The 71723-nt window shown below is 29.4% G+C and overlaps 8 protein-coding genes across 11 annotated transcripts in view; 2 read left to right on the top strand and 6 right to left on the bottom strand.

The window, feature by feature from the left end:
• The window catches only part of LOC115722754 (uncharacterized), a 2906-nt gene extending 2350 nt beyond the window's left edge, over positions 1 to 556 (bottom strand). Inside the window, exon 1 of one of the 2 annotated variants that reach the window (XM_030652058.2) lies at positions 28 to 556. In XM_030652058.2, the coding sequence (XP_030507918.2) occupies positions 28 to 358 (331 nt within the window). In that variant the 5' untranslated portion in view covers positions 359 to 556. Of the gene's footprint in view, positions 1 to 23 lie in introns of both variants that reach the window. The other variant, XM_061104503.1, reaches the window with a different exon arrangement.
• A 2595-nt stretch (positions 557 to 3151) lies between these two features.
• LOC133031192 (uncharacterized) lies at positions 3152 to 3772 on the top strand. The gene has a single exon (XM_061104630.1). It carries the CDS (start codon positions 3152 to 3154, stop codon positions 3770 to 3772), a length of 621 nt encoding a protein of 206 aa, XP_060960613.1.
• Positions 3773 to 5376: 1604 nt separating this feature from the next.
• LOC115723385 (probable protein phosphatase 2C 34) lies at positions 5377 to 8617 on the bottom strand. The gene is made up of 6 exons (XM_030652857.2): positions 8350 to 8617; positions 7781 to 8037; positions 7381 to 7689; positions 6817 to 6934; positions 6360 to 6583; positions 5377 to 5866 (listed from the first exon to the last, which is right to left on the bottom strand). Exons 2-6 carry the CDS (start codon positions 8024 to 8026, stop codon positions 5612 to 5614), a joined length of 1152 nt encoding a protein of 383 aa, XP_030508717.2. The 5' UTR covers positions 8027 to 8037; positions 8350 to 8617; the 3' UTR covers positions 5377 to 5611.
• Positions 8618 to 10161: 1544 nt separating this feature from the next.
• LOC115722542 (uncharacterized) lies at positions 10162 to 14154 on the bottom strand. Its single transcript, XM_030651780.2, has 7 exons — positions 13449 to 14154; positions 13125 to 13322; positions 12469 to 12741; positions 12087 to 12189; positions 11706 to 11824; positions 11423 to 11599; positions 10162 to 10969 (listed from the first exon to the last, which is right to left on the bottom strand). Exons 1-7 carry the CDS (start codon positions 13740 to 13742, stop codon positions 10223 to 10225), a joined length of 1911 nt encoding a protein of 636 aa, XP_030507640.2. The 5' UTR covers positions 13743 to 14154; the 3' UTR covers positions 10162 to 10222.
• A 15980-nt stretch (positions 14155 to 30134) lies between these two features.
• On the top strand, positions 30135 to 32333 carry LOC115722006 (uncharacterized). Its single transcript, XM_030651122.2, has 4 exons — positions 30135 to 30833; positions 30954 to 31005; positions 31112 to 31179; positions 31597 to 32333. The coding sequence occupies exons 1-4, from the start codon at positions 30672 to 30674 to the stop codon at positions 32134 to 32136; spliced, it is 822 nt and encodes a 273-aa protein (XP_030506982.1). The 5' UTR covers positions 30135 to 30671; the 3' UTR covers positions 32137 to 32333.
• A 204-nt stretch (positions 32334 to 32537) lies between these two features.
• On the bottom strand, positions 32538 to 36786 carry LOC115722767 (pumilio homolog 24). Its single transcript, XM_030652073.2, has 17 exons — positions 36450 to 36786; positions 36194 to 36247; positions 35903 to 35964; positions 35680 to 35761; positions 35464 to 35587; positions 35266 to 35349; positions 35016 to 35130; positions 34744 to 34894; positions 34527 to 34640; positions 34366 to 34437; positions 34227 to 34277; positions 34078 to 34128; positions 33703 to 33810; positions 33433 to 33600; positions 33242 to 33316; positions 32897 to 33144; positions 32538 to 32807 (listed from the first exon to the last, which is right to left on the bottom strand). The coding sequence occupies exons 1-17, from the start codon at positions 36714 to 36716 to the stop codon at positions 32675 to 32677; spliced, it is 1959 nt and encodes a 652-aa protein (XP_030507933.2). The 5' UTR covers positions 36717 to 36786; the 3' UTR covers positions 32538 to 32674.
• A 6639-nt stretch (positions 36787 to 43425) lies between these two features.
• Positions 43426 to 57879, bottom strand: LOC115722819 (probable polygalacturonase). 3 transcript variants are annotated; one of them, XM_061104504.1, is made up of 7 exons: positions 57854 to 57879; positions 46157 to 46412; positions 45244 to 45564; positions 45005 to 45125; positions 44730 to 44904; positions 44549 to 44619; positions 43426 to 44412 (listed from the first exon to the last, which is right to left on the bottom strand). In XM_061104504.1, the coding sequence occupies exons 2-7, from the start codon at positions 46160 to 46162 to the stop codon at positions 43739 to 43741; spliced, it is 1368 nt and encodes a 455-aa protein (XP_060960487.1). In that variant the 5' UTR covers positions 46163 to 46412; positions 57854 to 57879; the 3' UTR covers positions 43426 to 43738. The 3 variants fall into 3 exon arrangements, with proteins under 3 accessions (XP_060960487.1, XP_030508010.2, XP_030508009.2); XM_030652150.2 differs by lacking the exon at positions 57854 to 57879 and having other exon boundaries at positions 46157 to 46446; XM_030652149.2 differs by lacking the exons at positions 46157 to 46412; positions 57854 to 57879 and having other exon boundaries at positions 45244 to 45594.
• A 9151-nt stretch (positions 57880 to 67030) lies between these two features.
• On the bottom strand, positions 67031 to 68708 carry LOC115721765 (uncharacterized). The gene is made up of 3 exons (XM_030650842.2): positions 68457 to 68708; positions 68257 to 68341; positions 67031 to 68170 (listed from the first exon to the last, which is right to left on the bottom strand). The coding sequence occupies exons 1-3, from the start codon at positions 68472 to 68474 to the stop codon at positions 67191 to 67193; spliced, it is 1083 nt and encodes a 360-aa protein (XP_030506702.2). The 5' UTR covers positions 68475 to 68708; the 3' UTR covers positions 67031 to 67190.
• Positions 68709 to 71723: the final 3015 nt, after the last annotated feature.

Below are 71723 nucleotides of genomic sequence, written 5' to 3' on the forward strand. Positions count from 1 at the left end.
ATGAATGAAGGAACTGTACGTACGTACCAGAGAGGAGCGAACCGAAGCCGCAAATAGAGATACGACCGTCCGATGCGACGATATTATCAAAATCGGACTCGTGAATGAGCTCCCTAAGGTCCGAATTGTTCGGCAAAGGTTCTGATCGGGCATCGGAGTAGGACATGACGATTATAGTAGATCGCGGGTGGAGATGATCGGATTTAACGGCGCCGTAGGTGAAGAGAGCAAGCGGAGTTGAGAGTGAGAGTGAGGGTTTGGGTATGACGGGAAAAGGGCGGTGGTGAGGGTGAGAAAACGCAGAAGGCGGAGCAATGGAGAAAGGAAAAGAGCAAGTGGAAGTGGAAGTGAAGGTCATCAAGTTCGAGTTGGTGACGAAACTCAAATTTTGGAGGGGAAATTGATTTATTTATTTTCGTATTCGCAGACTTGGATAATTGGATTATACTTTGAAAGTTTCAACAACTTTACTTGTGGGGTTGCTTTTGTTTTTCGTTTTTTCTTTTACACTTAGACTTGGGGATTCTCTATTTTACCTTTACAAGTTTGAAGATTGCAATCTCCTATTATAATTTTTTAATTAATTTTTATATTCGAAAATATATGACAAATTTTTTCTTTATAAAAATATTCGTTATGCTTATAATATTATTCCGTTAAATTTTAAAAAAATTTCGAATAAGTATTTTAAATACGCTAAATTGAAATATCAAAAATTCTATTTTTGATATTGTAAATTATTTATAATTTTTCAAAAATTTATAGAGATGAAATTATAATTATAACGAATATCATTATAAAAATTGAAAAAGATACTTTAGCATGTGATTTCAAACATAGAAATTAATTAAAAAATTATAATAAGAAGTTGTAATTAGTACTTCTCCATAGATGTGGGTTTCAATTTACAGAAATACCTTTTTTGAACTTTGATGTAACGAGTAATTAGTGGGCGGAGCCAGAACTAAAGAGTTGGGGGGCCAATATGAGACAGTGCAATATACAATAAATTTAATTTTTGGTGACTTTAATACCTTTTAAGGATGCGTGTCAATTATAAAAAACTAGTAAACATAACCGCGCTTTGCGCGGTTTTGTAATAAAATAAATATAGTTTTAGAGTTTTATTTTATAAAAATTATCGGTGATCATCTTTATTTTGTTAAATGTTAATTTTAGGTTCTTTGTTTTACAAAATAAACATGATGACACTTTGAGATTGATTTTGGTCAAATATTTTTAATTATGGTCCTAAAACTTCCTTTCTTAGCCTCTCTAGCTAACTATTGTGATCCAATTTTTAATCTGAAGATATTTATATTGTATACCATTTTATAAAATATATAGGATTAAGTTGTGGTTCAGTAGTGGTCATAGGCATAGAGGAATTCAAGTTTGAATCCTTCTCTCTCAATGTCAGGAAAATTAAATTTATCATTTCACACTATAAAAGGGCATCCACTTTTATTAGAATTTAAAAGTGCATATTAATCATATGACATCAAAAGAAAATCTATAAGGTCCAAAAGAAAAAATAATAATAAAAACATCACATTATTTTTAGCCAAGTAAAACAAATATAATGTAAATGAATTAATAAATTTTTTAGTCTTTTCTTCCAATGATCTGAAAGGTAATTAAAATAGAATTACAATGACATAATATTAAAAAATCTCATATTGCTAATACGTAGAAAGATAATAGACTAAATAAGATGAATGAGTTACTCTTCTATTACCAATTAATTTTGAAATGGAACCTCATTCACCTTAATCACAAATTCAAACACTTAATAGTACTACAAACACAATATACATTACTACTTACTGATTTAAGATGAATGAATTGACCCTCTACTGCAATATACATGAAAAAATTAATTATTAATAAATTTCGTATATATATTTTACAATTGCAACACAACTAAAACTTGTAACATAAAATTCAAAAATAAATAAATAAAACTCATCCAGCACCCTCAAAACATAACATGAAACTTATCTCAGAATTAATTTTGATCTTTGACCATAAGTTTCACAATAATCTCCATAATTTTTTTTTTTTTTTAAGAATCTCCATAAATTTTGAATCACTTGTTTGAATGAAATTCTATGTGTTGGTTCTAATTTATATTCAATGTGCTCATCAACACACACACATATATATATATATATATATATATATAAATATATATATTTATCATTTTCCCATTCTCCACTTCACTATGAGATTCACAATGACAATAACAAAATTAATTATATGTGTTCCAGATGAATATGATCGTTACATAATATACATGCCTTAGTTCATTGTAGTTTAATAAACTATTGAAACTTTTGTTTTAAAAAAAAAAAACAAAAGAAAATCAATAAATAATATAATAAAGACGTTTAAAAAAGTAATTTCACTCCATTTTTTGTTTCATACATATGTACTTATACATAATATTAATAAATAATATATACTAAACATAAGCATGCATTATATGAGATAAAATAATAAATAATATATATTAAAGAACTCAAGAATTTAAGAACACTCTCACCAATTCAAAGAGCTAGTCAATATTCTTGCTTCAATTTTAAAATTGTAAATTTAACAATTTTGTTTACTATTATTATTATTATAAAATTTTAAAATTATACGAACGTTCAAAAATATTCTCAATAATTATATATATATATAAACATTCTCAATAATGAGTCAAAAACAATTTTAGCTCATTTACATAAATATTAGAACAAAGCATAGAAAAAAAAATTATGTACCTTTGCAATATGATCACAAACTTTATCCAAAACTAAGAAGGATGGTACAACATTTAGTTTTGGAAATTAACATCTTCACCTTGAAAGAGAGCCTCCATTGTGTTTGTACAATTTTATTAAGATATATGTAGAAAGAATGATTGATATTATAATTATAAAATTATTAAGTCTAACTTCTAAATTGCACACAATTAATACGTACATATAGTAAATTTATAGAGAGGGGAGAGGAAAGGTTACATAAATATTAGGAAGAGTCACATATACATCCTAAACTACCAGCAGTTACAAAATAATTTATTTATTTATTAGTTGGTTTCAATAACCTACAATAATAGGTTTAAATGATACTAATTGTAAGAGAAAAAAATGTATTTATATATATGTTATTACTCTTATATCCGTTTGTTGTCATTGATGCACGTTCAACCCTTGATCAATGGAGTTACGCTCAATCTCATCGATTTGATCCCTTGTTGGTACCTGCTGCCACGAAACACAAGGAAGAGCATTGGTTTAAACCAGAAATTAATAAAATCAAGGTAAACGTGGATGGTGCAATTTTTCACAGCAACGGTTTTCATGGTATTGGAGCAGTGGCTCGGGATAGCGATGGACAATTGATTGAAGCTTTCACTACTCTGAAATGTGGAGTTGTTCAACCAGCCACTGTTGAAGCCTTTGGAATTAAGGAGGCTTTGAGTTGGATCAAGTATAAGGGATGGTCTAATGTTATTGTTGAAACTGATTCAATTGTGTCAGTTCAAGCACTTTCTAGTTCTCTTGTTATGCCTTCAATTTTTGGCTTGTTAATTTCGGATTGTAAAAGTTTGTTAAATTGTTTGGTTAATGTTTGTGTGTCTTTTGTTCCGCGATCTGCTAACAGAACCGCCCATTGTTTGGCTCGGGGTTCTTGTTATTGGTCTGATCGCATCTTCAATGTCAGCAATGTTCCTAATGCTGTACATTCTGCTATAATGGCTGATTTGGCTATTATAAGTTAATGAAGTTCCACCTTCTATTCAAAAAAATTACTCTTATATCCGTTATTTAACATTAATATAAAATAAATAGATATAGATTATTGCTAGTTCTTTTCTATAACCTACACTTATATGTTTAAATGATACTATTGTAAGAGAATAAATATATTATATATGTTATTACACTTATCAGTTTTTTATATTAATAAATATAGATCCATTATCTTACAATTATAAGTTTAAATGATATTAATGTAAGAATAGAAATGTTTTTATATATGTTATTACTCTCATCACTTTTTTATATTAATACATATAAATTGATTGATATTAAATAGAAAGAAATTAACAAAAGTCTAAAAAAATTAGAAAAAATGAGAGAACAAGAAAATTATAAGAAATCTTATAAAGACCGCCACGTCATCAAGCCTAACAACATGATTATATAGATATATAGATAGATACTACATTTTTAAATTTTATACAATAATTTTTAAAAAAAAAATGAATCAAATCATTAAATTAAAAATAAAATACTAGTGTTACGCTTAAATTTGACGGAATTTAATTTTATATTACCAAAATTAATAATGATTTGTAATTTCTTAAGGAAAAAATACTCATATTGATTTTAAGAATAATATAGTTAGTTAATTTTACTACTATTTATTAAATAATTTACTAAATATATTTTTAAATTAAAACAAATTAATTAAGTCTAATAAAATAGTAATATAATAATTTACTACATTAATATATAAAATAAAACTGTATATATTTTCTTAATAATAAAATTATATTTAAATAAGTAAATACTTTCTTTGATACATGATAAATTATGTATAAATATCTTTTTATATATGATTATATATATATATGTTTAATAGTGTAAATTTTTTTAAAATTGAGGGGGGGGCCACAGCCCCTATAGGGGTGTATGTGGCTCCGCCCTGAGTGAAACACTTGTAGTAATTAATGATTATATTTTATGCTTTATAAAACTTATTTTCATGAAAATGTGATTCAGAGATTTTAGAAGGGTTTTAGAGACACCTTCACCTTCAAAGAAGCAAGCCAAGACCCCTGTTCTTGTAACGTCATCACTGAGTTCAAAATCAAATTCTAACTCAAGAGTATAAGAGTCAAGAAAAGATTGTCAAGAAGAGGAAAGTAATAGGGAGAGGAAAACGCCACAAAGTAAAAATAAAGAAGAGGAAAATCACACACAAAGGATTCTAAACCAGAACAAAACTACTCAAGAGATAATCTCTTGTATCCATTAGAAATTCCAACCCTCATAGAAAGAGAAAAAGACAGAGCCTATTGTTTGAGGAGTGGTGCTAAGAAATGAAGATTTTGCTTAATAATGCTGAGCTGGTATTGACAGGGTGGCCATCCCCATTCTGTTGGAGGAGAGAAGGAAATCAAAATATTCCTTTATAGGTTTTGTAAAAGTTTGTTGTGCCTAGTTTTCTGTGTATGATTTTCTTTCTAGAATGATGCCAAGTGTATCAATCTCCTCCAATTAGTATAAAATGCAGCAAAAACTCAGGCCAAATTGAGCTGAGTAAAACCATTTCATTTTCTTAGTAATTTTCAACTGTGATAAAATAAATAAAGTAAAATTTTCATAAGTAAAAATATCTGGTGTGTGTCCTATAAAATAGGTAAGCAATTACATTTATTTATTTACACAACTCAAACAAAATATATAATCCAACACTTTAATAAGCAAATCACCTAACCTAGTCATTTAAAAGGAAAAATATAATAATAGACTATATATTATTAATAATATATTAGACTATTCTAACTTAAAAGCTAGAGAGCATAATAGACTGTTGAGTATATATTAGAAATCTAGACAGATTTGCATGATGATAAGGTAGAAAACTTAGAGACCAAAAAGTCATTGGGCTGTAAAGCAGTAGATATATTAGTAGTAGGAGAATGGAAAAATAGGCAAATAGCTGAAATGTCATCCTGGGCAATCCCTCTTCTCTTAGATTTCCAAGCCCTAGCTGCACATTCCACTAACCTTCTAGCTGATTTCTCCTTCTCTACACTACATGACACTATCTCCACTGCTTCTTGATTTGATATCACATCCCACACCTGATCAAGGATTATATACATAATATATCATTAATTTATCATATTAAAAGGTATATAAAAAAAAATACATTTACAATATTTTCCCAAAAAGGATCATTCTAGTATATTTTTTATCTCCTTCAGTATTTAAGCCAGCTTTCTAGTTTAATTTTATTTTTTATAATCGTAAATATTGTACTTATTTAAAATTAATTTATTTTGAATAATTTATAGTATTGAAATAATGTTTCAAAAATTATTTAACACATATAAAAAAGATCAGTTAGGTGTAACAAAACATTTAAAATTTTATTTTCAGCTGGTTAATTAGCTATTTGGAATGTTTTAAAAATTTATTAAATAACTATAACAATCATAAAAAGAAAAAAAAAAAAACTAAAAAGCCTTACTGATTGCTGAAACAAATAGAAGGTGGACCAGAACCACCATTTTAAGGGTGTACTTTTATTAAATAATCCAAAAATTAATTAAGAAGAAGAAGAAGAAGAATTACCCCATCAGATGCTAAAATGACAAAGTGGTCATTGGTAGAAATGTTGGTGTGAGTGACATGAGGTGTTGAAATTAATCCAAATTCCTTAACACTGTAGTCACCAAAGGCTCTTGAGATTGCGAGTCCAGGACTCTTACCATTAGGCCTCCACACCCTATAAACTCCCGGTTCATCTTCCAAACAAAATACTCTTCCTTTTGATTTTATTATTCTCTCTGCCTCTTCTGTAAGTATCAATAAACACAACCACTATCTCATCATTTTCTATGTCTATTATACATATTCATAAATTATAATTATAATAATAACAATAATAATGATGGTAGATAGATGCTTATTTGGTACATCAGTTCAATAATGGTCAGTATCCATAATAATTATTATGAATTATTTAACTAATAATTATTATTATTATAACCAAATCCTAAATTATATTTCAACAAATTAAATTAATTACCTGGTATATTGGGCTTGAAGTCGATTGTGAGCTGAAGAGCTACTAAATTACCATTCTCAGAAGTGGTAGCCAACACAGCTCGAGAGTCACCAACATTTGCTACGATGAGACGTTCACCCTGAAAAAAATCAAAACCAAATTAGAATGAAAAGAAAAAACTATAATATTTTAACTTGGTATAGCTGTATAAGTACAAAAGTATATTTGTGGAGAAATTCATTTCATATTTGTAATTGTTACACATATGATTCCAATAAAAATAACGTAGCAATAAACGTAAATTTTTTTACGATTTTGTTTAAGTGTCAATTAAACTTATTAAGTGTCCGTTCAAAAACACGTGGCGACATATTTCTTTAGCTTATTTAATATATGGTCTAATAATATGTCGCCACGTATTTCTGAGCTGACACTTAACAACCAAAAAAGAGTACGACTGCAATAAAATTGTAAAATTAGGTACTTTTGTCGCTACTTTTTTAGATTAAGATCATATGTGTTAATAATTATAAATATTAAGGGATTAGTACAAAATTATGTAGATCCTCATATATAATTAATTACCTGCTTAACAATGGTCAAAGCTGTGGTACCACTTAGAAAGGTATCAATTTCATTGTTGTGTTTAAGCTCTTGGTCAATAGCTGCATAAGTTTTGAAGAAGGATTCCTTCCAAGTACCAAACCAATGAAGATCTCTGTCGTTTTCGATTTCGAAATTGAGGTCTAGAGATGTTTGGGAAAGAGTGTTTTGCCAATTGCATAGTAAAGAAGAGGGTAATGATTCTCTAACCCTTTTGCTAACAAGATGACCCCATTGACCATGCCCATCAAATATCCCACAAAACACCATGTCTTCTTGGCAACCAAATTCCTATATATAAATTAATAAGTTATATTATCAATCTTTTATTTAATTTTCTTGCTAAAAGAAAAATCAAGAAATTAATTAATTATTTAATTACCTCCCAAACAACAAGACAGTCTTGGTTGATTCCTTTCTTTCCTCTCTTGGAGAAAATGGAAGATAAATTGTCTGAGTTTTGAGACTTAACAATGCCAGAAGACCTTGAAATTAGCTCATTCTTTTTGGCTTCCTTTGACAAAGCATTTGCAGTCTCTTTTCCAATGTCCTCACCAAAACTCTTGCTTCCTTTCTTCATGGTCATGCTTTTTGCCAATCCATCAAAAATGGATGGAAGAAGAACCATGTTGATAGCTCCTATACATATAATAATTGGTATATTAAAAATTAAGAACACATATCTAATCCATTTCACTTTTGTAAATCAAAGTCAATCCAAACAATCATATGACTAAACTTGTTATAAAATTAGATGTAATATTCTTATCATCACCTACTTTTGTTGGTATAAAAAATGATCAAATAACATTAGCCCGAGTAGTCAAATATTATGCATAAATATACATATGATCTGTTATATAACATGTCTTGAAAACAATAACTATACGATTATGTATGAACAGTTGAACAAGTATAACTATAATATTCTCATACTATTTATGTATATACCTCTTATGTCGTTTTGATCGTCTGTTAAGCTATAACAAAGAAAGCAAGTGTCGTTTTAGGACAATCCCTTTGAGGGGGAGAGAATTGAAAGGCTTTTTATTAATCTTCCAATTTTGTTATACTTCTCCATTTTTCATCTTCTTCTTATTCTCAATTCTCTTCTCTTTATTTGCGTTTCCTCAAGTTTATAGCTAAGCAACATACACTTAAGGACAACAACAATAGTCTCTGTAATTTAGTTGCCTTTGTGATATTACTATATTGCCCATCTACTTGCTTGAAAAGTCAAAATTGTTAAGAGGGGTATTTAGGTATTTTCATATGCTGACTATTGTGTTACAAACATTACATCATGTGCCTCACCCACTTTACTTATGCGTTTTGTTTAAGATTTGAAAAAGTATCACATTGTATACAAAATTTAGAAGCATTATAAGGATTTATCATAAGCTTGATCGATATACTTTTATATACAGGGAGATATTATAGAAAAAGAAAAGTCGGTTTTAAATTACTATATGCTATTGGGGTGAATTGGCTGTGATTAAATATGGTATTTTTGTGGATGAGAATAGAGAGGGATTAATGATATAATATCTTGAAGGTTTTTTTTTCAATAAATAAATGAGTGTTTAATATAAAGCTTCATTGAGAAAGTTAAGATAGAAATTAGAAATAAGGTGAGTGGGAACACATTTCAGCAAATGACGATTAAGATTTTGGAAAGACATTATTAAACTAATCATTATCAAATACAAGGACAACAATAAGCCAGTTGTTTTTTGTGGGACCATATGGATCAAAAACCACATCACATGATTATGAATACGACTAATTTTGCAGTCAACTAACTTTATAGAAAGTATTTAACATATTAGGAAGGTGGTTAATGTTTAGAAAATATCATATTGGAATGATAACTTAGGATAAATTTATTCACTCTTACACAAATAATTATTACCATTATTATGTTCATTACAATCAAAATATCAGCTTCTAGCTTTAAGTGAAAATTTCACAACACTTTTGCATGTTTTGAGGATTATTTCTATGTAGCATGATCAGTTAGAAGAATCTCTTTTTAACATGAAATTTGAGATTTTGTTTTTTTTTTTTTTTGCCTTTTTTAAGAAAAAAGTAGTTCTAGGATGATACTATAGTATAAACATTAATTGGGGTGAAGTGTTAATATAATTAGCTGAAAAAATGCTAGATTCTGTGCTTATAAAAAACATACAGATGTCAACAATTTGGCAGTGTAAAATAAACATATTAAGAAAGAAATAGAATTTCATTTTTATAGGTATCTATGGCTATGTATCACTTCCATGTCATCCTCAATTATTCTGATTTTGACAGGATTCTATAATGAAATCCATTATGGAGGGAAGAAAGATAATGGTGGGGCTAACCTTTTTTTTGTTTAAGAGAATGGTGTGGTCTCCAAAATTTTTGTTGTGGTCGGTATAGAATACCAAATATAGAATTCAAATCACTTAAGGCCATGCATGAAGTGAAAGAGAGAAAAGACCACTAAGATAAGACTAGATCATTCTGGGAAGGTTGGTTAGGTATAAATATATAAAATTCCAATGCAAAAGGAACAAAAATCAGAGAAAACTACCAAAGCATTAGAATTTAAAAGTTGGAATTCATAATGTTGAACCTGTCTATGGCTTCAAAAGTTAATTGGATGGAGAAAACTTCCATTACCATTGCCATTCATGGCATTCTCAACAAATATTAATACTACTGCATGGTCTTCTTTTAGTAATGCAATGTAAAGATTAGAATGTAAAGAATAGACAATAATTGACTAAAAAAATGATAAATTTGTGATTCATATCCTTTCACTATTTAATTTTGTTTCTTTTCAAATTACACTAATAACTTCATCATCATTTTCCAGTTCCTTAATTAACATTTCCATCATCTTCTTATACATAGGCATAAAGTGATCCTTAATCATAGTTCTAGAGAGTCGAAGTTTACTGTACAATTCTCTAGGTGTCTCGTATATACCGACATGTTCTTCATGGGGTCCCTCGTCATCTAAATTGTTAGAATCAGATTGAGGGACCGCAACAATGTGCATGATTCTGCCAGGGGGATAGAGATGGTGATTCTCTGATGCATCCGTCGACGAAATTGATGTAGTGCTCTCCACAGCATCGACCAATTTATTTTCCTCTTCAGTTATTTCTTTTGCTGCAGCTGCTTCTTCTGCCTCTGCCTCACTGTCAATTTTATTCTCCTGTCTCTGAAGCTCCTTCTCCAGTTCATACCACAACTCACCTTCAGTAATGTCCTCTGCAACAGATGAAGTGGTGACTCTCTCTGCAGGAATAAGCTGCTCCTCTTCATCCGTATCGTCGTGTCCTGATCCACCACTTGAAGAACTAGATTCTGCATTGTTCAGAACTATGTCTCTGGTAATGACTCCAACATCCAAAGATTCTGCCTTTTCGGCTATCAGAGAAACTTCAGGCAAATCCTCTTCTTTTGAATTCAATAACGGGCCCACATTTCGACGGCGTGCACCCATGCAAGACCATGATGATAAAGATGAGCGGGTTCTAACAACAGCTTCGGCAACATTCTGTGCACGCTTCATTACAACCTATTAACCATCAAGCACAAGGATTAGGACAAATGGAATAGATAGAAAAACTAGTCGAGCAGACAGATATAAAATTAGAGCACAGAACTGTGCAGCAACTAAAAAGACCAAACAAAAAGTAAAGAACCACCCACTTTTATTGCAACATTTCATAAATAAAACATTTATAGTCTCGTACAAAACCTTGCAAAAATGCAAAATATCAAAGGCATATCATTAATAGAATCTGATTGTTAAAGAAATATCTTGACAAATTCCCAGAGCATTCGTGTAGTGGCACGGGTGCCTTGAGTAAGGTTCAACTTAGGCAGACCAAGTTTGGAACCCAGCCACTACACTAATTCCCCTATGTCACCTGGGACCTGGATGTGGGGGTATCCCTGAGGGATTAGTCGACTGGATACCCATGGGTTTATCAAAAAGAAAGAAAGAAATATCTTGACAAAACATCACCTGTGTTCTGCTGGATACTGGTCTCAGAAGTGCACCGGCACCAGCAACCCTTGCTTTTGCACTAGCTATGGTTGGTAGACGAGAACCTACAGCAGTTGCAGAACGATAGACGACATTCAGTATCCTCGTGTGCTCAAGCTGGTCTCTCAAATCATTTAGCCAAGATGATGCTGTTACCTGATAAGTAATTGTAATCTACATATAAGGATTCCAACAAAACTTCATTGACAAGAATTTAACTTCAATTAAATGAATTTCATATCCAGAGAAACAATTAAAGCACCTCAGACCGAAGATCATCAATAGAAGCTGTTGAGAATGTGGGCACCAGATCAGAGCCATTGATGATACTTGTAATGAAGTGTTTCCCAGATTCTGCCAACTCCCATGTCATACAGGCAGCTGCAAAACGAAAAAATTACAATGCAAAGGTTACAGAGGAGAAAATTGAATTGAATAAAATTGTATAAATTTGAAAAAAGTTGAAATGCAGCACGTTTAGAAAGCAACACAACACTCGTTGTACAAGCTCTAGGAGATCAAGCCATTTATGATGTAACATAACAAAAGATAATCAAATTATAATATTGTACAAGCTCTAGGGGATCAAGCCATTTATGATGTAACATAACTAAAGATAATCAAATTTAAATATTGGACATGCCTGGGGCAAATGTGATGCAAGTGCTTGAGGAGAACTCCTTTTGTTCTCGAAAAATGTAAGTAAGTAGTGCAGCTGTACCACCACCAAGTGAATGTCCAACAACCTGAAAATGCAAACATCAAAAGTAACGCGTTAACAGAACATAGTAGATTATGGTGAAAGTGGCAGTTGAACAAAATCCCAACTATAATAAAGACAACTCATAAATGTATATGTTGTATAATTAATTTATTGTGGAGTATACACTAGAGTTAGCTAATAGACAACCAAAGAAAAATCCTTACAAGACTATTAACATGGGAATCCGAGATATAAAGTACAGCAAATCCGGTAAGCAAAAGGCAATACAACAAAATTAGTCAAAACTAAGAAATGACATTACCTTAAGTTTATAGTCAGGATATTCACCAAGAGCCTTGAGCAGGCAAGGACTGCTAAGCTTAGCAATCCAGCGGGCTGCAGCAACCATCCCGCAGTGAGCATAACCAAGAACCAAGTTGCTAATCCCACCATCATGCAAAACCGAGTGGTGGAAAGGGACTACAGCACCAGTTGCTGCTGTTAACGTATCTTTGATACTATGAGTTCCGCGAATCAATAGAAGAAAGCATTTCGAATCTTTATCACGAATAATTGTGAAAGCAGGCATCAACAACTGCAAGCATTTGTTTCGTTGATTAAATTAATTCATTTGTAAAGCATCAAATAAGAAATTGCCCAAAATATATTATAGAACTGATTGGAAGATTATGGGCAACAAAAATATTTCATAGAACTGGAAATTCTAGTTGGCATTCTCACATTTCAGCATTTTAATTCCAATTCTACATAATATACCTTTTAGACTACCACTAAACTAATATAATTTTTCTCTTCAAAATATGAACTCTCCATATGATATGAATGAAGAACCAATCACATCTCTCCTTCATTAAATTCTTCTACTCGCTCCCACGATAAAATGTCTCATAACAAATCAAATAAATATTTGTACTAACGTAATGAGCATAATACAACGAATCAAAGAGATTAGCATACCCCAGCCTTGGGCTTCTGAAGAAGAACATCCTCCTCAGAGTAACCGGCGGACTCTAAAAACACCGGGAACGGCTTTTTCGAAAAGAATATGCAAAGGGTCAACAATCTCAAGTAATAATTCAGCTCCGAAACAATTTCAGGACCTTTAAGCCGTACAGAATTACTACCAGCATACACACTGGCAACGTGTAAATTACCCTGCAATCACAATATCAAAATAAATTATATAAATACCAACAATAATCAGAATTAAACGAATTTCAGAAAATGCACGAAATTCGAACAAAAATATATTAGAAAACCTAAAGCTTTTCGATCGTGTACCTGCCTCCGCATGAGATAATTAATGCCGAAAGCCAAGTCGCCGATCGGCCACTTGCCCAATGTCTCGGAATACGTAAACCTCAGAGTCTCGGATAACGTCGTAATGGACTCGAGCCACGTCGCCGGCGCCTGCGCAGGTCGCCGTGAAAGCCTCCTCTTAAACGATCTCGTCGATTTCGTAAAACCTCCACTCCTATCATCATCTTCTTCAACTTTCGTCGATAACCTCCGACTCAAAACCAAATACAGAATCACCGCAGCTCCGGCGGCGGTAGCCATTGTCCCCGCCGCCATAAAAATCGCGATCCAAACGTCTCAACGATCCAACATCCAAAACTCGACAATTCTCGGAAAAACTTAGTAACTAAAATAAAAAAATAAAAAAAATACACAAAAAATTCAGAAGCGGTGAGAACGAAATTCGTTAGGGTTAAGAAGAAACCGATGAGGAAGGAAGAAGAAGATTGAGATTCGTGGAGGTGAGACTCGATGCTAAAGTTGTGTTAAAGGTCAATTTTCTCCCCGGAGAAATACAGTAAAATCTTCCCTTCTAAGAAAATTGTAGGGGTATTATTGTCATTTAAAAGAGAAATAACGCCGTGATGGGCAGAGGACGTAAACGCACTGAACTGGTATAAAGCGGAGTTAAAGAAAAGAATAATAAAATATTTATGGAGAAATTATAAAGTATGCGCACGTTAGGGATCAAGTGGGATAGTTTAACAAGGTGGTAGCATAATGACGTGGAGGATATGGCATGGCCCCATCTCACTTATTTTTTTTTACTATTATTTTTGTGTTAGTTAATTAATTCTTCTCATTATCTAATTATGAAAATTATTATATATATGATTTAAAATCTTTACTAGTAAAATTATTTGTAACTAGGTTTGTTTTCGTGGGTAGTTTAGATATTTTAATTTTTTTTAAAAAAAATATTGTGAAAATTTAAAATAATAAAATGAAAATATAAATTTAAAATTTTAAAAGATCTAAATTTTTAAAAATGTTTAAAGTTAAGTAAAACCTGTTTATACTTTAAATTCAAATTAGTATTAAATAAATAAAAATAAATTTCAAAACTCGTTCAAATATTTAAATTAAAAATCTCTTTAACTAACTAAGACAAAAAAAAATATTATTTTCACTTTAAAATTACATTTTAGTTACGTAAATTGAAAGACAAAAAAATAATTTAAGTTGGTCTACATCTAATATTTTTAAATCTATCCAAATTCGATCCATATTAAATTTTACTATCTGATCCGATCTGATCTAATTAGATCGGTCATATCCATTAGATGTATTTCAAGTATATTTATTGGTTTAATTTGAATTTAATTTAGATTCAATCACAATTGAATATCCAATGTTTAAAGATTTGTTGTAATTGCATCTATCTCATAAACTAGTGATCAATGTGGAGATCTTAACAATATATCTCCTTTTAGAGCCCACGTCGATGGTAGCTCATGTAGTAATCTATTTTGGGCCTAATCTAACAATCGCTACTTCAGTAACATCTGTTCCTATTTAAAAGTGTATGACTCTGATACTATTTGATCAACCAATTAGAACTCACTTTGTAAAGTTAGCTCTTTCCACACATTCCTCTTATATATTCTATTATCTTTCCACACATTGGCAAGTGGCTCTTTTTGCTCTACTTTTCGGATTGGTGTTTTGCTCTGATACCATATTAGAATTTGGGGATATAAAGTGAATGAGGTTCCATCTCAAAACCAATTGGCAATGGGAGGAGTAACTCATTCCTCTTATATATTCTATTATCTTTCCACACATTGGCAATGTGGGACTTTCTAACACAAGTGGTTGTAAACTATTAACCAATCTCATTATTAATTAATGTGAGATCTTAATATTATTTTTAGTGTAATTTAATATTAAGTTTTATATAATTTAATTTAGTAACTATTATGACAAATTATTGACTTCTCATAAACACCGCTATATAATAGACTAATAGCGTTGGGGATCGATGCATAAGTAATATTAATATATTTTGTCATTCGAAATCCAGACAAAATATCAAAAATCAATTTGTTATATATTTATCATGAATATTGAGGACACAAAACAATGTAGCTAATTAATGAGATTATTATACCAATACACAAAATTAACAAGAGAAAAATTATAAAAATATGGTTGTACGAATTTTAAAATATTTTTACGATTTTTATGATTTTATATACAGAAAATAAAGTTTTTTTTAATGTTGTACTCTTATTAATTTGTTGTTGATTTTTTGTTATCTGTATGTTATTTTTTGTTATTGTTTTAATGTTGATTGGATGTTATTTTTATATAGTTTTCTTATTATTTTTTATAGAAAATTGTAAAAATATATAAAAAAAAAGGGAAAAAAACAGTTGAATACAAAAAAGGAAAAAAAATTACAAAAATACTATGGGCCGGCCCATTACATTTATACAATCCACATACAAATATTTACAAAAATACCACATGCACTAAACCTTCAGCTGCACGGAGCGAACGATGAAGATGAACATACATCGATCGTTTCAAATCAAGAAAACAACCAAAATGAAACCAAAACGAGGGAAATATAACCATTAATTCCGGCGGAATCAACTGGAAAAGAAGACCTGCAATGATCTAAACAGAAAATGACGAAAAAAAAATCAGAAAAACTGTGAAGAAACTGAAATTACACATTTGTTTTCTATTTTATTCGATCAAAACAACTCCCCTAATATCGAAATCCAGATTCATGAAATGTAGATCTGTATGATGTGAATCCAAAACAATGTATGATGTGAATTTTTTTTTTAAAAAAAAAACTCATGAATAATAGAACTACATTATATACAGTTGCATTTTGATTGATTACTGGTTTCCAATATGGAATATATTTTTTTTAAAATACAATAAGAAGAGTAAATTCAAATTAAAGTACAACCAGTTACGTATAAGTCTGTTTATTTTTTGTTTTGGTTGTCTTATAGTTGCATTATCGTTTTGTGATAGTTTATATATTATGCAGGAATTTAATTTGACGGGGACTAAGAAATAGCAGTTATACATAGTAAGTTTTATGCAAATAGTTGCATATTAGTTTTATAATGAAATAACATATGCAAGTAGCAAAACTATAATAAAACTACAAAACAACTGTATACAAACTAAAATACAGGAAAAACTCTTTGAACATCAACATCCATGATAAATCTCATTGTTACCCATTAATGATATAAAATGGACAGGAAACAACTAGATAAAAAACATATTAAAAAAAAATACATGCAGAAGGTGTTTACATTATTAAAATACTATGAAAAAACTATTACAAAATGAAAAATTAATAAACACAAAATCCACAAAAGTTGAATATGAATAAATTTCAAAAATGGGGGAAAACCAAAAAGAAACCGAAAACAAACCTGCGATCGAAGAGGAGCACCATCCTAATCATTTTTTGAGCAGGAGCATGAGAAGTTTTTTCATGGGCAGCAACCTTTGATTTCTTTTTAGGAGGAGCTTGCTCACGTTTTGAAAATTGAGGAGCAAAATCGGAGTCATCGTCTTGAACAACAGGATGTTTGCCTTTATTCCTATTAGCTACAGATTTCAACCCATTTTAGAACTTTTCTTTGGCACAGGGGAAGGAGAAGAGTTCAGCTATGAAGGTTTTATTTAAAAAAAAAAAAAACTGAAAAGAAATTGAAAACAATAAAAAAAAAAAAAAAAAGAAAAAGATAAGAGAATGATGTAAGGTATGATTGATATAAGTCATCAATCAATGACGTGTATGACTACATAGATTGTGTATGCAAGTGGTAAAAGTATAATAAAATAAAGTTAATGAGTATAAATGTTAGTTTAACCGTGTGAAGATATATATGTAATAAAGTGTGTATTTTGTATTTTTGGTGTAAAAATTCCAAAAAAAAAAACGTAAATATGTAATTTTTTTGTATAAGAAAATAGTATTTCATGTAATTAATAATTACATAATGTAAAAATAAGGAGTTTCATAGGCCAATTTCACAATACATGTTTCTGTGATTAGATCCAAATTGATTAATGGAAATTCTCATGCATTTATGCTCAATAATTAAGTGGCCCACACCTAGTAATAGTTTAACAAAAGAAGAATAAATTATATTCAGATAAAAAACATAAAAGAAGAAGAAGAAGAAGTATCAATTATTATAGTGAAAAAAGTAGAAGAAGAAGTAATAATTGTAACAAATGAGATGGTTGAACTACATTATAAAATGGTCTAAATAGGTATATCGACAATGAGAATGTGACACACCAGCCGCAACTAAAATATATATGGTCAATTACTTAAGAAAGAGACACACCAATTGTATTTGCATGCATCTTCATTCATTCATTAATCATGGGCATTTATATATAAATATATATAATCTTTTTCTAAAAATAATAGTATAGATATAAGAATATGTGAATACTTCATTAATTTTGAAATTATTTTAATAGTTACATCAAATATATAATTATTTATTTTTAATCGTTAGATTTATTATTAAATATTGTGGTTAATTTAAAAATTAATTAACAATAATTAATAAATTACCCCTAATTAAAAAAGTACTCTTCGATAATGAAATCCTGCCTGAAGATGTTACACCCATAAGGATAAGTGTAAATGGATTTTTGTGAATAAGATAAATACTAAAGGGAAGTTAGAAACCTTTAAAGCCAGGCTCGTAGCCAAAGGCTACACACAGCAAGAAGACGTTGACTATGACGAAACATTCTCTCCTGCAGCAATGCTTAAATCCATTTGTATTCTTCTCTCCATAGTTATCACTTATGATTATGATATATGAAAATTGACGTCAAGATTACTTTTCTAAATGGAATTCTTGATGAAACCATTTATATGGAACAACCAGAAAGGGTATGTGCTACCAGGGGAAGGTCAAAAGGTTTGCAAGTTGCTTAAATCCATTTATAGATTGAAGCAAGCCTCTAAATCTTGAAATATTACGTTTAATAAGACTATTAAAAAGTATGGCTTCAAACAAAATGAAGACGAAGCCTGTGTATACAAATACATTAAAAGTAATATAGTAGTATTCCTGGTTCTTTATGTTGATGGCATTGTACTTATTGGAAAGGTTATCAAACGTAAATAAGTGGTTAGCCGAAAACTTCCAAATGAAAGATTTGGGAGAAGCAAGTTGTGTTATCGGCATTAAAATCTATAGAGATAGAAAGCGAAAAATATTAGCACTTTCCCAAACAACTTATATAGATAAGGTGCTAGAAAGATTCTCAATGGAGAATTCCAAGAAATGACAGTTACCGTCCAGACATGAAATTACTTTATGCAAGGATCAATGTCCAAATTAGACTCCTCAGGAGATGGAGGACATGAGGAAGTACCCTTATGCATTAGCAATTTAGAGTTTAATATATGCAATATTGTGTACAAAGCCTGACATATATTATGTTGTAGGGATTGTTAGTCGTTACCAATCAAATTCAGGTTTGGAACACTGCATAGTTGTAAAGCACATTCTCAAGTATCTTCGGAGAACGAGGGATCTCATGCTTGTATATTCCAGAAGAGAGTTAAATCCTACTGGATATACTATTCTAATTTTCAATTAGACAAAGATAGTCGAAACTCGATATCTGGGTTAGTATTCACTCTTGGTGGTGGAGCTATAGTCTAGAGAAGCATTAAGCAAACTAGTATCGCAGATTCAACCATGGAAGCCGATATATAGCAGCTTGTAAAAAAGCTAAAGAAGTGGTTTGGTTGAAGGAATTCGACACTGAACTGGAAGTAATTCTAGAAGTAAACAAACTATTAGAGCTCTACTATGACAACAGTGGAGCGGTGGCCAACTCTAAGGAACTAAGAAGCCACAAGAGAGGCAAGTATATTGAGAGAAAGTACCATCTACTAAAAGATATAGTAGAGAGAGGTGATGTGACGGTTTTAAAGATTGCGTCAGAACATGCTACCAACAAAATCTTTTATGGGTCATATAACTAATATGGGATTAAATGCCCAATTTACTTTTAGGCAAGTGAGAGATTATTAGGGTTTATGCCTTGGAAAGCTTGTAAAGATATTTATGTTTATAAATAAGAGTTGAACATTTTTATATATGCTTGAATGTTAAATTATTAATATTGAATAATTTATATATACATCGAAAAATTCCTTATTCATACTTGAGGATGTGACTTAAATTGTACGGAGAATTAAGATCACTTAGCCATGAATAAAACAGTCAGCAACATATTAAAGTTTATGAATCTTTAATCAATGGTTGCTAGTACGGTTCACTGATGTCCATAATCTCGATTAAGATTACTCATATAACATGACATCTAAGTGAAAGTGTTGTATATAATAGAGATTATACATGACAAGGACCAATATGTAATTAAGTTGTCTTTATCAAACATGTCATTTACTATAAAGACCTGATTCATATCATAATGATGATTAATGGTAGATTGGCCTAAATCATGTTTATGTTATTAATTTTTTTAATTCACTCATTAGAGTTTCTCAGAGAAGATAATTCTCACAACTTTTATTTTGGGAATCTAATAATGTGGATGGTTGGGAACATGATCTACAATTATAGAATCCTAACTTTCTCAACGGATGGAATGTTGGTTCCTTTAAGTGTTAATTCTAGAACTAAAAAATTGTGCACAAATTTAGATTGGATCTAAATTATACTTTCACTAGTGAATTAACAATAGTAAAGGATAAAGAAGTAATTAGAAGGGTAAAATGATAAATTGACCAAAAATAATTACGAACCGACACAAGGAGGACTAATCACTGGAATTGATTATATCAATAGATACTGCAGTAAAACTCAGCAAAAATAATTCTATATTTACTAAGAGTACAATTCCATATTTATAGTGGAGTAATCATGGAATTAATAAACAGGATTATTTGGTTGATGAAATTCAATAAATAATCTAGTTTATTGGAGCTTAGAATTATAGGTCTATGGTTCTCGGATCGCCACCTTGAAACATTGTCAAGGGGAGGGATAAAAGTTGTACATGAATTTTTTTTTTTAAAAAAATCTATTTTTATTTTTTAAAATAGTAATTATTTATTTTGTAATAAATAATTTATTTTTAAAATTATTAATTAAATAAATTAGAAAAAAAGATGAAAAAAAATTCAGGACAAAAGAGGCAACCATCAAGGGCGGATGTACATTTAAGCTTAAGTGGCCTTGGCCCTTAGCTTTCTACAAATAAAATATAAGTGATATATAGTAATGGCGCGTTTATTAAACTGTAATTGGAATCAGAATAATCAATGGGAGAAATGTATCGGTTTAAAATAAAAAATAATCGGAAACAATATTTTATTATGATGTTTACTAAACTGTCCGGAAAGAAAACCAGAATCATATTATTTTGTTTACATAACTATGAAAGGTAATCGGAATGCTTTAATTTGACAAAATTGTCATTATTAGAACATGTAATTATTTTCTCTTTATAGATTTTTAAGGGGTATATTTGTCTTTTTTATTTTTAATTAATAAAATTAAAATTAAAATAAATTAAGTAAGGAAAGGGAAAGACATTCCCTATAAAAATGGGGGAGAACCTTTCCCTTTGTTTTCTCCCTAATTTGTGTGGGTCCCACTAGTTTTCTCCTTTCCAAAATTTAGTAAACAATTGTATGGAAATCAATACCATACCATTTATTCACATTCCCTTTAAGTAAACATGCCATAAGAGTTACATAGGTATAGGTGGAAACTAATATTATGTATACAGCTAAAAAAAAATAAAGAAAACTGAGTTGAATAGTCAATGTAAGTATAGCAAAAGTAATAGGTATAAATTGTGAATTGGTAAGATTTATAGGATGTGCAAACAAATATTTTTCATAAAAAATTTGCATACATATATTTATACAAAATGAATTATTTTACAAATTTTACAATGACATAATATTAATTGAAATAATGCTTAAATATTGAGAAAATATAATCATGATTTTATTATAACTTGAAATATATTTTATGAGAATTTATAAGCAATACATAAATGTTACAACAAAAATTATTTATTTAGAGCTCCTAATATTATGAGAATTTGAAATATGCGTTATTTAAAAATTCTAGAAGAATTTAATACGTTCCTTAAGAGATAAATTCAAAGTTGCGCGCACTATATGACAAAAAATCTTCATATAAATTAAAGATGTATAAGTAAATTATTATTTCAAAATACATGTATGATATGTCTATGCAATATAAATTCGAAAATTATATGTTGTGATAGTCTCTTGAAGAGCTTCCGGTTATATTATAAAAGATTGAAGAACAAAGTTTTATTTCTTTTTCTTATATTAATAAATATTAAATTGCATATAATTTGTTCATAAGTATTAGTGGAGAAGTCGCGAAGTACTTCATATGCATCAAGAATTATAAATATATGATCATTTGATATGGAAGTTAAGATCATACAATAAGAATGAAACAAATATATGGTCTTGGAGTACCATCATTATCGTATATGAAAATTTATATTATTATTATTAATGTGTTATGTACATATTTACTTAAAATTTTAAACTTTAGTATGAACAACGTTGTATATACACACATGAATGATTCGATAAGTTGGATAAATATTGATGTTCTAGGAACCCTTCATCCATAATTTACAAGTCCACACATACTCTGGAATAGTTATAGTAAATATATGGTCATAGATAATATATGATGATATTTTAAAAGTAATAACATCAATCTTATGAGATATATTATCACCAAAATAATTATGGATCATATGTGTATGAGAAGGAGGCATATTCATGTTGCACTCTTTTCCCTTTAGCTCAAGTTTTGTCTCACTGGATTTTTCTGGCAAGACTTTTAACGAGGCAACTTGTAAATAATTATGAATATGAAATATATATATTGCACTCTTTTTTTTCTTAGTTCAGGTTTTGTCCCAATAAGTTTTTCTGCTAAGGTTTTTAACAAGGTAACTTGCAAAATAGTTATAAATATATGTATAAAGAGAATGTATGTACATATTGTATTATTTTCTCCTTAGCTCAGGTTTTGTCCCACTGCATGGGTTTTCCTGACAAAGTTTTTAAAGATGTAATTTTTAATCATGCTATACCTGGACTTCATGAAGCAAGTAGAGAATGTGTGCGACTGAGATCATTGACATAACATATTCATGAAACATATGGATTACACTCAATAAAGCAGTATCAACATTAACAATTCTCACTACTAAAAAATCACATTTAGCGTCATTTTCAAAGTGACGCATAAAGAATTTTTTTAGTTGGTGAAATCGCTATAACCGTAGACACAAATACTGATATTTTTGCTTAACTCATTAACCAACGCCAAAAGTTTTTTGCTTCAGTTCATAGCCGAAGAAAATAGTAATACACCGCCGCCAAAAGGTTTTTGCTTCGGTTATGAACCGAAGCAAAAAAATAAAAAAATATGAACCGCCACCACCACCACACCCCATCGGACCACCACAACAACCCATCAGCAACAACAAATACTGCCACCACACCCCATCGAACCACCACAACAACCCATCGAATCGAACCACCACCGCATGCAAAAAAAATTCTGAGAGTGAGAGAGAGAGCCTAGATGAGAAAGAGAGAGAGGGAGGTTGGAGGAGAAAGAGAGAGACCGTAGGTGAAAGAGAGAGACATCAAAGGAGAAAGAGTACCACTTGAGGTTAGCTCAAGTGGCCATAGGAGGGTGCGTGTGTGTTGGAGGTCTTGGGTTCGTATCCCATGTTATGCATTGTGTAATATATAAACGCTTAAATTAAAAAAAAAAAAAAAAAAAAAAAAAAAAAAGGAGAAAGAGTGAGTGAGTGAGAAAGAAATTACCTCCAAACAGTCATGGCGGCGACGTGTCTGATTTGATTTACATATTTTTTATTTAGTTTAAAAAAAATAAAAATTCGAACTAAACCAAGAACACTCTTATAGATTTTTTTAAGTAGAACACTATTTTTATTTTCTTGAAAAGGAAGTTGAACACTATTTAAGTAAGATATATTACTATATATTATGAGAATTGAGAAGCCAAACTTTTGAGGTTTCTAGGTGAGATATTATCATTAAGTGACGGTTGATTTTATAGTTTACAAAATTAACAATTATATTCTAAGATTAATGTTATAACTAATATAAAAATGAAAGAAAAACAAAACATAGTTATCTGAAACTGGTAAATTCTAACCAAAAATTAGTATTGGTTGAGATTTTGAATATTATTATTATGTTGGACACATTTATATTTGATAAGATCGGATATATATGGAGAATCACCTTCGGCCGCCCACACACAAATTATTATTATTAGATTCTTTTTAATTAAATTCTCTTAACTATTAATTTACTTATACTTAATTTTTTAAATTCAAAATTTAATAGTAAAATTCTCTAAACTACTGATATATTAACAAATTTAAAGTGACATCTATTTTTTACCGTTAACTACTAACATAGATTATTTATGTATAACTTTTGTACACGTGCACGTTTATAGTGGTACATCTAATATTATTATTTAAAAATTATAAAAAAATATTCCAAAAAATTTATAATAATTTTTATTTTTTTAATATTCTATTTTTTATTTTTATAATTTTATTTAATTTTAAAATAAATTTTGAAATAATAATATTAGGTGTACTAATATAAATATGCTACGTGTACAAGAATGTACACGTAGACCGTCTACGATGACAGTTAATCGGATGACACCTTACATTTGCTAACAATTTAGTAGTTTGGACGGTTTCACCGTCAAAATTTAAACTTAAAAATTTAAATACAAATAAAATGATATTTGGAAGGGTTTAACCTTGAAAAATACTTATTATTATTATTTTAAACAATTATTATTATTATTATTATTATTAAAAGTTATTAAAAAAAGTTATGCAAAAGTATGTCCATAAACCCCACTATAAACAATTGCTAGTCCCACAAATATACATGGCTAGCCTATAACATATACATATGTTACTTTATAATTATTTTATTAAAAAATAATTAATATCAAATGGCACTTTCTCAACTCAAAGCATTAGTTGACCCCAGTTTAAGAAAAGTTGTGGATATGCTAAATAAGTAAATATATGAAAAATAACGCTCAATTATTATTATACAAACTCAATTCTTATTTTTTTTCTATTATAATTATTATTATATGAATAAATAAACACATTCTTCTAACTTGGTCATATTTTGAATTTTCCTTATCCAAGCTTAATTTAATAGTATAGTTTTCATTTTGAATTCGTTACTTCATATATCATATTCATAGATGTATTATGTCAATTGGAGATATTAGACAAAAAAAATAATTTTTTTTTTTTAGAAAAAAATTAATTGTGTATATTTTTTTTATGTATATAGTGGTAAAAAAATTTGAAAAAAAAATAATAATTGAGTCTTCTTCCTGAGTAAAATTTTGGTATAGTATTTATAAACAATAAATTGGGTCTTTTTTTTTTAAAAAAAAAATACATATATATTTTTTAATAAAATAATGACAAAACTTTTAAATAGAATATTTTTTAAAAATAAATTAGTTTTCTAAAAAAAGTTTTGGGCTAGGTTGGGTAAGGGCCTAACTTGCCCTACCTTTGGGCTAGGCTCTTCATTTTGTAAAGCGATTGTTTTCTCATTTTTCCAGCATTTATTTTCAACCACACCTAATAGTAATAATCATAAAAACAAAAGCTAAAATCTCACTTTTCAAACTTCTTTTCAATCCATTCTTAGTTCTAATCAACTGCCACCACAAGTGTTTTTTCTTATCTCAATTGACCATTTAATCACACTTCATTCATAGAACTTCTTCACTTTTTTTAAAAGCATAAAACCCTATACAAAATGGCATACATGTCTACTACTCACTACTCTTGATAGTAAACCACAAAAGTTTAGTCCTACCTACAAATATAAACATTTTTTTTTTGTGTAATTTACTCATTTTCATATTAATAATAATTAAAAGAAATATCATTTCCTAATAATTTTTGCCAAAATTAGTGAAGATAATTCATTGAAGTGCTTTTGAAGTGGTAAATACACTCACAAGTTCATGGGAAAATTACAATGGTTTATTTATAGAGAATTGATGGTTAAGTTTTGTTAGAAAAATGTAGTAAAACTCTGGTGGCTCATTTTCAATTTGTGTTGGGCCGATTAGCTTGGAGAGAGGTGCCCGGGAAAACAGAAAGAGTTACATTTTTTGGGTAAGAATTATTTTAAATTGAAAATAAAAAAATGAGTATTATATTTGTATCCGGTATTATTCAAAATAAAATTAGAAACTGACAAATATGAAACCCGAATCAAGAATAATGGGCCTGTGGAAGCCCAAGCGTTGATCTCAAATGAAGTTTACAAATAAACTTGAGGAAATTGTATTTTATACCTAATTTATTTTACATGTTTAATTTTTATCTTTATTTTTATATTTTTTTTTAAGGTATACTTATTTTTATAGATGAAATTATATCTCTTAGCTTAATATAAATTATGTGCTAGACTTAATCACCCAAGCATTGGACAGCTTGAGTCATTTCACAAGGCTCCCATTTTTTCAAGGCTCAATTTTTTTTTTTTAAAAGAAAATGCCTATTTTTTTTTCCTATTATATATATAAATAAAAAAAATTATAATTGAAAATTTATGAACGAATCCTTAAAAAAAAAACTAGTAATAGAATTGTAGTTTTAATGTACACAGTTTTTTTTTTCTAAAGAGCCCAATTTAAAATTTTGTACAAGGCCCCTAAAATACTTGGCCAGCTCTAGACTTAATGGTGAAAGTATATTGAATAATCATTCATAAAAATGAGTATATTTTAATAATAATATAATTATACAGAAAAAATATTCCTCAACATCTTGATTGGAAACTACAGTTTTCTTCTCTCAAAAAATTATATTAATAATAAAAAAAATAGAAAAAATCAAACAGTTAAAAAAAAAAAGTTAATCTTAATTTATAATCCAATTCAAACAATACTAAGAAATCAAAATCTATATTCCGAAAAATAAAGTTCCTAGTCCAAACAATATAATCCAAGGATATATATATATATGATTAAACAAACTTGGGTTTTCGGGCGGGTTCTGGGTGCACTCGGATTTTAAAATTCATGAATTTCCCCAACCCGAACCCTGCTCAGTGTGGAACCACCCGAACCCAGTCACTAATTTTTTAAACTCGATTTTTTTGAATTTTTCGAGTTCGGGTCTGTTGGGTTTGCCAAGTGGGTAGGTTTTCGGGTGCAAATAGTTTGCCCTAATTCATATTGTATAAAATTAATTTTTGGGTCCTGGATTAGGATGAATCCTAAACACAGACCTAACCCACCTTAACCCAATATCAAACTTGTTATATGCCAATAAATTTATCTAATCATTTCATTTTTTTGTGTTAGAGAGTTTTGAAATGCTAAATAAGAATGAACTTATAATCAGACCGATCTTAAAATAAATTTATAAAGCCTCCCAAAAAAAAAGTTATATGCATTTTTATATGTATTATTGTATGAAAAAAAATTATATATAGTTATTATTAATTTGCCCCCTTAAATTAATTTGTTTACAATTCCCTCCATTTTTTAATTCCTCCCTCCATCACTGAGCTCATTTCTTTTTGTGTTTGAGTGTTTTGAGATTTCTTGGGTATCCTTTTCCTTTTCTTATATAAGGTCATGTTAAAGAAAAAGAATATATTTGAAGGCTCCCTTCTCCATGATTCGTGAAGGAACGAACTAAACAATCTCTCTAGGCTTCTACACCAACAAATAAAAATAACATAACATGGTCTAAATATTTCAAAGCTAGCTTTGACCCTTGTTTTTTCATAATAAAACCTTTCATTGAGCAACACAAAGAATTTGGACTGGTCAAGTTTTGTGCTTTGAACAAGTAAAATTCATCTTAAACTAAACAAAACCAACTAATATAGATATATATATAGAAGCTTATAAAATGCATACAAATTTAAATCCACAGATTCCGCAATATACTAAGCATTGTGTTTTGAATTTCAATAACTCACCAAAATTGACTTATTGGTTTTTAAGCTTTTGGTATTTGAAATATTATACAATAAAATATACAATTTTCAGTAACCTATATAGCTCATTGGAGTTTGTCCCTACAAAGTACAAACATAACAAAAGCTAGCTTCGTTAGGCTTTTCTTTTTTTATTTTTCTTTTAAAATGTTGTTGTGACTTTCCCAAAAGCTGCTCTCAGTCTCAGAAACTCTACTGAAAAAAATCCCTCTTATTATTTTCAAAATGCTGAAAACTATAAGAAAGAAATATTAGAGTAAATTCACTGGTTTTTTAATTTCTATTTCTAACAATCTATTTATTTATTCTCACAAAAAAGAAAGAAAAAAACTATTAACAATATGAAATTATTATGAATTAATTATCAACCAAGATATGGTAATGTCAAAGAGTGAGGCGCCAATATATAGATTAATCCATATTAATTAATTAATTTATTGTGTATAGGTGTTGCTTAATCAACTTGCAATGATTTAAAAGGGAGCTGTGACAGTGAACATTTGGGGAAAAGGGAAAACAAACCCAATTAATTATTTCAACAAATACAATAAAATTTTGAAAGTCTAGCTCAATCACTATCTCATAAGTTAATCATAATAAAAGCCTATAAAATCTCCCAACACCTTGTAAAAACTTAACCCATTTGCACAAACAGAAAAGAATAGCAAAAAAAGTAAAAGTTATTTATAAGACATGAATGAGTAAAGATCAGGACCCATCTATCATTAGGGTAAAAGAAAACTTATACCTAATCTCGACTGCATATCGATACCTAGATTCAACTCGGCATTATAAATTTAGGCTAATTATTACTTTTGTCCTCTAAACTTTGATATATACTAAATTTTATCTTTTGAATTTTTCTGGTCGTTCAAAATTTACCCTGAAATATTGAGATTGTTGGAGGGAAATTTGATTTTCGATACTTATATATACCTAATATTTTATTTCTAAACTAATACATATCACCATTGAAAATATATGACCACTTTATCTAAAACCCAAAAATACTCCTCTCAAATTTTTCATACTTTTTTTAGTGCAAAAACATAAAAAAAAAAAAACTAGTAGTCTGATGGGGTCCAATGGTGGTCCGATGGTTACCTGATGCTACTTTTGTATGTACAAAAACATAAAAAAAAAATTGGTAGCAGATTCGGTCCGATGGTAGTCCGATGGGTGGTCCGATGGGTCCGATGGGTCCGATGGGTGGCCCGATGGGTCCGATGGGTGGTCCGATGGGGTGGCCCGATGGGTGGTCCGATGGTGTAAATGGGGTGATGTAAATGGGGGTATTTTAGGGATATCATAAAAATTGTCATATCTTACAAATATTAGTTATTATTTGTTTAGAAAATTTTTTTTAACCAAATGTAAGCATAAAAAATCAAATTTCCCTTGTTGGATTTAATAATTTTTGTCAAATTTTATTCAATTTTACTAGTTTAATGATTGTTTACGTGCTAAATTGCTCCCTAATATTTAATATTTATCAAATTATACCCCTCGAATTTACAGAATCATGTAACTTTTATGCATGTTAGACTTTCTTTATTAAAATTAGACAAAAGTCTATAAATTCAATAATCTCAATAATTAAAGTAATTCTTAACGACCATAAAAATTCAAGAGACATAATTTGATAGATGTCCAAATTCAAGAGCCAAAAATCATAATTACTATAAATCTATATATATAGATACAAATGTACTGGTAGTAGGTCCCATATAGTACTATATAGTAACTAAGCAAAGACTACTACTACTAGTCTACTCCCACTACTAACTACTTACACCCATTAATCTCTATCTTTACATGAAATTTTGTTATTAGGATTTGGTATATTTGGTACCTACTGATATTACTTTCACCTAACTAGCCATAAAAATTGTAATTGATTCAGTCAGGCTGTTTTAATGTTTCCTCTATTTATAAGCCCCGGACCCTCTCCTAATGACACCTCTCTAGTTATTATTACCATCATTGAAATTGAATGAAAAGCTTTGTTTGGTACTCTTAAAAATTTGTTGCATAGGACAAAACTTTGTAAAACACCTTATCTAGTGAAAGTAGATTTTAGCACAGTCCTGTTTCTGAACATCTATAAGATTCTATTCTTTTTCTAAAAGAGAGTATCTTAGAATGAAAAAGAAAAAAAAAAATCATATTTGAAAAGTTAACATAAAATCCCTAAACAAGCTGTAAATATTGAAATTAGTAACTTATCAAACATTAAATTTGGTAATGAGCTGCTTACAGTTATCTCAAAACCTTTATTAAGATAATTAAAGATTTTCCATCTTATACAATATTCCTTTATTTATTGCTGTTATTTATTTTCACCCTTCAATACATAAATCATTTTTTTTTTTTTAAAAAAAGGATAAAAAACTCAATTATCAACTTTTCATTTCACCCACCAAACAAAAGGGTGTTTTTATTTTTAGTTTTTATTATCTTTAAAAATTATTTATGGTAACAACTAGAAGGAGGGCTAATTAAGCATAAACCATAAGAGCATAATTAGTTTTTTTGAAAATAAGGGAGAGAGTGACCCCACAGTCACTATTATTACCATACATAAATACCGTGATTGAGATTAAACAAGAATATATACATATATATAATATATGATTCACAATCACAAACATTATTTTTGGTATTCTTAACACTAATTAAGATCATATACATACACATACCATATAATGTAAATTTACCAAATTCATACGTACACACATGCATAAAATGAAAGGCTGAGATGGTTCAAAGATGTTCTCACATTCTCCCACGTGGCATGATCAAGGGCCATGATTTAAGAGAACCTCTTCTTCCCACCAACTGATCCACTTTCAAATCTCTCTCCCGCAATCTTTGCCCTTTTATTTCTTAACCGCTCCACCTTGATTTTACTCTCTCTCTCTCTCTTAAAAAACAAGGAATAAACTCACCAAAACATATATACATATACACATGCACAACAAAACTAAACCACCCTTTTTATCTTTGAAACCCCATTTAGCCTTTGTTTTTGTTCATCTTTTTCTCTACCATTTTCTCCATTTCTCTCTCTCTTTCTCTCTCTTTTTGGGGAAATGGGGAAAGTGGGACAAGAATCAGATTTCAAAACCCAGTTGGTAGTTGAAATTTGCTCCATTTCAACAGGCCATTCTTCTAACACATGTGTTCATAGGCAACATTGCAACCAGCCTAATAATAATAAATTACCATTCATTGATTGGTACCGTATTATTGGAGTACGTTTTTCTCTGGCCTTTTGTTCATAATATACCATTTTAATGGCTTCTTTCTTTCTGTCTATCTTTTGTTTTTGTTTTAAAAAATATATGATTATTGATCGGAAAATAAATCTATAGGTGGAAGAAGATGCTGGAATAGATGTTATTAAAAAATGTTACCATAAACTTGGTATGTGTTTTTTGGTTAATGAAAATAATAATAATAATGTCCCACACATTTACATTCTCAAAAACATTATGTTTATTTTATTAAAGCCTTTGTTTAATTGGTGCAGCTTTACAACTTCATCCAGATAAGAACAAGCATCCCAAGGCTGAAATTGCATTCAAGCTTGTCTCAGAGGTTAGATTATATGCATATATTTATATATATATATATATATAATTCAAATTCCCAAGTATCTTTATTGTGGAATGATGTTAAGTCATGTTGTCAAATTATGCCTTACATTATTAGAATTGGATAGAAAAAGAGTTTAGGGGTTGAAGCTACTGGTAGTCCCACGTGATTTCAAATATAAAGGCATTGTACATATATGTGGACCAGTTTCATTAAAGAGTAATTAAAGAAATTAAACCAGACTCATCAAGTCCCACAACATATTCAACTATAATAAAATATGTTAGGTGTGAGTGCATTCATTCAATTCATTCATTTTTTTTGGAGGGGTTGTAAGTTAATTTCAAAAACTGTAAAAGAAAATTAAATTATGAACCCGAAACAGAACGAGTGAAAGCTAACATTTCATTGTTTTTGTAGGCATATTCATGTCTTTCAGACAATGCACAAAGAAAAGCATTTGACTTAAGGAGATGGAGGAGTTTCTGCTTTGATTGTCTTCATAGTCCAAAGAAGAAGGCGGCTCGGAGAGTCCCGAGTTGGCCAAGATCTCACAAAATTATTCGCGGGTTGAAAGATTTACGAGACAGGTTCAGGGAAGAGACGAGGGTGATTGAGAATTGCCTGAAGGCCAATGCTGCCTCGGCTGCAGCTGTGCCAAGGAGAGAATCTTGTGTTTTTAGTCCTCCAACAACAAACTCTTTGTTAAAGAGCAAATCTCATAATGGGAGACGAAAGGAGTCTCCTATTTTCAATCCTTCTGACTATGCTTTTGATGGGTATCCACATATGAGGAGTCGAGTTTACAAGAAGACAGATAATTTTTGGTTCATGAGAACTGGACATGTTTTTAATAGTGAAAGAGTAGATAGTAGAGTGAATTGTGACTCTCCTATCTTTGAGATTAGACCACAGAAAAAAGGCATTTTTAAGAGTAAATCTACTTGTGTTCATTCATGACATTATTATTTCAAGGAAATAAAAGAAAAAAAAAAGGAAAATTGAGGGTTTTTAAAATAAAAGTTGTGTTCAATTCTTATTATCCTTAAGGCTAATTAAGATTTTTGCTCCCTGAATTTTAACATGTACCAAATCATGCTACTGAACTATTTCGATTGTTGAATTTAAAGACTTTTATCTAATTTTAGTAAAGAAAATCTAACATGAATAAAATTAGACAAAAGTACTTAAATTTGATAATCTTTTTGACGGTCAGAACAGTTCAGGAAGCATGATTTGGTACATTTAAAGTTCGGGAGACAAAAATCCTAATTAGCCTATCCTTGATCTATGTTTGCATGGCATGAGAAACAAAACAACATATAGGTTGAACACTCTTAATAAAACTATGCTCATGTACATAACTCAAAAAAATCAAATATTATAATAGCTCAAAATTGTAATAAACGGTACAAAATTTCATATTCCCTACAATATTTTATGGAGATTTCTGTGCTGATAATAATTAAGCAGCCAGTGTCGTATCTTTTCAGTTGAATTAAGCTTTTTTGACTGCCTGCTTCTCCGGGATTTTGAGTATACCACGATCGATCAAGGGCTGCAGCTCTTTCTTTGCCTGTGCAACCACTGCAGAATCTGATGATTCTAAGAAAGCCGAAATGACCTTGCCACTGCAAACACAACACAAAAACAGGTATAGTAGAATAAATATTTATAGAATTAGCTCTTGAAGAGTGGGAGATAGTGTTTGGAGCTTTACCTGTGACCTGAGGCCCACATTTCACACTTTCCTTTCAATGCAGATTTCCATAGTGTAGAAGCAAAGGCGGGGCAGTCCAAGATTAGTTTTCTAATGGTCCGACTAGAATGGAAATTTTCAAGGACGTGTTCCTCCTTCGATTCCTCAGATTTAGGCTCTGCTACAACAGATGCTATGGCTTCATGTAAGGCGTTTAACTTATCTTCCATAGTTGGTTTAAGAATGCCATCTGCACCACCAATTGCAACCTGCATGAAACAGAAAATGGAATAAATAAGTAAAAAAATAAGAATTTGATGGTTTTACAGAACCACACAAAATTAAATATCTCGAGTATTTGAGTACCTCGTATATCACATCCTTCCCGAAGTTTGATTTAAGTAGTTTGTCTGAGTTTTCAATGCATACATCAATAAGTCTCTGCAATGCAATATCAAGCAGAAATAATCATTGAAAAGAAGGCGGTAAAAAGGCACGACAATTGATTGGAACTCTGTTTCAGAGTTGATATTGTTCATTATGAAGAAGCAACAGACCTCAGCCAGCCCACTCTTGACTAACAACTCTTCCCTCCGAACAGAAGGATCCTTCTTCCCACCCTCAACAATTTTGAGGGTCTCGACAGGGTCAGAGCTTGTATTGGCCTCAGTTTCCGTCTCTTCTGTGTCATCATTAGGTTTAACCTCCTCGCTTGATCCCTTAACCTATAATCATGTCCAACCAGAATGTCATTTTACTCCTGAATATAGGGTTATGAAAATAACAATTACTGATGTGATACAAAAGAGAAATGGTTTTCCAATTACTTTGCCGGAAAGAGAATCTAGAGACAAATCGAGAGAAGCCAGCTCATCGGGAGTGAAATAGCGAGTACATTTTGGATGAAGTAGCTGTAGTAAGAAACGCCTGCCATTCTGAAAATCGCAAAAAGTTTGAAAACCACCTCAGCAATAACATTCTTGAAGAACTAAAATTTCTGTAATTGTTTTTCCCACGTAGTAAAAGTCCAAATTTTAAAGAGCGTTACTGATGAAAGATTATTTTCTGAAACTAGTAACTACCACTTCATTCCTAAACATGCTAAACCTATTAACTTTTGAATTCTGACATGGTTAAAAAATATCACATGTTAGCCTTTTAAGGATTTATTATTAACCGAAGTATTAGGGAAAAGAATAAACCTTATCGTCAACAAGCTCCTCTAAATTTTCTTGAACTCCATGAATGACAATCTGCAATCAAGTTAACGCAACGTATAAGATGAAGTAAAATGTGACTCCATTAGGTAACAAATCCACTTTCTACACCAAACAACACAAAAGGAACAAACCTTTGTTAAAAGCTTTGTGTCATCAACAACTGAAATAATGCAAACAAGAACCTGGGAAGCAAATAATATAATATGAAGGTTAGGAATGAGGATACAAAAAAGACTCAAAAGAAACCATTATAAATTCAAGAAGCCTTACCATACTTCCGCATTGATCACGAGCAATCTTTTGTACGTGGTCTTTCATTCCTTTTATTATTTTCTTTCTTTCCTATAATAAATTGGACAAGAATGAAACAAATTAAGTAAACAGCTGGTTAAGTGACAGAATCTAAGAAATCAGGAGAATTAGCACCAAACCTTTGCACTGCCATGCTTGACACAGAGCATCCCAAGCCTAGATCCATCCCTGGTATGGATCATTCGAACAAGAAGTGGACCAGATAATTGTTGGAGCACATCTGTGGCAGAAGTCTTTTGACAAAATTGATTTAGGAGAAGTGAATATAAATTTTAAAAAGCAAAGGCAGTCTCTGCTGGGGAAGGTAAATGAAATTTTTGCAATCGCAGAACACACCTGATCAGCAATATTTAAGTACTCCATTAATATCCTGTGTATGATTGAGTGATCAACAATTCCTTTCTCCAGAATCGGTTGGATCACCGAAGTCATGTGGCGCACGACAGAGGGTTTCGGCAAACTTAACTTTGACATTATATCTTTTAAACTGAAAAAAGAAAAGAAAAAAATTAACAGATTGGTCAGAAGTACAGTGCAAGTAAAGGAAGTCCAAAATAATTCAGCAGCATTATTCATCAAACAACACTTTCAGTTGCCTAATCTTTTACCTGCTTTCTTTCATTGTGACGAGATCCTTAAATATTTGTAGCTCCACAGAATACAACTCCATCAAAAGCTCCTGTTTTTGAGTTGCATTTCCCAATTGGTATGCATGCTCGATGACTGCAAAAACAATTCATAAGGAAAATTAAAATACTACAGAAGCATCTATGAAGATATTATCTAATCCTAACACATAAAGGAGATACAATCTACTCAGGGTAACTTGCAAGCTCATTTTGTGAATTGTTAACACACCATCAGATCCAACCACTTGACGAAGAAGTTGAGCAACGTGCCCATGGAGAGATGAAATAACTACCGCAAGCTGTTTTTTAGAAGCTGTAAACATAGCAACAATAACAAATTAAATATGAAAATAGTTCATCATATCAAAATAGTACAGCTTCAAAAGACCCTTAATTTCATTATTCATATTTCCCAGCAAAATTGTACCATTGTCCAACATTTTCTTCACCAGATGAACACCATATTTGTTAGATGACAATGTGAGAAAATGTGGTTGAAGCTCCTCAAATACAGCATCATTTTCAGATTTTGAACAGTACTTTACACAAGTCTAAAGAAAGAGGAAAACATTAGAAACAAGCAAAAAAGGCACAAAAGAAAAATGTGTAAAACAGAAAGTATAACTAAGTGGTAGATAATCACCTGCAGAACACGAGAAGAAACATGAGAGCCTGCAATTTCAGCTATCTTTCCCTTCATTTTTTGTAGTGCTTCGGTGATCAACCTTACCGTGATAAATTACAAATTAAAACCAAGTTCAGAAACATATACAAAGGGAAGAAGTTTAAAAAGTGGATGAATAAAAAAACAGAAAGACAATTTCATGGTTTTTAAAGACAAGTAAATTCTTATACAAGATACATACTTGGCTCTATCTTCTTTGCCAATATTGCGAACCCTCATCTTTTCCCACAAATGTGCAAGCTCCTATTGCAATGAGAGGAAATATAACAAAGTTAATTAGCCCACAAGTCCAAGATAAATTTCTGCAATGCCTCAATTAATTAATCATGTTTTTGCACTAAGTTCAAATTTAGTCTACCTTCATTTCCTCTACAAAGTCTTAGAGTAATGCCAACATTTATCAATTTTCAGTTTTTATTGTTAAAATTCTCGAATAGCAGTGAGACATACCGAAGCTAACAAAAGTACTTACTTGTTCTAAAGTGTAATAAGGCTTCCTCTTCTTCTTCCTGGCCTCAGCAAGATCCTGCAACAAGACCCACAAGCCAAAATTTTCTTCATGCCACATTCAAAGCTTAAATGTTCAAAACAGATATAAATACAGAAACCCAATGCAAAATATTGATTAAAAAACCCAAGTATCACATTCAATTCTATCATAGAGTTAGATAAAAATTCCAGTATCGGCAATACAACTAAAACCAACACCAAAGCAGCAAAGTATCAACCTTTGCGTTGATGCGACGTTCTCGCTTTGACATGGGATCCGTCTTCTCCATTTTAGGTCCAGATTTGGTGTGTTCAGAACCCTTGAATGGTTTGGTGTGTTCTGAACCCTTAAATGGTTTCTTCAAGTCATTTTTGGGAGCTTTTGAGTGCTTTACGGCGAGTAGCTTCGGTTTTTTGGGACTTGAGCTGGGAGCGTCAGGCTTAGCACCACCAGGGATTTGCTTCCTCTTCTTGAGTTTACTCTTATCTTGGTCCTTGGCCGCCATTGGAGAGAGTAAGTTCTTCCTTCACCTCCGTCAAAAATCAGTTTATGGTTTTGTGTTTGAGAGGGGTTTTTTCAGGGTTTTGGTTAGGTCGATATGTACTTACTGGTTGTCGGGCCGAGATTGTAACGGGTCAAGTAGATCCATATCCGCCCGAACAAATTTGTCGGCCTAACCTTATTATTTGGGCCAAAGGCCCAAAGTTTATTAGAAGAAAGTGAAAGTCTAACCCATTCTTTTGGGTTTCTAGTTGAAAAATAGCTCATGATCTCTAAATAATAGAGGATTTTCCCACCCGACAAATACAATAAGAACATTGCTATTGGGCATAAGTGAATGTCTAGCACTTCTAGACATGTCGTCTTGCGATTAGTTAGCAATACGGTCTTTTATGTTTTTTTTTTATGTTGTACTCATGTTATTTTGTTATTAATTTTTTGTTTTGTATATATTATTTTTTATGTTATTTTGTTGTTGTTTTTATGTTATTTTTTTGTGTTTTTATAAAATACCGTGAAAATATAAAAATAAAACTTTGAATGTAAAAAGTAAAAATTTTATAAAAATTAGTATTTTATATAATTATTGCTATAAAATATAAACTTTCTAAATAAGTGTTATAAAAATATGGCAAACTCAATACTATACAAATATTTCAAAGACATAAAATGTTATAAAAAATGGACAAACAAGATCATATCATATTTAAGAATAGGGTAAATAGCGGCAAAACCCCCAATACTTTCGTTTTGGTTTCATTAAACTCCCACAACTCAAATTTCTGCGGGTAAACCCCCAAAACCACTATTCTGTTAGCAATTTACCCGTTCCGTCCAAATTTAGCTGTTAAGTGCCAGGTTGGTTTGTCCACGTAGACACAATATACACGTGGCACAATTTTATTGGTCCACGTAAATAATTATTTAAAAAAATTAAAAAATTAAAATAAAATTAATTTAAAATTAAAAAAATTATAAATAAAAAATTATTTTATTTTTTTTTTCTTTCTTTCTTTTTTTTTTTTTTCTTTTCTTTCTTTTTCTTCGCAAGACGTCTCTCTTTCCCCCATTTTGTGCAACAACCAAAAAGCTCAAAGCTTTCTCTCTCTAAAACCTCCCCAAAACCATGGCTTCCAATCCAAAACCCCACCAAGCTTTGATCTTTCTCCTTCAACTCTTCTTCTTCTTAGTCTCTACAACCACGGGTACCTCATCTTCTTCTTCACCTCCGGCACCAACGGTCTTCGACATCCTCCGCCACCGACGAACCCATAATTCGCTCGTTTCTCGGTCCAAAAACCAAGAAAAATGAACCCAGCAAACCTCTCGGTTCACACAACCCAGAAAACTTACATCTCAAACTCAAGAACACAATAACACGAACCCAGAAATTTCTAGCTCACAAAACAAAACCCAAAAAATTTCTTGCAAACTCTCAGGCGAACTTACCACACCAAACCGACAGTAGCTCCAAGCTCGTTCTTCTGCGCTGCCCACCCGAATCGCTGGATCTGCAACTCTAGATCTGAGATGTGGGGTTTTGTTTGGATCTAAAAAAGAAGTTTCAGTGATGGTTGTGGTGTGTAGATGTGGTTTTAGTGGTTGTGGGTAGTTCGGTTGTGGTGGTTTGGGCAGTGGTCTGGGCGGAGGAAGGGTGGTCTGGGCAGAGGAAGGGTGTTGTGGTGTAGGAGGTGCTTTGGGCTTGCCTCTGTATATTAGAGAGAGAGAGAGAGAGAGACATAGAGAGAATGATACACACGAGAAGAAGAAAGAAAAGAAAGAAAGAAAAAGAAAAAGAAAAAGAAAAAGAAAGGGAAAAAAAAGGAAAAAAAAAAAGAAATATTATTTAATTTTTTATTTATAATTTTTTTAAAAATTTTAAATTAATTTTATTTTAATTTTTTAATTTTTTTAAATAATTATTTACGTGGACCAATAAAATTATGCCACGTGTATATTGTGTCCATGTGGACAAGCCAACCTGTCACTTAACAGTTAAATTTGGACGGAAAAGGTAAATTGCTAACAGAATAGTGGTTTTGGGGGTTTACCCGCAGAAATTTGGGTTGTGGGGGTTTAGTGAAACCAAAACAAAAGTATTGGGGGTTTTGCCGCCATTTACCCTTAAGAATATATGGCTGGAGGGATGTATCATATAAGGAAGAGTTCATTCCTGATGATGAAGGCTCTTATAAGATTCTTCTTCAAAATCAAAATCACCATAAGAAGAGGCCGCTGATGAAGTTGGTGGTGATATCAGATGTGGGTCAAGAAGAAAGATATATCAAATCCTCTATTGGTTTGGACCGAATCCTTGATTGCGTGGTGAGTTTTTTGATTTTGAATTAAAATTTTCTTTCTTTTTAGATGTCCATATAAGTTATGTTGTTGATTTATTCTGATTTTATTTCTGAGTTAGTAAAAGGTGTCTAGATTTTAGTACTTTTGTTTGAATGTTTGCACAGTGTCATAAAGTTTTTGAGTTAAAATTTTAATTTTAGTTTAATCGTGGGTGATTTCGTTCAGTTTGGTGTTGGGTTGAATGCTGAAATAGTGGTTAGTTGAATATATCTTGTTTTTTGTTTTTGGTTTTGTTCTATAATGTTGAGTTGTTATAATGGTATATATTGTAATCTTTTTGTTATTGGTTTGTTCTATATTTGCGCCATTTTTATGGCTTTGGCGCCTTACAAGGCTATAGCGCCTATTATATGGCTGGCCCCTAATTATTTAGGGTAGTTTGTTTAAAATTTTCACGACTTCTTGTATTGAAAGTATAACAAAATGTTGGCACAATAAAATTGCAAAGTAAACAAGTTATGCACTAGACAAATTTTACTAGTTGGAATATAAGGGTTATTTAAGTTAAGGTATGATGTAAAGAAAATTTTAAAGTGATATTTTAAAAATATTTTCAAGTGAAAGAAGGTTTAAAGAGGATTAAGTTTAAATGATAATAGCTTTTAGCTATGGTTGGTTCATATTTTTAGGAATTATTAGCAAAAAGGGAAAGTGGTGGAATTTAGTATTCAGATTCTAATATTATTATTTAAAATTAATCAAGTAATTTGAAGAATAATAAATACGAAGATTTTGTAATAAAAGGAGGTGAGAACACTAATTGTCAAATGTGAATTTATTGTGTTCAGATATATTTGGAATGTCAAATTTTACGAAATTTGGTTTGTAATCTATGTCATATAGGAAGATATCATTATAAATATTTTTATGGTAACTTAAAAAAAAATACAATTTTTGGAAATTTTACAACTTGTCTTTTGGAAATTAAAATATGAATAATTATGTCATAATAACTGAATTTGATTATTTTAAGTAATTTCAATTCAATATAGATTGATTATAATCAAGTTTTACCATAAATAAATATGTATAAAAATTATTTTTTTGTGATAAGTACAATAAAGGAATTTGTAATATTTTAGAAATGGGGACATTAATAATGAATTAAAATGGTTGATTTTGTCTATTTTGGGAAGGATTATGGAATAAATGGGTCCTTAATAATCAAGGTTATTTTGTTTCATTGTATTGAATTACACTACTCATTGATAATCAAGGTTATTGAAGTACATTATTCGTTGCTTACTTTATTATTGCGATAATTTTCAAAGTAAACTTTTGATATCCTATGGATGGGAGCATTGCAGGGTTTTTTGTTATTATTAGATTACATATCAATTTTTTTTAATTTTAGGGTCTTAGTAAGGGATAATAATCCTAAGATGATGATGAAGTAAAATACAAGAGTTAAGTTGCTACTAGCCAAAGGGTTTCCTTTTGGCTAGTTATAGTATTTTATATGGGGACCTAGTTTTTCAATTTTTGAGTTTTGAGTGTTTTGATCGGATTGATAATTTTCTAATAAATTTTTTTGTTTTTCTGATTTGTTTTCAGTTTATTCAGATTCATTAGCTTTGGTGACGGCTATTAACAACGGGGAGATGTATTTTAACAAGTTAACAGCGTTGTTTGAAGATGTTATAGCTTTATTATCTAAATTTCTGGGGGCAGTTTTGTCTCATGTGGCTCGCTCTGAGATTTAGCGGCCCATGGCTTGGCAAAGCATGCTCTGCGGTTAAACGATGAGTTATCCTGGTTCGAGGAGGTTCTAGCGCCGATGGCGGACGTGAGCGTCGTAAATTCATGAGTGATTCTAATCACTTTGTCAAAAAAAAAAAAATCATATCATATCATATTTTTTTTAAACATTATTTCAAAATCTCATATTAAATATGTAATTTTCAATATATATGTATTTATATATATATATATATATATATATATATATATATATATCTTTTTTTTTTCATCTAGGCTTGATTGAGTAACTCAGAAATTTGGTGAAGAAGTGTAGGGTCACAGAACAAATAAAGAACAATATTGATAAAGAGTACTACATCTCATAGGTGTAAGAACTTATTTTTTATAAGATTTTATATTATTCTACTCATTGCTAATTAATTTTGAAATGAAATCTTCTAATTATCATACTTCTCACTTTACTTTTTAAATTAAAGTTCCAAATTCTAACATTGATCACCATGGTTTCCTTTCTCTACTGTTATGGCATAGTCATTTTTGTCATATAGTTTCTCTTTGAATTTTTTTCTCATAGTTAAAGTTTTGCTGAAATTGTTTACAAATTTATCTTGTTAAAGGTTCTTTTTTACTATCACCAAGATGGGCTATTTGGGTCACACTAAAACGATGTATATAATTTCGTTTTCTATTAATTAATTTATTTATGAATATTTGTGTGTACATAGCCAGATTCAAATATTAACTGTTTTTCTTTTATGTGGATTTTGGTTTTAGCTTCTTTGCAATCAAAGCTGCAGAAGAATAAGAATGAAACTGTTGTGGACAGGAGAAGTCATCGAATTTCGAAGGCCCCCTTCTCAACCTTATTGGCTATAAATGCACCTTAGCACCAACAACATTAAAACAATTATGGAAAATAAATAACCAATAAATATAATAATAATATTCAACCATAAATTCATTAAGAAAAACACAATTTTTTTTTTTGACATAATAATCACTGATGAATTTCCGAGATGTAATCCTCTTGTCTAACCAAATGATATACTTAGTCAAATTCATTAATATAAGAATAATATTCAACCATAAATTCATTAAGAAAAACACAATTTTTTTTTTGGACATAATAATCACTGATGAATTTCCGAGATGTAATCCTCTTGTCTAACCAAATGATATGCTTAGTCAAATTAAAAACTACACACAAAAGATTGTGAACCATAATATGATAAACTATCTCCGTAAAATTTAGACAATACAATTATAAAAACAGCAACTAACACGCTTAAGCTCAACACAATAAAAGAAGATAATAAAATATGAATTAGCCGCTTAATAATAATATTAATAAACTCATAAAAGAAAATTCTCAATATTCTTAACAAGATAGACCTATAAATAATAACAAATACTTACCTCTGTTAAAAATGAAAAATCGTTAAAGTAGAAGTTGAACACAAAATTAACCGCTTCACTTAACTATGGCTTTCTAGATCATCTTATATTAAAATGGACCATACTACAATACTATCCTAATTAATTAAGGTGCCGTTTGGTAACACTTTTGTTTTTTAATTTTTTAATCACAAAATGAAAGTAAAATTTTTGTTTTTAAAAAATTTGTTTTTGAAAAACAAAAATGCGTTCTGTAACCACTTTTGTTTTTCAATTTTAAAAACAGAAAACAAAAGTGTGTTCTATAAAGTTTATTTTTATTTTTATTTTTTGATTTTATTTAAGTCGGGTCTAGGTCCGGGGTCGGATTCCGGTTCAAGTCAAAAGTCGGGTTTAGCGCCAGGGCCGTAGGGAGGGGATTTAGGTCCAGGTGTGGTCCTAATCTAAAAGATTGATTAAGAAAAAAAACTGTTTAAAAAAATATTGAAAGTGATTCTTTTTGTTTTTAAAATTTTGATTTCTAATTATAAAATTGAAAAGTAAAAACAGTTTTATAGAACATGTTTTTGAAAAATATTTTCACTTTTCTACTTTTAAAAACAGAAAACTGATTAAAAAAGTGTTACCAAACGCTACCTAAGAAACTTAAAACACTAAACTATTATTAAATTTTAATGGGAATTCATTTCATGTTAAATTATACGATAAGAAAAGACGTTTTTAAAAATAAGAATTAATCCAGGTGTCAACTTGACTAACAATTCTCTGTTTTAATTATGTTATAAAATGCTACTTTCGAATGTTATATTTAGTATCGTACAAGTATTTAATTATTTATTTTCTTTTCCTCTTATATTCCATCTCCAAAGCTGTAACAGCTAATTATGTCAAATACAATTAAGTCCAATTCACTCTATAATTGTTTTTTATATATACACATATATAAATCACATCACACCCACTAGATGATATGATGTACCACAAAGCTAAATGGGGGAACACCCTTTTCCTAAAAAAATAAAATCAATGAAAGAAAATGAATATTAGAGAGACTATTCCAAAATATTGGGTGGAAACTGGAAAGTAGAGTACCATATGTCTAGATTTGTTTCAATCTGATAAGACTGACCCCAATATTTTCTTCTTTCTCTTTTTTGAGAGGTCATTCATGTTTATGTTTATCATGGAAATGGAATGTAAAAAAATGATTTAATTAATAACAAAAATGTCCTTAAGAAAAATGCTAACAAAAGTAATAAATAGAATAACCCAACAAGTACTTTTTTTTTTTTGTCATTTGCCATCAACTACCAAAAATTTCCTTACACATGATGAATGAAGAAATGAAGCTGTACAAATCTGCAGATTGCAAACAAGCAAGAATATAATGCAAGAACTAAAGAAAGGGATGAACAAAAGAAAGAAACAAATAATCTAAACATGTGTCTTATTGGAAAGAATGTGGGCGGAGCCTGATCTTATGAGATATGGCATTGACAATAGAAACTTTCTGTTTTTTTGTTTTCTTTTCTTGCTGTAGAAACTGTTATGTGTAGAGGAGCATGGTATTTAGAAAGCTGAAGCTTTTCCATATAGAGTGGACAAAGAAAAGCAACCTGAGGGTGAATTCGGTTTTGTGCTATGAAGTTCCGAACATGGCTCGGGAGAGACTAAGTCAGAAGAGCCTGAGACATTAGAACATTCCCAAGTGGTGGGAGCACCAGAATTGATTGATAAGGAGATATTGTAGAGGCAGATGGAAGTGAAGGGAGATTCTTGAATCCCATTAAAAATTCCAGCAACACTGATCTTTTTGCCAACCACATTCTGCAAACTGATGTGATCTAAAACTGGGATGGCGGTTGGATCATACTTGTCGTCAGGATGGGAACCACATTGTCCCGAGGCACTAAACGCCACGAAAACATTTTTAATCACAACATCTGATATGGTGATCTGTTTGATATAACCCCCTCTACCCTTTGTTGTTCTAAATTCAACTCCACTATGTGAATTGTACAAGTGGACCTGCTCCACAAGCACATTTGATATGCCACCAGACATTTCACTACCAAATGCAAGAGAAGAACCAGAAGATGATTGCAAATCGACCCGTCTGATGTGAACATTTTTTGTTGGTCTGCCATAGGCAATGCCATATTCATCCCAACCACTTTTGAGTGAAATGGCATCATAACCCGAGGTTATTGCGCAGTCCTCAATACAAACACCATCAGATGAATCTGAAAAATGCAAAATTCAGAGTTCAAATTTGTTCTATAGAATTGGATACATATTGTTCATAACATAACTATACCACCATTAAAAGAATCAAGTGTGAGTTCATGAATAGAGTCAATCAAGAGATCATAACATTACCTGGGACAATACCATTAGTGTGAGGAGAGTCTAAAGGGATGGAGACTGAAATATTGTGAACATGTACATTACTGCATTCAATCAATGAAATGGTACATAAATATTTAAATTAACTTCCAAATAAATTGAGTGAAATTTTAGAGAATTAGAGTGAATAACTTAATGCCTCAGTTTAACAAACCTGCAATATACTGGATGAATGCCATAAGCAGGAGCATTCACAAATGAAAGATTTGATACAACTACAGATTGAGAATCAACGAATTCGACAAGATGAGGACGGCTATACTTTAAAGAATGAGAATTGAACCAGTCCCACCAAACTGAGCCCTGGCCATCTATAGTTCCATTATCACCTAGTAAAGTTAATAACAAAACAGAAAGGGAATTAGTCTTGCCTAACACAAAAAAAATAGAATGAGAATAAAAACTTTGATTGAACAGACAAATACACACCTGTTATGACCACATCTTTTACATTGTATCCATTGATCAAGCTGCGATATCTTGACCCGGGAATTTCAATACCTCTACCATATGATGGTAAAGGATCAACAACTTCCCAATGACTAGGGTCCTAAACAAACAGGAATGCAAATTGTGTATAAGAAATGATTCATAAACATCTTATATCAAATCACAAGTACTTTTTCTTTTTGGTACAAAACAAGTGGTAGTAGTAGTAGTAGGAGTACCTGAGATCCAAGAATGATAGCCCCTTTCTCCAAAAACAAGGTGAGATGGCTTGTAAGACTAAAACTTCCAGTGAGCCACCTACCCGGGGGCACATAGAGCTGGGCGCCGCCCTTATCGGCGAAAGACTTGAGATAAAAGATAGCATTTTGAAAGGCAATGGTGTTCAATGTTTTACCATCTCCAACAGCACCAAACTCAGAAATGGATACACTGTGTGGTCTTGGTTGTAAAGTTTGCTTATTGTAATTACATTGTCCATGGCTCTCATCTCCATTGATTTTAACAGCATTGCTCAATGCCAGCAGCAAGAGCAATACCACCTGAAAAGAGGGCATAAAAGACAGAATTAAGGCCATTGATTCTGAGAACAACTTACACAAATATGATTCTAATCATTTCATTGTTTTGTAAATAAGTACACACAATACAAGAGCAAATGACAGAACATCATAATATGAAGAAAAAAAAAAGGAAATAAACAAATAAGGATAGGAATCGGAATAAATCATTCAGAATTGGGAAGAATATGAAACTTAAGATTCTTAGAAAGCCAGAAGGAAAAGAGGAAAAAAAAAAATCCATGCTTTATTATTTTACCAAATAATGCCATCTATATTCCTATGAAATCATTTGAAAGTGACCCCAAAACATAAGCAAAATTGGATTCACCATTTGAGCAAGCTATTGATGATAAACAGAAGCCTAAAGAAAAATGTCCAAATCAACCAAAATAAGCCTCAATAAGAAAAAATCCCAGGCACCCATTTGGACAAACAAAGAAACAAATCTGAAAAAACCAAAGAAAAATAAATGAAATCCAGATAACTATGGTCTGGCATCCTAAAATTGGTAAATGAGAAAGCTTTAAACTAAACAACCCAGAAAAATGAAAATAAAAAGAAACGTACTTACTAGCATCTTCTTGGGTCAAAGCCACTGCAACAGTGGCCAAAGAGACTAAAACAGTCACTGGTTGTGATGCCCAAAGACCAAACTGGTTCAGAGAAGAAGGACAAGGAGAAGCAGAGGAACCCAAGAAAAAAAAAAACAAAGAAAAAAAAAGGAAAAAAAAAAGAAAAAGAAAAAAAAAACACAGAACTTTTGTGTAAGTATGTGAGTTATGGGCATTAATTATATAAATGCCTCAAACGTAAATAGTTATATATTACTAGTAAGAAAAATACAAAAGAAAATTATAGAATTGCCACTATGGAAAATTAAAAATAAATAAATAAATAAATAATGACAGCTTTCCATATGCACCAAAATTGTTATAAAGAAAAAAAAAAGTCCAGAGAGTATATTAAGCCATTAAAATAATAAAAATATATTAATAGAATATTAGTTGCCGCTAATCACTAATTACCCTTTATGCATATATGATTAATAACGTCTCTCGCCGACACAATTGTTTAAAACGGCCACCCATTTAGGAGAAAGAGAAGAGAGAGAAACTGTCTATTAAATTTTCAGGAACAGTGTTGTAATGTTTTTGTTTGGTTACGTTTTTTATTTTTATTGTTATTAATTTTACTATTAGTCCTAATATTCTATTTCTTTTATAGTTTAGTCCTTCCAATCTTTATTCTTACAATTATATATCCCAATTAATAATTTATATTTTCTTGTCATATTTAATTTATATATATTGAATTCTTTTATGGATAAATATCATTTATTAATTGGACTCTATGTTTTATTAAATGATAAAATAAACTCTGTATTTTTTAAAATGGTAAAAATAGGACGCTGAGCTTAATTTTTGATAATTTTTTTAATATAAAAAATTTGAAGACAATTCTTAACATGAATAGATACACAAAATATAAACAACTTTGTCATAACACCTCTAGATCATATTATTATTAAATTTTATTTTGATAAAAAATCAATTAGTATCCTATTTGTAATATTTTTGAAAATACAATGTTTATTTTATCATTTAATAAAACAAATAGTTTAATTAGTAACTTTTGCAAAACACAAGGTACAAAATAGTATTTACCCTTTTTTATACCAAAGAATTGAAAAAAATTCACACCATTCCACATCACATTCCACTTTAAAAATCTTATAAAGAGATGGTACAATTAGTAACTTTTGTAAACTATAGAGTTTAAAATAGTATTTACCCTTCTTTTATACCAAAGAACTGAAGAAAAAAAAATCACACCATTTCACATTTCACCTTAAAAAATTTATGGAATTTTCCTTTTTAAAATTAAATAAATAAATCTATTTGAAATACCCATTTTTTTTTCAATTTTTATATTTTAATATACAATTTATTTTTTTTTTACATTTTGTCAAATTTTTTAAGAATTTTAATTAAGTTTTACCGCTAGTTTTTTTCTAAAAAAGAGGGCATGCATGCCAATAAAAAGTTTTATGATTTTTGCTCTATGAACTATGACATATGCATTATTCTGTCCTCTGAACTTTTTAGTCCATCACAAATAATTTTTGAACTATTCATAGTATTATAAATTAGTCATTCTATCAAATTTTGTCACACATGACAAATAAAATGTCAATTGCTACAACAGCCACATGTATAATTTAGTATTAAAAAATTTAAAAATTATGTATTTTTAAAAAATCATTAAACTAAAAATAAATTAATGATTAAGAAAATTATGTACAACTTAATTAAAAAATAAATTATATTTTTTCAAATTAATTACACATGTAGTGTTAACATGGTACTGGCGTGGCAACTAGCTAAGCAGCCGTGTCATTATTTTGTTTGTCACGTGTGACAAAATTTGATAGAATGATCAATTTACAATATTGTGAATAGTTTATGGACCATTTTTAACGGGTTGAAAAATTTAAGAAGTACAATAATACATAGGTTATAATTCGGGGCAAAAATCCTAAATAACCTTTATTAAATGTAGATTAAAGAAACTTATACATATATACAAAAAATTTGGAAAAAAAAATACAAAAATACATTAACATAAAGAAAATTTCATCTTTACAGTTTGAATTTTTTTTTACAACAATACGTTCTTCAGTAAAATCAATAATTGTTCGATATTCTTTTTTGATTATTTTATAGTTTATTTATAGTCGATTTATAATTGTCACGATATTGATTTTCTCATTATTTTTTATTTGTTTTATAGTTTTTGTGAGGTTAATTTTTTGTTTTTTTTTAAGTTGTTTTCTTAACTTTTATTTTTTGCTAAGGTGTCGTTTAGTAACACTTTTATTTTTTAATTTTTTAATCATAAAATGAAAGTAAAAATTTTATTTTTAAAATTTTGTTTTTGAAAAAGAAAAATGCGTTCTTTTAACCATTTTTATTTTTTAATTTTAAAAACAAAAAATAAAAAGGTGTCCTATAAAGAATGACCTACAAATTGCATTTATGTGTGGATTGAGATTAAAATAGATTTTTATCAAAGTAATCCTTCTTGCAAAAGATAAATTCCTCGTACTCCATCTTCGAGTCATGGCTGCCATTTTATCAATCAACATGTCACGTATTGACTTGTAATCCCCATGACAGAACAAAAAAGCATCATCCTTAAAAACTCATATGATTCAATTCCAAGTCTCCACATCTCTTATGGAACTTAAACTCATCTAGCTTCCTATTTTTTTTTTTTTATTATATGAGATAAGTATTACATGCCTAAAACAAATAATAGAGGGGACATTAGTCGCCATATCTCAAACCCTGATTAGATTCAAAAAAAACATGCGATTCACCATTAAACATTAGTAAAAATTAGGGAGTTCTAATATAGTTCATGATCGACCTGATAAAGGAACATGGGAATTAGAAAGCTTCTAACATCTCCTCTAAGAAATTTCATTCAACAGTATCATAAGCTTTTCTTAATTCCAACTTAATCATACAACTAGGTCGACAACTATTCCTTCCATAATGGCGCACAGGGTCATGACAAATTATAATATTATGAGCAATGAACCTGCTATATATGATTCCACCTTGATTTTGAGCTATTAAACTAGAAAGAATATTCTTGAGTCTCTATCATATCAATTTTGTAGCTACCTTATAAACCACATTGCAGTATGTAATTGGCCTATAATCTCCTTAGGCATGAGAGTATGGACTCTTGAATTGATCTCTTTCAAAAAATTTACAAAATGTGGTTGTATTTGACATCTTCTAATTAACTTGCAAGTTTCAACACATTTTTGAAAGGCATTCGAGTTTCCAAGCCATAACTTCATTCCAATACTCTCTTCCTTGTTTAAAATATTGTTAAAATCCCCTAATACTAACCACAGGACATGAGTATTACAATCAACCAAGTATTTTCAGAAGCCTAACCTTCCATCGCATCTCTTTTATTAAATGGTTTGACTAATAAGTGAATTAATTGGCTAGAACATTTAATAATAATAGAGATTGTAAACATTATACCATGCATTATTAAAAAGAAATACCAACTTGAGAACTTTAAAATTGTATTTTTGAAAAATTAATTTTGTAAAACTGTAAATAAAAAATTTAGACTGTAAATGTATTGTAAATAAGACATAAAAAATATATATTTACGAAAAACTCTTAAATTAATTAATGATTTATTACCACCACAAAAAAATATACTAAATTAAAGTATAACAATTGAGAAAAATAGATATTTTTCCACTAATATCCTTTAACAAAATATAAATCATGATAACAATTTGATTTTAGTTTTTCATAATGAAATTATTTTTACATGTTTCGTAGTAAAGATTTATGAGGAGTCTCAACTAAAATTACAATCTCATAAGTCTTAAACTCCCCAAAATAATTAAAACTATAGAATATTTACAAAATATTCTCATTATGAAAAATACATAGAATTGTTTAGAATAATTAGGTAAATGATAGTCTACTTAGAAATTGTTCATGTTAATTATAATATCTTTGTTCTCTCGGTCTGCTATGATTTCTCAAAAAACTTCAGTTGCTAGTCATCTTTTTTCTTTTCGACCAAGCCTATCTACCCTCTCTAGGCTTAGGTGTGATTCTGGTCAAGTTTCTTAATCGACACGGTAGTTGGGTGAGTGGATGGTTCATATTAATCTCATTTCTCTCTTTGCTCTCCTAATCTCCCTCTCTCTCTCTTTTCAAGATGGTGTCTCTATGGGGTGATGGTGATCGATCCAGGTCTGGCAAGGCCTGGTGGAGGAGTTTTGGTGGTTTTGGTTGGGTTGTTTCTCAATTCTTGCAGAGAAGAATTTTGTGTTCGGATCGTGGGGTGTGGGAGGAATGTGAGGTTGGGCATGAGTTCAGGTTCAGTTCAAGGGTTGGGTTGTAGCTTGTTTGAATTTGGTTTGTGGGGGCTTCAGGGTGTGGGAGGGATTCTTAGGAGTTTAAAATTAATTGGCAAATTGGTGTCGTTTTGTCCTTAGTTTGCCCTTTTTTTATGTCTTTTTTTTTTCTTTTCAAGTTTTCTTATTGTTATTTCTTGTTTGTTTTATTTATATAATAGCATTATATTTTCACTGCCCTACTAATTAGTAAGGATTGATATTGGTTTGATGTAAAATGCAAGTGTTGTCTCCTATTAATTTATTGGGGTTTCATTGATAATCTCAAATTGATTCGGTGAAGATATCTTGGTTTATATCCTCGGTCGTCTGATTTGGGAGATCTCCAGATTTTTATTGGCCATTTGTTATGTGTTTCAATCTTTTATGATTAAGCATCACAACATGGTTAGTCGTGTTATTTCTCTTATTTATGATTTAAATAATAGATTATTATGTCCCAATTTTTATCGAGAGATCACTGATTGATAGTCACTGATAAGTAGGTTCTGTCATATATTTATTTGGTTTGGAAGCCTTGTATATTTCATACTTCTTTAATGCTTGATTGCTGATAATTTATTGGATCCCTAACTAAAGTTGTTGTTAGAGTATTTTTTTTCATGTTATTGTAAATGACTTAGTATGCTAATTTAATGAATAAAAATAATTGTATGTTGTAATGTTAAATAAAATAAAAGTATTATTTATTTATTTATTGAATGAAAAAGTATGAAATGTTGATAATTTTTTTTAAAAAATAATAATAAAAATAAAAGTGGTCTTAGGAATTTCGTGGAGTTAGTTGTGAAAAATAAGATTTTAGGCATATAATGGAAAGAAACAAGAAAAGAGAGGGAGCAAGAATTGTAAAGAAAAAATAAAATAAAAAAAAGAAAAGGGGTTAGTTAGGATAAAATTGATAAGGGGTGGTAAAGAGATAAGTAGTATAGTAGAATTTGGTGATACAATGGGTGAGAATGAGAATAAAGGGTATTAAAATAAGTGAGGAGTGCATAGGGCATTGAGAGAGCGCATGTGGATTGACAGAGCAGAGGAGTGAGAGAGTGGGACCCACTTTCTCTCACTCTCTCTCTCTCAATCATTCTAAAGATGCTAGCCTGGCCTCAATCACTCACTCACTACTACAACATATATATATATATTAACACAATTACCACATCTAACTAAGTGTAGCCCATAATACTATTCACAAAAATGCATTCTCAATATATTAGTTAAAATTTTAAAGAATTTAGTAAATAGTAAGTTAAAATAGGTCATTAGTTACATGCAGCTAATGAATAGTAATTGGAGTGAATTAAAAATATTATATATTATTTTTTCTTTCCAAAAAATATTTTTTAATTATTTTATTACTTTTTTTTGTCTTTTTGTTTTAATTAATAAAAAATATATAAAAATATAATATTTAGATGATAGAAAAAAATATATAAAAAAAATTAATATATAGTATAATGTAAATATGTGAGATAAAATAAAAAAAATAGAATTTTAATATGATATTTTAAAAGATATATAGTAAAGAAACAACTACGAAGAGAGTATGAATAAAAACATAGGAATAAGAATGAGAATGAGAATGAGAATAAGAATAGAATAAAATTTAAAATACATAAAAAAATTGATAAAATCATTAAATTTTTCTCATGTTACATTAGAATAATCTTTCATTCCATTAAAAAAATAAATAAAAAAATTATTAAATTTTTTCTCATGTAATTACATTAGAATGATCTTTCCTTCCATTTTAAAATGGAGTAGTCATTCTACAAAAATGATAAAAAAAGCATTTTATTGGAATAATATTCTAATACTTAAAAATGCAACTAAACAAAATAAACAAAATAATGAAATAAAAATTATTTTCTTTCTATTCTATTTTATTTTATTACCTTTAACCAAACACACCCACTAAGAGTGTTCCATTCTATTAATTTCACTAAATTGATGTTGGATTTTTAATGTACACTATATCAGTGTATTTTTCATTCTAATTCTTTTTTTTTTTAATTTAATTTAAAAAATAATCATAAATTATTTATTGATAATATATATGACTGTATTATAAATTAATTATTACCGTAAATAATATAAAATATGAGATATTTTAAGTAAAATTATTTTATTTTGTGTCATATTTAGTGATAAACGATTGAAGATGTTGAACCAAAAATAGTAAATAATGTACTAAATTAGGAAAAAAATGGTGCAATCCTTAGAGATGATTGTTATATTTTAATTATGATGATTAAGTATTAATTTTTATTTATTTTAATTTAATAATTATTATAAAAAATAGTTAACTACATATCAAGTATTGCAAGGTGACAATATTAGAAACTACAAGTATTTAATAGGAATGTTAAATTACTTACAAACAAATCGTAAATATGGTAATAATTTTAATTCTATTGTTAATTAAAATGAGAAATGGGACATGTATGTGTCAATTGGTTTAGTAAGGGGTAAAAAAGAATATTTTCTCTACATATTCCCTAATTAAATGTCATTAATTAAAGATAATGATTTTTATTTATTTTTACTTTTTTAGAAAATAAAATAAAATTTTAAATTACAATTTATCCTTAAAAATATATATTATAAAATAATTAATACTTTATATTATTTCTTAATTAAGATAGTTAATTTAAGCATTATTTTTTATTACATTTGCTGATAAAGTAAATAAAATAAAATTATTACGATTTTATTTCTAAATAATTTTAATATAATATGTATTATAAATATTGATTTTTATTAATTTATTTTAATTTTATTTAGTTGCATAAAAGATAATATGGTTCCCCATCTATATTTCTTCTTCAACTATAAAATAAACAATAAAAATTGATTGTGTTACCGTCAGTCATGCTTGTTTTTGGGTCCCACTGTTAGGAACAAGTTTATTGTTGACACGTCATCCACCCTCCTTTTCATCATTTATTTTAATATTATTGTTTTGGTTTGTTGGTTTAAGATTTTATTCTAGTTTCTATGTAGGAAAGGGAATAGGATAGATATTGTTGTAAGTGATCAAAAGGAATCATTGGATAGATTTAGTTGTAAAATATGACCCCTGAAATATATCGACTACACTAGGTGAACCAATTAAAATCATCATTTCTTTCCATTCTTCCTTTGCTGTGAAATGAGTGAATATCATATATAATACAATATGGATTGATTGATTGTGTCTAAAATTAGGTTTATTTTGAGGTTGTTTTAAAGTCATTTATTTGTATTGAAGAATATTATCTCACATAAATTAAATGTAAAAATATTGAGTCATATATAAAAACATGAGCTACTTCACTCATTACTAATTGTTTTTTTAGATGAAACTTCATGATTCTCATCAATTTGTAATGTTTTATTATTTGGATTTATGTTTATTTTTGCTTTTATGTTAATTTTAAGTTTGAGATGAAGAGAGTTTCACTTTTTGGTGAATTTTTGGTGTTTTTTGAGTTTTTTAGTGATGAAATGATTAAATTTTACAAAAAGAATATTAGAATTGAATTTTTTGACTTGGTACATTTTAGATGATTTAAAAATTCAAGTTTTCAAAATTCAATATCAAAAATCACAACTCTTCTAAAGTTATAGAAAATAATTTTTGGAGAAAAGTCAAGAGCGGCGACTCGAAGCAATTCAACTATTTTTGACAACATTCTAAATTCAATAAAATCACAAATTGGGACTAAGTTAAAGGGAGCTATTCGATTTTTCTGAATATTGAAGGCTAGAAGTGACGGATGGAAGTAGGAGAATACCAATGGAGATTCTAAATCGTGTTTTTCATCATCTATTTTTATCTTTTATGTTTTCAATTAATTTTTAGATGATTAGAATGAATTTTATGAGCTAATTTATTTTTGAGATTATTATGTGAATAACTTGATTTTTTTTTTTTTTATGGATTAAAATAGTTATTCAATTTTATCTTCTTCTCTTATTTTATTTCCATGCAATCTAATTTAATTATGCAATTATTAACTAATCACCTATAATTATTATTTATGAATTCAAATAAAAATTTTAAAAAATGAGACTTGAATCTAGATTATTTGTATTATTTTATGAGTTGTTTTATTTATTTAATACATTTTTTGTGATTAAATTTTGTCATAGAAATATAAAAAATTTTCACATAAAGTAAGTTTGTAAGTCTTAATCAGATTACGATTTGGAAATTATAATAATCCATATTTTTCTCATTGTTATTTCTCTATTCTTTTATTGTTTTTAACTTGTTATTATTTTTTTTGTTTAAAATCCTAGAAGTTTATTTAATAATAAAGATTAATTATTGTGAGATGATACTTGGTCTTTCAAGATTTATTACAAATTGCGACTGTGTGTACACTTACATAATATTAATTTTGCTACATTTACAAGTGTGGTAAATTAGAATAACAAGAATTCTATTTTTGATACAGTAAATTATTAAAAAAAAATTACAAAAATAATATTGTAACTACTACAACAAACATTATCATGAAAAAAATGGAAAAAAAATATATTTAGGGTACGTTTGGAAAGCCACAGTGTAATTGGATTTGAGTGTAATTGGAGGTAATTACACAATTTGGCATGTTTGTCTAACCATGTAATTACACTGTAACTGTGTAATTAGAAGTAATTGAGGGATTCCAATTACACTCTCCAATTCTCATGGCCCCCCATGAGAATTGGATGTAATTACACTGTATAATTACTAAAAATTTTCCATATTAAACATTAGCTACTAAAAAATATTATTTTCCCATGTAGTTACTAACTATTTTGCCAAACAAGATATTAGGAATTCATATGTAATTACCACATCATATCCAAACACACATTGCATTTTAAAATATAGTGTAATTACTAAATTGTGTAATTACCACCCTAGTAATTACCCTACCTAGTAATTACACAGTTACTTCCAAATACACCCTTAAAAAAAACACATGTGTTTCCAAAGGAGTAAATTGAGAAAGTTGTAATAAAACTCCTCCATATATAATAGCACAATATAGATTAATTGTGTTTAAACTTAAGTATGGATTGGTTGGAGGTGATAAAATGAAATGGAATAAAAAAATAATTAATTAATTTTTTTTTTTATTTAGTGACATTTTAAAATTTTAGATAAGTTTCTTCTTTTGTTTGTTTATATTTTAAATTTTTTTAAAATATTAAAATGATATTTTTCTATCATTAAACTATTCCATTTGAAAATGGGGAAAAGATAATTCCAATAACAAATAAAATAAATTAATAATTTTTTTATCTAGTTTTTATATGCATGAAATTTAATCAATTTCATTTCTATTTTTATTTTTATTCTCATTTCTATCATTCTATTTTCATTCTTTATTTCAACCAAACACCCTTAGGATAGTTTTGTTAAGGATAATAAATTAAATAGAATAATATAGAAAAAAAATAAACTTTCATTTAATTTATTAATTTGATTGCATTTTTTTTTAAATAATTTATTTAATTGCATTTTAATGCATTGAAATATTATTTTTTAAAAAATTATTATTGAATTTCACTTTTCTATTTCTATTCTCCGTCCAATTCTTAATTCATATTCTTATGTCTTTGTGGCACTCTTAAAATCATAATATTTTTTAATTTGAAATTAAATATGTTATTTTGAGTTCTTTAATATTTAATTTACATTTGACAATTACAAATAATATTCTTTATTTCGTAAATTGGTGAAAAAAAACAGTATAACGTCAGCTCAAATTTAATTAACAATAAATTCAAAAAAATTCAAATTGTTGTGGATGGTCTTGAATTTGTTGGTGATAAGAATAAAAAATTTAAACTGATAAAAAAAAAAAAAAAACCTAGAACTCGTATTGTATTAAGTCAATTAAATTTTTCTAAAAATATTAATATTAAAATGATTGAAATACATTATCATATATAAAACTAAAATTATAATAACAAAATCCAAGCTTTACGACAGGGACTACAAGAGAAGATGAGATCAGACCATCTTTATAGCTCTTCGAATGTTAATGTTAAAAAAATATATATATTTATATATTTATTGTTTCTGACAATGAGTCTCTTTTTTTTTTTATTATTTTTTTCATGGATAAAAAAAACAAGAAAGCTTTTGTCATTTTATTATTTGTTTTTATAACATGAAAACAGTGGAAGAATCCTGTTTGAGCATTTCAATCTACCGACAGTTTGTGTATGTTATTTATTTTTATTTTTATTTTTATTTTTTGATATACCAACCAAATAACATTTGATATTGAAAAATAAAAAAACATGGTAATTAATTAAAAGAAAAGCCTTACAGAAGAAAGCTTCAATCAAAACGAATAATGAAGACTTGAATTTGTTATATAGTAAGACTCAAAAGCTGATAAGGTTAAAAGGGTGTCAGTCAAAAATTAAAATTAAAAAATATACCAATTTTTGGTCCAAGTCTAACAAGCTTCTATTACACTTTATGTCTAGTGTACTATTAAGTCTCTCATATTAGTTTTTATAAAAATTATACAATGTATTGGTGGTGGCCCTAGTATATATGCTGCTGCATCTTGTGATTCCACACCACTTTTTTTTTTATATAATGAAAAAAAAAAGGAATAAAAGAAAAATAGACTCAATTTGATGTTACTTTTTATAGTTGCAAACTCTTTGAACTAGAAGTTTTGCCAGCAACAATGAATTGTTTTTGCTTGAACATTCCTCCAAACTCAATTAAAAAAAACCCTAAAAACCAAAAGAGTAGTACTACTGAAAGCACCTAACAATGTCCAACTTTCACATTTGATACCTAGTTTTTATATTTATTATATAATAAATATATTTTTATTTTTATTTAAAAAAATATATATGTTTATATTTTTATGCAAAGTTTTTGCTGGATCAATCAAAAGGCATAAATTTATCAATTTGGTCGAAAAGTTGTTATTCATTGAACGTTAAAATGTGGGTCATTACTACTGGATATTAATTAATGCTCATGAATTATTATTATAGCCACAATTTTGCTATATGGTCAATATAAAAAAAAAAATAAATTATTAAAACAACAAAAACAAAATTATCTTCATATATGAACACGAATTTTTGTTACACCTACAAAAGAAGAAAAAAAAACAATGTTATTTTCTTTTGTTAATGCATAAAGCTTAGGGACCAAAAAGTTAGTATAATCATCATCATCTCATTCACACAAAAGAGAGAACTAAAGACTTGTCATCTTAGTAGAAAAAAACCCATAATATTTTTTTTCTTTTTTTGTTTTATTTATTTTAAGACCTAAAAAAAAACAAAGACTAAAAGCAAGGACTGTTTTTTTTTTTTTAGGGTCTTAACTCTTAAGCAATAAAGGGGGTCAAAAGAGTAGTTAGGGACAATAGAGAAGAATTGTAATACCAAATATGAAAACAACCCATTTAAGCTTATATATATATACACAATTATACATATTAATGCACTTGACTTTATATGTTGATTTGGAGAAACCAAAATCAGACACTGCAATTAGAGGTTTTGTCTTCATTTATAATTTTGCTTAGGTGAGAGGACGAAACCACGTGCAATGATGAGAAAAACAATTCTTTGGCTATTATCTCTCTCCTTTTAAGGACCCTACAAAATGACCAATTTTTATTATTAATTATTATTATTATTATTATTTCAGTGAAATGGACGAGGGAACTGCCAGCTTATTGGTTTGTCGTTTGTTTTGTTTTTTCTCTTATAACAGCTATAAATGCAAGAAAAATAAATAAATCAATCAATTATATTTATATCAAAAAAACCAATAAAAGGGGTTTTTTTTTCCAGATAAAGATTTGATATTGAAAGGAATAAGAAGCCACATTCCAATCATTTAAGTTGAAAAAACTGGCACTTCATGTATATATAATATGAGATATATATTATGACATGATTAGAATGTGGTAAAAAAAAGATTACTATGTTACTTAGGTAAACTTTTCTAACCCTATAAATATACATATTCGATTTATATTAATTTCTAATTTATTACGATTATTTGTATAAATTATTTTGGTGTAGTTGACTACCTAGATTTGTTATCTTCTGTACTAGATTGAAAAATGTTGCAAATAAAAAATGTTTCGAGCTACGTGGTTTTCATTAATTGGTCGATACTATATATATATATTTATATATAGTATGAATATGAATATGAATATAATTAAATGGGATTATATATGAGATTGTATGCATTAAATTTGGAGGGCTGGTCTGTCAAGAGAATTATTCCATGGTTGGCTAATCTAATATACCTTGTCTTACCTAATACTTTCACATGAGAACAACCATGCATTATCACCTAAACTTGGTTGATTCACATGGCCCAATATATATATATATATATATATATATATATATATATATATATCACTCTCTCACTCTAATTCGGTTTCTTCATTATATTATATATATATGTATATTCTTAAATAGGCTGAGATTATGGACTATAACTGGTCAAATGAGATAATAATGAGAGATATTTATGTCTAAAAGTTGAGTCACAAAAACACACCATCATCAATGTATAAATATATGAAACACTTCTGCGTAGCTATTATACTAAACAATTATTTTTTGAGAGGATAAATATTAATTTTTTTTTAGTTATATATGTTAATTTTAAAAATATTAAACCGCTAAAAAGTAATTTCAATTTCTATAATTAATTAAAAAAAATATACTTATTTTTACACTATATATCTTTATATATTAAAAGTGCCTATCTAACGGCATTTCTTGGTTTAACATTCTTGGTTTAACAGAATATACTTAAAAATAAAAGAATATTCTGTTAAATTTAACGATTAGGTTTGATCTCCCGTTAAAAAATAAACCCAATAATTAAACCCAAAAAATTAAACAATCTTTTAAATAAATAATCTTTTAAATATTTTTAAATAAATAATCTTTTAAATATTAATAATCTCTTTTTAAATTAAAAAAATCATCTTAGCCACATATCTCTCTAACAAACCTATCTTGGGAGAATATTAATAATTTTTTTATTTATTTTTTAAAAAAGAAAAATATAGATAAAATATTTAGAAAAGATAATATAAAAGAAGATTGATTGTGTTGGCTTAGAGATTTTTGGGCTTGGGCTTAAAAAAATAATAAAAAAAAAAAGATAAAATGGGCTGTAATTAGTATTTACCTTATATGTTTGTGCTTATTTTTAGTTTTATTTTTAATTTTACCACCAAGAGGAGAAGGTTGAAAAATATTAGAATATGAAAATATTATTGGTGCTTATTAGTAATTTGCAAAGAATGTGAAAGTCTATAAATATATAGTTGTGTAGCTATTATTAGATATGAAATGAGATAATAGAACTTTTTTCAATTAGAAGATTAATGTACATTTTACTATTAATAACATACATTATTATAACACAACTATATTTTACTTACTAAATATACTGACACATATTTTATTTTTATAAAACAAATCGTTCAAATAATTATACTATTTTAATTATTAATTCAAATAAAAAACTAAAATATTAAATAAAACTAACACTACGTGGCTTGGCACGTAACAATCACCTAGTCAAAAATATATTTATATATAAAATATTTAAGTCAAAAACTTAATTTTTTTGTGTAAATTATTTTTTTTGTCTTAATTTTTTTTGAGCCAATGAAATAATAATTTCAGATTAAATATTGTAAAAATAAGAGATTTTTTTAGTTAGATAAAAAAATTAAGTATAAAGTACTATTTATTTAGACAGTCATTATATGTGTGTGTTTGTTTATTAGAGGCAAACCAAATTATCTTTGAAAAGCATTCATGTTTAAGCAAAAGTAGGAGAATTAGCAGAGTCACAATTAATTAATTAATTTGTATTATACCATATGATTATGATTTACTACAATTTTTTATGCTAAATATAAATCACGCTCACTCAAAAATATGTTATAGCTAAATTATGTTAGTATCTTTTAAGGCATTCTTGACTTGTTGATGATGAGGCAAGAAAATAATAAAAAACAGTCATAATTAAATTTTTAGTATGATTATTCATTTGTCAAATGATAATTTTAATTGTTGGCCTAGCAAATTATTTATCATGCTAAAACATTAATCAAACTATAAAAAATATATATATCTGAATATTATTCAAGTGATGTACCTTCAAACCTTGGACTAATATCCATGATGATGATCTCCTTCATAAATAAGGGACCAAAAAACTAAAGGAATTGAGTCATTCATTGTTGATGTATGTACTTGAACTCTATAGATATATAGTAATAGAATAGAATCAAAATATGCATAATCAAAAAGTTAAAAGCTAAATCTTTTTTTTAACTTTATGAAAATAACACTGCATTGGATTGTGTGCAAATCTTTCATATTAGATTATGTTAAAAGTGAGTGTAAAATCCAATATACATAAAACTGTTCTCAGTAAATAGGAACTCACTCACATTGGCCACAATATGCAAAACAAACAACCTTTTCTTTTTCTTTGCTTAAAACAAACTTGTTAAGTATAGTCCAAATGGGCAAGATCTTCTAAACACAATCAAATATTTTCTAAAGAAATTTCAAGATTGAAAAATGTCTTCAGTAAATATTTTATTTTGACTAAACTGCCCTTTTTTAAAAAAAAAAGAAGTTTCCATATCCTCACTTTATTTATGTGATCATTGTGATAGCTTTCTTTCTTCTAGCTTTCTCAGTTACAAACAAGTATTGAAATATGTTAACAAATAGGGGTAAGTTGAAAAATACTCCTTTTATTAATTAATTAATCAAATTTACCTCTAATTTTATATTTATTTGAAACATACCTCTTTTTATATGTATTGTACCCAAAATACTCTGACATAAGAGAATCACATGGAGAGTATCTTGAAGTGACAGGGTCAAAATTGGTACAATGTTTAAAAAAAGAGATAAAAATGATACATTTTAAAAAAGAGAGTAAAAATAAAAGAGGACAATATAAAAAGGGGATAGAGTGTAATTTCCTAAAACCGTAACACCAAATATATGTGTTGGTTGTAAGTTTTCACGTCCAAGTAGTTGGGCCTAGTGTGGGCTTTATGGGCCCCGAACTATCCCCCATTTGAGTGCTTACAGTCTGGGTCGATCCTTGGTCCATCTTACTTAGTTGTCCAATGAATCCCTTAGGTTTGGGCCTTTAGGATTGTGGTCGGCTCAAATTTTTTTTATAGTATAAATAAATAATACTTTGGAGTTATAAATAACACTCACATTGTTTTTGTATTGAGTATATATTATGCTTTATTTTTATGTGTTGAAGAATATTTGATTGTCTCTAGCTACTTGTAAAGGTTTAACTAATTGAAATACTAGTCTGTTTAGAACTACAAGTTTTTCTCACCAATTCGTTTTCTACTCATCTTTTGAGAAATATATAGTCTCATATTGTGGAAGTAATATCATGCTAGCTTGTTGTCTAGGTGACATATAGTAATATTGATTTGATCGATGTTCTTTTGCTCAGTGTTTGATGATTTCCTGTATACCACTTTTGATGATTTCATATCTATACTTTAAGTACTTATTGTTTTGTGTTACTCAGGTAATCTTGATATTTTCTCTTGATAATGATAATAGAAATGGTATAGTTGTTATGATGGGTTTGTTATTAGTTGTTGTTGAATTGTTTGTGTTTTTGTATATAGTGAATCGCAAATTTGAATTCTTGTTTGGTTTGTTTTCTTGTTTTGTATTGTATTCACTTTTTCATATAGTGCTTAGTTTTGCATTATTTTGGTGTCTTGTGAGGAAAACAGTTTGCTTAGTGTGCTCATTGTTCTCAATGATTAATTATAATGAAAAAAATAAAATAAAATAATACATTTATATTATTTCATTCCTTCCTTGACCCATGTTGTGTTATTGGAGTAACAAAATTGTGATGAACATGTATTTTTCAATCTCTTATGCAAAGTTTTGTAAGACTAACAGAGTGAGAAAGCAGGGAAGAAGAAAAGAATCACAAAGAGAATCTTAATTCAACAAAACTCAACTTTATCACTGATCGAAGAGATATATTTATACAAAGATATTGACCAAATAAAGGAGCAAATAATAGAAAACTAAGAGCATGTTTGGTATTGTTTTCTGTTTTTTGTTTTAAAAAATTGTTTTTAGAAATGAGAACAAAAAATAGTTTTTAAAGTTTTTAAAACACAAGTCACGTTTGGCTAGTGATTTTTAAAAACAATATTGATCAAAAGTGAATTGGTTTTTAAAACAGAAAACAACATTTTGTTGTTTTTAAAATTCTTGTTTTTTGTAACTTTGTTTTCTGAAAACTGTTTTTAAAAAATAAGGCCAAACAAACCAAATTGTTTTCAAAAACAATTTTCTGTTTTTAAAAACAAAAAACAGTTTTTTAGTTATGATGCCAAACATGCACTAAGGCTTTTCAACAATGCTTTTGAACTTGATGAACATGTCAAAAGCTTGAGACTTAAGAACTAATGGATAAATTCAAGTAAATCGATTATAGTCATCTAAAAAATAGACATAATAACTATAGCCATATCTTTGGACTTGATGTGTGATGGAAACTATAAATAATGTGTATTAGTTTTAGTGGTTGAGAGGTTCTTGAATTTGAGATGAGAAAGGGTAATTTATGACTTTTACCCATTTGACAAGCATTGTAAAAGGCTAATTGGTCTATAGAACTGAGATACAAATTTTAACACCTTGTTGAGAATAGGTTTGGAGGAGTGTCCAAGCTTGTTGTGACAAGTATTAATATTAGTTTTGTGATTGGTTTGGTAGGCAATAGGAGAGTAATGAGATATATTAAGACTTGTAGCTTTATTCATATGAAAATTATTATAATCATAGTCACTTGTTTTCTTGCTACTGTCAATTTGACTATTACAAACCATAGCAGTGGGACTACAAGTATAAACCATTGACTGTCTTGAAGTATCCCTTATAGAAGCTTTAGCATTGTCTTCTAGCACATGGAGTCCTTATTTAAGTGTTCCCTTGAGCAACTCCCTCACAGTTTGCTTGTTCTTGACAAGGCAACATGTTTTATGAAATTCAAGAAACACATGATTGTCACGAGTTAGTTGATATACACTAACTAAGTTCTTGGTAATTAAAGGGATATGAAGAACATAATTTAATTTGAGAGAAAACTAATTAACAGATGGCAATGTAGTAGAACCAATATGAAAAATAAGTAATTTCTTACCGTCTACTATTACAAGACCTTCTAAACAAGTGTATGCCATAGCAGACTCCAAGTTTTCAGTGCCTGGAGTGATATGATTTGTGGCACCAGTGTCCACAAACTAGCTAGAATCATCTTCAAAGGCAGGGATGAAAGAAGTGGCAAATGCTTGTGGATCATAATCGAATTCATTTTCTGTGATGAAGGCACGAGGAGAGGGGTTCGTGGTGTTGCTTGTTTGACTGTTTGTGCCTAGTTTGGGAAGATTCCAGTTCTTGTCAAACCTATAATGGCACACAGGGGAAGTGTGACCAAATTGAAGGCAGAATTGACAATGAGGTCGAATATTCTGATTCATTCCACAAAATCTGCTTCAACCTCCAATTTTGGAACCTTGTGGTGGTCTATAAGAGTTGGTTCTTGATCCCGAAAAATGCCACATTGGCTTGAAGATTTATGGTGAGATTTGTGATGGTGTTATGGCGTTTGAGGCAACTCTCATAAGATAAGAGGAGTGCCTGAACTTCTTCGGAGGTAGGAGTATCGCTACGCGCAATGATGCATGATAATAGAGAACCAAACTCTGGTCCAAGATCCTTTAACAATTGAAGTATGACATCTTGATCGGGGATGGGGGATCCAGCTACATCCAATGAGTATTATCAATAGCATTTTGTCAACGAAGTCAGAGATGGATTGCCCACCTTTTTGAAGTGTGGAGAACTGACTTGGGCAAAAGGTTTAATCTTGAAAAGTAAATGTCTAGAATAACCGTTTGACAAAAAGGTGTATAGGGTGCGCGCACTACCATGTTCTGGTACGGGAGACAAGATCTGATCCTGTGTTAGAAAAAGCATAAACGTTGCTGGCCAATTCGAGTTTATCCTCAAGTTAGACGTCCACATCTCTTTTGGACAGTCATCATCCGTGATAGGCCCTTCAAGTACCCGTCTGGGTATCACTTGGGCAAGCTTTAAGCTTGGGCCACTCTGGATCTTAGAGTGGTGGCAAGCCTTCCGTGTCCCGAAGGGCATAATGAGGCTTAGTGAATCTCTGTGTATCATTTGGCATTGATCTATTTTTGGATTCGCGGAGCCTTTCCGTGACTTGGCTTCAAGGAAGATATATACTTATTTAATGATTGTATGAACCAATAATTCTTTTCTTACACATGTTTCTTTATCCAAGAACTGGGCTAACACTATATAAATAAAATAAATCGGTGGTGTATTAAAGTATAAAATCTTTAATATAGAATTACAAAGTATGGTTACTAAGCACTATACTTTAGTGGCATGTGATTTTGATTCTGATTACATACGTGGATAGACATTTAGTAAATATACTATGTATAATTTTAATTATGCATGACTGGGCCGATATGGACTAATATCTTTTATCAATGTATATTTATCATAAAATAGTTATTCATATCACAATGATGGTCATTAGTAGATCAGTCTAAATCATGCGTATTCATGAACTCCTATTTGTGTTCATTATGTTCTTTAATTCACTCGTGAAAGTTTCTCAGAGAATATGATTCTTACAACTTCTCTTTTAGAAACTTAATAACATGAGTGACTAGGAACATGTCATACAATAGTGAAATCCAAGTTTTCTAAAATGATTGAATATTAGTTCCCTTATAATGTTAATTATGGAAATGATTACAGTTAGATCCAAATCTATAATGGGAATTATAGATTAACTATTCATATAGAATTAATAATGCATAAGAAATTCAAGAGATAATTAGAAAGGTAAAACAATAATTTTGACGAACTCTAATTATGAACTAATAATTGGAGGACGAATTACTTATATGGATTATATCAATAGAGTATTAGAAAGAATCCTGTAAATATAATTCTATATTATCAAAGAGTTTAATTCCATATTTATAGTGAAGTGATAATAAAATTAATAAACTAAATTATTTTATTGATGAGATTAATAGTAATCTAAAGTTTATTGGAGCTTCGTAATATAGGTCCATGGTCCCAGATCACCTCTAAACAACACTTTATATGAGAATGTTTAATTTAAGAAATAATTAATTTCTATGAAAAATAATTCTTGAGGGAAAAATAGTAATTTTAAATAAATTATTACTTTGTATAATTATATAATTATGATTTGAATAATTAAAGTAGATTTATCTATTAATTAGTTGTATTCATTTAAAATTATATATTAGTTAAATATAATATTATTATTAAAAATATTGAAGAGAGAAATTATTATTTTAGTAAAAAATAATATTTAATAAAAATTTGTAAATTATTATTTATTATAAAATAAATAATAAAACTTATTTAACACATTAAGGGCTCGTTTGGTACGCCATATTGTAATATATTGTATTGTATTGTGTTGGATTGTGTTGTATTGCATTGGATTGTATTAGTATTATTTAATACAATACAATGTTTGGTATTAACTTGTATTAATTGATTGTGTAAAGTTATAATATATTTTTAATACACTCAATCCCAACACCAACTACGGGTTCGGGTCTGGGGTTCGGGACCGGGTCCGGGTCTGGGTCCGGGGTTCGGGCCGGGGTCTGGGTCGGGGTCCTGGGTCCAGGTCCGGGTCCGAGGTCTGGGTCCGGGGTCCGGGTCCAGGTCCTGAGTCCAGGTCTGGGTTCGGGGTCCGAGTCGGAGATTGGTGTTGACCCCAAATTCTTTGTAAATATTGTAATACAAGCTAATACGTACCATTTATTATGTATTAAATAATACAACATACATTGTATTTGGTCGTAATAATTAATACAATACATTGCTTAATCTCAACATAGTGTTATTTATTATTTTATACAATACGACCCTTATGCGGCGTACTACTACAGGTATATGCTAATATAAAAGCTGATGATATTTGTTTTGATTATTTTATTAAACCACATATAAAAATAACAATAAATCGTCCAAAGAAGCTAGCTACCATTTGTTCGAACAAATGAAAAGAATAGCTAACTACTATATATGAGAAAAGAAAGATGAAAGAAGAAAAAGGGACAGTTGTGTTTCAAAAATGATGGGCTACAAATTATGGTTTCTAAACAAAACTATATAGCATTGTATATGGATTCTTCTATACAAAAATGAATTAATCTAGGCAGTATGTAATCTACTATAATTATCCTTCTCATCATCCCAAGTGGAATCCAGAATCTATTCTTCCAGCACTAACAAGTAAGAATCTCATTCTTTCCATTAAAATTTCTTTCTTTCTTTTCCACATGCTCTTATTAGAAAATAATATTAACTTTTTTTGTTTTGTTTTTTTCCCTTCTCATAACACTATTCTTCCATTAATTAAACTTCCTCATCAATACTCATTCATAGATCATATCAGGTAAAAGAAACACACCCTTTTGGCCCCCCCAAACCTTTTTTCTACTATACCTCTTTTGTAATTTTACACTATTCTACACGCATTGGGATTTTCATCACTAAAAAGTGATGTGATATTTCCACCACCGTTACTGCTGACATTGTTGTTGTTGTAATTATAATAATACTGGTTTTGGTCTTCATAGTACCTCTCAATCCTATTCTGATAATGATGTGTTTGAGAAGGTTGTTGTGGCTGCGGCTGAGGCTGAGGCCGCGGCGGCTGTGGTGGCCGAACATACTCATACTCTGTCACATATGGTGATGGCTTGTATGTGTTGTAACTATGTGTCACATAAACTGGTGGTGTCACAACAACTGGCTCATGATGTTGTTGTTGTTGTTGATGTTGTTGTTGTTGGGGTTGTTCTTGTCCTTGTCCTTGCCCATTATGGTATTTGTTCCAATAACTATTACTATTATTATGATTATAGTTACTTCCATACCCTTGACCATAACCATATCTATAGCCATAATGATCAGGTGGATGATGGTATATGACATGAACCTCTGCTCCATCGTTTGGTGGTCCTCCTGATGATGAGGATGAAACCTCATGATGAATTGGCTGGCCTGCATTATTATTATTATTTGCAGCTTCAGAAGATGGTTGATGAGGCTGATCATGTGGTTGTGATGGAGGAGGTTGATTCTGATTCTGATTCTGATCATGATCATGATTATAATCAGGTGGTGGTTGTGGTTGAGGTGGTGGATGGTCTTGTTGTTGTGGTGGCTCTGCGAGCGGGGCCGCTGGCTCGGGTGGGGCCTGATCAGTTGGTGCAGCTGATTCATCTTGAGGTGGTGGTGGTTGTCCATTATTGTTGCCATGATCAGCTTGTGGTGATGGTTCTTGTGTTGGCTCCTCTGTTTGTTGTTCTGTGTGAGAAATTATTGTAGCAATCTTTCTTATCTTTTTAATGGCTTTGATAATCTTTTCTGGATCAGCCCAACCAACTATAATCAACTTCTGTTGTGGGAAATCAATGTAGAGATCATATATACCTGTAACAAACAAAAAATCAAATACTTGGAGTACAAAAAAAAAAAAAAAAAAACACATTGTTTGTTTATCATAATAGAAGGCTTACCATTTATGCCATTAAGTGCTTTCTTAATCTTTTGAACACACCCATTACAGTCCATTCGGACCTGTATTTCTGTGACTCGAGGTTTCTACAAATAGAAAATGAAAAAAACAAAGTTAGCTAGTGTTTAATGTACACATCATTAATGCATGTTATGTAATAAAAGAAAAAAATTCATATAGTTTTGAACCATATATACATACCTCTAATTCGGGTACCATTTTTTTCCCCTCTTTCTTTTCTAATTTTCTTCTTTGTTGTTATAATGAGTTGAGAGAGAGAGAAAGAGAGTGATATGTATAGAAGAATCAAATGAAGGTTGGCATTTATTTGTGGAAGGCTAGAAAGGAATATATGAAAGGCAAAAGTTGTGGGACATGAAAAAAGAATCTCTTTACAAGAAAGGGAAGAGAAAGAGAAGATGAGAGAAATGGTGCTTCATCACCCTTAAGAAGTCATTGTCAAAGCTCAAAGGGTTGGGTTCAACAAAAATATACATATAAATTTTATTATTTTATTTTTTATTTTATTAGGGGTGTGAACGTTTCAAGTTTGAGGTAAAAGGAATTTTTTGCTTTATTATGGAGATTGTGTTATCCCTGTAAATAAGGGGTGGTGGTATAATGTTTAGATTATTAGGATATCAAAAACCGACCATAGAGAAAAGAATTAAAGTGGAAAAAGACTATTTTTTGTGTAACATTATTATATTTTTCATATCGATCGAACGATCGGTCAAAAACAATCAAAGTAGCTTTTATTAATGTTTTAAAGGATATCCACTCTTATAGAATCCTTTTGTTACAAGTAAAATCACTAATCACAAACTTGGACAATTATTATTATTATTATTATGGAAGGCTTAAAAACCCTCTTACGTACTTTTTATGATATAAGGTTGATGAAAAAAAGAAAGAATCTTTTCTTTGGCATTTGAGGATTGCACTCTAAAACTTTATCTTGTTTGGTAATATTGATTGAGATTTCTTTGATAATAGGATATGTAATGAGATTAAAAATTTGATGCTTTAGTTTTCTAAGATTCTCTACTTGTTAGGAATTTGGCCAAAGTTTAGAATATAAGGGAGTTTTTTGTTATATTAAAACACAATATTTCTGATTTTCATCAATTATAAAATATAGTTGAGTGAATGAGTACGTACATTTTTTGAGTTTTCAATATAATATAAATATATAACGTACTCCATAAATCAATAATTCATTATTGAATAAAAAAACAAGTAAACGTGTTTTTCAGAATCTCAAGGCTAAAAAGGTCAATGTGTTATTCTTAATATTTTAGATAAGATAATAAAATTTTATTACTAATTAGCAATGTGAAAAATAATTAAATCATTTATTTCCCTACTAACTCTAATACTATCAAATGTTTTTATAACTTTTGGTTTGAGCTTAATTTATGTCATCAATAATAAGCAAATTTTAATCCAATTGTATCATATTAATATGGTATGCCAAGTTGTCAATATCACACAAGTCAAAAGGCTTAGGAGGTAATTGACAAGTGGTACATGGCTGCCTTTTTTTTGTCTTCATAGAAATGACAATTTTTGATGCTTTGGACATTCGATTTTAACCGATCTTTAGAAAGTTTGAGCACAGTGAAAAAGTAAAATTATCACAAAAGTTGCTAAAAATGGTCAACTTCGTTTAGACCAATCGTCACCCACCACGTGTCACTTAGAGGCTTAGTTTTATGCATGGTTGGTATAATTTATTAATTATTTGGTTGAATTTGAGCTAACCCCACCATACACTTGTGAAATTGGTCTTTTAATTGGTACCGTTGATCAAAAGTGGTCCTTTTTTTATGAGATATTTCGGCAATGGTATCATTTTCATTTTTTTTTTTGAATAAAAACCCTAATTGGCATAATTTCTTTTCTACATATATATAATTTTATTTTATTTTTATTAGAGAAGAGAAGCAATGGGGAGCTATATATTTTGGAACAAACAAAGTGGGAAGTGAGAACCAAACAAAAGTTGAGATAGAAAGTAAAATTAAAAAACTACACCTCATAAGCAGGGACGGAGGGACTTTAGCCTATGTGTAGGCTAAAGCCCTCACTCAAATATATACATTAAATTTTTTCACATATTGATATATACATATACTTTACTCAACTTATTAAAGCCCAATTTACAAAAGCCCTCACTCAATATTTCAATCATAATTTATGGGTCTACTCTTATTCTAATCAAGCCCATTTTAAAAATAGCCCAATACAAATAATAATAAAAATAACACTTTATTTAAAAATAAAATAATATTATTTTACATTAACCTACATAAACATAATACATTTACCTTCTCATCTTCTTCTCAATCCCTTCACGCACAGACAGCGACAAGACAAGAGAGAGAGAGAGAGAGAGAGAGAGAGAGAGAGAGAGAGAGAGAGAGAGGTCAAGGCTGAGAGAGATTGATTGATTGATTTTTAGTGTTTATATATTCTTTTCTTTCTTTGAAAAGAAAAGGATTATTTTAAACACAATTTTAAAAGATCATTGCACAACCAAATGGCTAATTACAATAGTAAGTTCTTTTTATCTTTCTTTCAATTTTTTAATTAAATAAATTAAGAGATATTTTTCTTTTCTATGATATTAGTATAAGACAAAGTAACAAGAAGAAGACAAACCATTTTTTTAATACTTTTTGAGTTTAAGTGGTTAATTTTTTTATGTTATTTGAATGAGTCATTGCCATTTTTTATGTGTATGAAGATTATTATTTCTTGAATCTAGATTTATATGGATATGATATATTATTTTTTTTTTGGTGTTTAAAAGATTATATAATTTTTCATTGAAAATATAAAAATAAGAAATAACAACTTTTAATAATATTTATTGTCTATTGAGTATATCTTGTGTGTTTTATATTTAGTTGATTCTTTTTTATTTGTTTGCTATCATTATTTTATATTTCATAATTCAAGTAGGATTTTTTAATTTATAATTATAATTATAAATCATAATATTAATCTTTCACATATTTGTTACAAATAGATATGAAGAGGTATTTTAAAAGTATACAAGAGTCTTCAACTTCTATGGGAAAGAGTGATGGAACTGTAAAATCAAGTCGTGTGGATGTTAACACATATCTTGAAGAACTTGAAAGTGACCCCGGGTTGAGAATACCAATTTTAGACCATCCTTCAAAAGTTCGTGATCAAGTTCGACGAGCATATATGCAAAAAGGCCCTTGTCAACCTCATCTCAAGCCATTTCCATCAGAAAAGGTTGGACCTCAATCAAGGGCCTTCAATGTTGCTTGGTATGCAGACTATCAGGATTGGCTTGAATATAGTGTATCAAAGGATGCAGCTTTTTGTTTATATTGCTATCTGTTTAAAGAAGATGTTGGAGGGCAATCAGGTGGTGATGCATTTGTTAGTAAAGGATTCAGAAATTTCAAACTTGCAAAATCAAGGCTTCAT

This window comes from Cannabis sativa, chromosome 9, assembly GCF_029168945.1.
Source record: "Cannabis sativa cultivar Pink pepper isolate KNU-18-1 chromosome 9, ASM2916894v1, whole genome shotgun sequence".
Classification (NCBI taxonomy): domain Eukaryota; kingdom Viridiplantae; phylum Streptophyta; class Magnoliopsida; order Rosales; family Cannabaceae; genus Cannabis; species Cannabis sativa.

Bases quoted from the DNA above. Each gene is read 5' to 3' on its own strand.
- LOC133031192 (XM_061104630.1), top strand. From the start codon at position 3,152: ATGTTATTACTCTTATATCCGTTTGTTGTCATTGATGCACGTTCAACC.
- LOC115723385 (XM_030652857.2), bottom strand. From the start codon at position 8,026: ATGGTTCTTCTTCCATCCATTTTTGATGGATTGGCAAAAAGCATGACC. The intron at 7,690-7,780 runs GTAATTAAATAA...ATTTATATATAG, and splicing joins ACTGTCTTGTTGTTTGGGAG to GAATTTGGTTGCCAAGAAGA. The intron at 5,867-6,359 runs GTAATTCTTCTT...ATCCTTGATCAG, and splicing joins TCATTTTAGCATCTGATGGG to GTGTGGGATGTGATATCAAA.
- LOC115722542 (XM_030651780.2), bottom strand. From the start codon at position 13,742: ATGGCGGCGGGGACAATGGCTACCGCCGCCGGAGCTGCGGTGATTCTG. The intron at 12,742-13,124 runs GTATGCTAATCT...AAATGCTTGCAG, and splicing joins TTCAGAAGCCCAAGGCTGGG to TTGTTGATGCCTGCTTTCAC. The intron at 12,190-12,468 runs GTAATGTCATTT...TTGCATTTTCAG, and splicing joins ATCCTGACTATAAACTTAAG to GTTGTTGGACATTCACTTGG.
- LOC115722006 (XM_030651122.2), top strand. From the start codon at position 30,672: ATGGGGAAAGTGGGACAAGAATCAGATTTCAAAACCCAGTTGGTAGTT. The intron at 30,834-30,953 runs GTACGTTTTTCT...ATAAATCTATAG, and splicing joins ATTGGTACCGTATTATTGGA to GTGGAAGAAGATGCTGGAAT. The intron at 31,180-31,596 runs GTTAGATTATAT...TTGTTTTTGTAG, and splicing joins CATTCAAGCTTGTCTCAGAG to GCATATTCATGTCTTTCAGA.
- LOC115722767 (XM_030652073.2), bottom strand. From the start codon at position 36,716: ATGGCGGCCAAGGACCAAGATAAGAGTAAACTCAAGAAGAGGAAGCAA. The intron at 35,965-36,193 runs GTAAGTACTTTT...TCATTGCAATAG, and splicing joins CTTATTACACTTTAGAACAA to GAGCTTGCACATTTGTGGGA. The intron at 34,641-34,743 runs GTGTGTTCTGCG...TTTTGTCAAAAG, and splicing joins ACTTAAATATTGCTGATCAG to ACTTCTGCCACAGATGTGCT.
- LOC115722819 (XM_030652149.2), bottom strand. From the start codon at position 45,579: ATGCCCTCTTTTCAGGTGGTATTGCTCTTGCTGCTGGCATTGAGCAAT. The intron at 45,126-45,243 runs GTACTCCTACTA...CTGTTTGTTTAG, and splicing joins CTATCATTCTTGGATCTCAG to GACCCTAGTCATTGGGAAGT. The intron at 44,620-44,729 runs GTTTGTTAAACT...GATTGAATGCAG, and splicing joins ATTCATCCAGTATATTGCAG to TAATGTACATGTTCACAATA.
- LOC115721765 (XM_030650842.2), bottom strand. The intron at 68,171-68,256 runs GTAAGCCTTCTA...TGTTTGTTACAG, and splicing joins AGCACTTAATGGCATAAATG to GTATATATGATCTCTACATT.